We start from the raw sequence: 72089 nt of genomic DNA on the forward strand, positions 1-72089 counted from the left end.
TAACCAGTCACCTTTTTCCCCATTGCACCATGTTCTCAAGATCAGAAAAAAAAACTAAGAAAGCAACCTGTCATGGACATGCATCAAAAGCTGAGATACTTATGAAAAAATATAACTGGAGTTCCTTCAGCCATAACTGAAACCAAAACTTATGAAGAATTCTTGATAAAATTATTTACAAAAAAAAAAATAAAAGATGACTTGAGTGCCATGAGCTATAATCGAAACCGAAAGGCAAACTTATGAAGAATTCTTGGTAAAATTATTTATGACAAGAAATTGAGGTACATAGCGATTACAGGACCCGGATGTAAGCGTGGCACAGAAAATAACACACATGCTATCGTATTAATATATAGATAACCTGACAATTACGTAGGTATGAATTGTTTTACTTGAAAGTCAAATTTTTTTTTTTTTCTTTCATTTGTATAATATAGAAGCTCTGTGGTTATTGCGTGAGAGTAATTTCTTCACATTTTTCTTACACTCACAAAATACCCCCCCTTTTTTATTTTACAGGTGATGATGAAAATTTTCACCGTTGCGCGTTGGCCTTCATTTCTGACTACATAATAATCACAACGGCGTTGCTTCCGAATGAGAACAGTTTACAGAAATTCTTCCTTACTTCTTTAGACCATTCGATTTGGTTCCACAACAACGTCCGAGCCGATGAATGGTTATTATATGAAACTGAAAGCTGCCACGCAGGTAATATACCCTCCTCCCCTCTTTCATACCTTTTTAAAACGAGTTTAACGTACCCCCCAGATACCCACCTGGAAATTTCCACCACTTGGCACAGTACATACAACGCCTAGCTTTCCCAAATGATCACCCATCTGATACTGGCCAGGTTCACCGTTGCTTAACTTATAATTATCATAATTATCATAGTAGTAGTGGTAGTATTTCTTATACTTACTCGCCACAAGTTTGTGAAAGCACATTCTGTTAAATTATAAAACAAACGCAAGTATAGTATATTGTGACAATGAGACGGGTTAGTGCTTGGCTGGCAATGCAGGACCTATTAGATTTCAGACTTTCTTTTTACCTTATCTTAATAGAGATTCTAATGGTTGATGTATCTTCAGTTGGTTTCCTGTTTGTGTTTCTCGATTATTACATCGGCATCCTTTCGGATATGGGAAGGTGCCGACCAGTCTGTACACTACTGATAGCAAGGTTTATGCAGGGTGTCCCAAAAGAAACTGACGGATTTTAAATCTGATTAACCTCCTTAATATTTAAGTTATGCTTACCAATTTTCATATGTACGTGGATGAGCCTCTCCGTGATCTTTTTGAGATATAGTAAGATATCATAGTCTACTTATTCTAATTTTATTTACACAACTTAATCTAGGGTATGTTTTTCACAAGGTCTAATTTTAGTTATGAAAAATGATGTTACTCAAATGTCCACCATTTTTATTTTCACATTCTTGTGCTCCCTGCAGGGCATTATCCAATGTCATCGGCTGAAGCTTTTGCACCAATTGAATTTTATATGGAAATTTGCCCTCTTCATGAAGCAATCTCTGAAGAGATGATCGAGAGACCCCCCCCCCCCCCATTTGACTTGATCTCCTTTTTACTGATGTGGATGGATCCTCGGCCACATTCTCTGCTAATCTGATTCTCATAACTTCTTGCCGTACGGGGTCTACCAGATTTAGGGAGGTCACATACAGAGCCTTGCTTATGAAATCGAGCCACCACACCTTTTATTGCATTGGGAGTAGGGGAATTTCTTGTGTTTAAGTTTCTGATATTGACTCATTCAACCGAAAATATGACTCTACGATAAATATCCGCTCTTCACTAGTGTAACGACTCATGATGACGTTGGAAGGGTTACTCTAGATGATCTGAAAAAAATAAAAGAAAAATATAAAAAATTAAGAAAGTTATGAATTTTTTTTTTAACCATCAGTTTCTTTTGGGACACATTAGCATCCTGTGATTCTGCTGCATTATTTTGTTCTGACTGTGCCATGCCGGCCATTCTGTAAACCGCTGGTAGCAGGATAGGTTTTAGTCTCCCATTTGATTTAAATCTGTTGGGACCAAAGAATTGGTCAGTGTTGTATTACATTTTTGCCTTTTTCTGACACATATATATATATATATATTTTTTTTTTTCTTGCAGGTGGCGGTACGGGATTTGCAACAGGACGATTTTGGAGCCAAGATGGAGTTTTAGTAGCATCACTCGCACAACAAGGAGTTGTGAGATCATTATTATAATCAGACTTTAGGAATTAAATTTAACACATTACCACCCCTCTCCCCATCCTGTTACATTTTTTGCTGTGAATAAACAAAAAAATAGCACACTCTCTTTAATTTTTTTTTTTTTTTAATTCATACTAGCTAATGTAACCATCAATGGCAGGCTTCTTAAACATTCTTCTTCTGCGTGTTAATTTAATTAAAATCTAAAGTAAAATAACATCCCTTAAAAAAATTAGAAAAAAAAAAGTTCCTCTTTTTCTATTAATGATCATATCTGTGGTTGACTTTCACATCACACCTGAAAAGGAGATTCAGGTACAAACTGGAAGAAAAAGAAAAAAAATTATCTCCCTTGGCTCGCAGAATGGAGAGTTATTGCCCTTGCCAAAAAGCAGTTACTATTATAGTTTCTCAAACTGTCTTTGTAATAAACTGCATATTTGTATGGGGTTTTACTAAATATGTACGATCATTGTACAACTAAATAGCCACTGCTGCTGATTAAGTCAACTTCGACACAGGCGATCAACTGAGTCCATCAGTGTAAAATATAGTAAAGCAATCTTGTGATATACAATAAAACAAATTTACTAGGAAGTTTCGAGAAGTTATTTTTTAGCAAATATCTTCCGATTTTTATTAAATATTCCCTCCTATACAAGCGATATACTAAGTCCGTCAGCACAAAAAATGTTATTAAAACAAACAATAGAACTGCTTAATCACAGTCGCGATTATTTTCGGCAAATTCTTAAAGATTAAGACTTTTTTTTCAACCCAGTGGGCCACTTTTGTTTTGTTTTAAATCTTCGTAAAATAAATAAACAAGTTTATTTATTTATTGAAATAAAACAAAACAAATTTAGTCCGTCACAACTTTCAGCCGATAGTTTTTTTTTTGTTTTTTTTCAAATTAAATTTTAGAAGTTACCTTTCTTTTTTTTTTTTTTTTTTTTTTTTTTTTTTTTTTTTCTTTTTTACAATTTGAATTTTGTAAAAGAATAGCAATGTAACACTAGAAAATCTTTTAAAAAAGTCGAATAAATCCCTGAAGACTAAAACAATGTTTCCAATCCCATGTGCCTCTTTTAGGGAAACTAGATTTCCCCACATTTAAAACATTAGTGTCTAACTGCTCTCATGGAGAAGTAAATAACCATTATTTTTTAAAAAATTATTTTCATTTTTTTTTTCTTCTCTTTTAATAATATTGCATAATAAAGTTCCGTTTTATGATAACGCAACTGATTCATTCAAAAAAAAAGTGGAGAGGGGTGTAATCAATGTGCACTGCAAAGGTGTTTATTCCGAAAGTCATGGGTAGGTTGAAAATAAGAAAATTACCTTTCGGAATTACCCCCTCCCCCTCCCTCGCCATGTTAAGAGCAGCTGTCGGAATAAACACCCTTTGCAGGTTGGACAAGCAACACACATTAACTAAAAAATAAAAAAAATTTTTTTAAAAAAGCGAAGGAAATCATTTTTTAAAGTTTTCTCAAACATTTTAAAAATTTATATTATCGACTTTTTTTTTTTTTTTTAATTAATTAAACTGGAGTAAAAAGATTCAAACTAAATCTATATATCTATAAAAGTGAAAGTGTCTGTTTGTCTGTCTGTATCTGTGTGTGTGTACATTTCCCTACGCAATAACTCTGTCAATTTTAAGTCTACAGACTCGAAATTTGATATACAGGGTACTGAGATTTGGGAAAGTCAATGTGATCGGTTTTCGGCCAGAAATTTGGCGATTAAGGGGTCAAAGTTCAACGATTTGACCTTTGAGAACTCTACCAAACTCCAACAATTTTAGGTCTCAACACTTGAAATTTTAGATATAGGTTCATTAGACATGGATCTAACTTAATAACTTGATTTGAGCCCAAAACAATAAATTTTAAGGGGTCATAATAGGCGTCAAAGTTAAAAAAATTGACCACCCTTTTTTTTTTTTTTTTTGCTCAACATACATCTCCAAATACCCGGGTAATGCCGGGTACCCATGCTAGTCCTAAATAAACCGAAGTGACAAATTTTTTTATTTTTTATTTATTTTTTTTTTAACACAAACTAAAACTATTTAAAACTTTGAAACGAAAATTTATAACAAAATTTGAAATATCTTGCAACACAAATAGTTGTATTTCAGTTCTGTTTACTTTCTGGCTTAAGAGAGAATATTTGAAAAAAAAAAAAAAAAAAAAAAAAAAATGGAATCAAAGTAGCACACGGCAAAATATATGTAAAAAAAAAAAAAAAAAATTTTTGTGAATCTAAAAATATATTTGCCAAAATTAACCTCGATTGAAATTTGTGAATAAATTCATTTTATTGTTTATTTTAATAATACAAGAGTTTTACAATATTTTGCACTGACAGAACCCAGTAGCAAGTTTGTTTAAAAGTTGCTTTAATAGTAAAATGGAAGCAGCAGCAAATAATCGTACATAATTAGTCGTACAATTTTAGTAAACCCCTCATGTATGATCAAAACCTGACACGACTAAATGTTCGATTGGCTGCAACTGATTCAAACAACTTTACGCGTTGTTTTTATATGACAAACAGCAGGAGCAGTCAGTACAATGATCAGGAATAATTTGGTCGTACATCTATAAATATAAAAGCGAAAATGTATGTATGTGTGTTCGCTTTTTCTGTGTGTCTACAAAAGGCTTTTTTCAGAGAAGCGGTCGGTCGCTTCACAACTTTTAAAAACTTTTTATATCACATATAAATCGTAATATCTCCCAGTTAACAACGAAGCTTGCCTGTTTATTTAATTTGCTCGATTTGGGGAAGATAAATATTCAACATTTGTCGCTCACGCATGTGGGTTAGTCTTGGAGGGGGGAAAAAAAGCGTTCAGCAGTAAATGAAATACTATCCTGCAGTCAAACTTGACCTCATTAACTCATTAAAACGGACACCTGCCAAATCCAAGTAATTAAATAAATTCAAACATGTTTCTGCTAGCATCTCGCGGTGAGGCAATCGTTAACGTTGCACATTTTTTTTTTTTTTTCACACTTTAATTTACAACTTTGCATCAAGGGTTCGGGTTCGATCCTCATACTTACATTTTTTTTTAACCCCTCCACCCCCAGAGTTTCTTCACACACCTCCAAACACCCGGGCAACGCCGGGTACCCCTCGCTAGTATTTAGTAAAACCGTATTTGTATGATAAAAATACTTGGCACTTCTACACTATTGGGATGAAATCGTAAAACTGAATTTCACATGAAAACAATGGTATCTATGTATTCCCTGTATTTTTAAGATGATTATATAAAAAAAATTACAAAAATCGATAAAGGTAGAAAATTTTTTATTAAAGAAAATAAAAAAAAAATAGAATGAAAACGATCGTAAGACACAGGAGAGTTTAAAAGGGAGGTAAGTTTCCGTTTCAATCAGTCAAAACCATTGTTTTTTTTTATCTGAAAACTTCATTTATCGACTACAAAATCTAGAAGCGCCAAATATTTTTCTGATTTATTTAAAGTTCTTCATATGCTACAGACAAAAATACAGAAAAATGTCCTCAATATCAACCTCGGAGTTCAGGCCGTAACTAACTAAACGTATGACTTTTTTTTTTTTTTTTTTTTTTTTTTTTTTCAGATAACTTTTTCGATTGTATTTGAAAAATTAACAGAAAAAACTTTTGTACACGGGGGGGGGAAAAAAAAGTTATAGTGAAAAATGTTTTTACGGCAAGATTTAGAAACTGACAAGTTCGGCTAAATTTTTAAATTAAATTCATACATACATTTAAACAGACAGTCTATGGTCCCCCCTCGACAAACTTTCACGAAAAACACTTGTCTAACCAGAACCACCACCAATAGTTTCCCACACTCTTTATCTGTGCCTAGACCTAAACGTAGATTCCATGAGCAGAGCTTCTTTCTTAGAACTGCACGCCTGTGGAACTCTCTTCCTTTGGCCTGCTCCCCAGCAGACTACAATCTGATTGTCTTCAAGTCCAATGTAAACAAGTTCTTGATGAACCATAACCCTATATAATTCAACTTACAAAAATCCCAATACCTATGTTAAAAACGCTATAATCACATTGACTAATGTATACCCAATAACCCTTATCCTCGGGTGGCCCCTGGGCCTTGATAAGTGGTGATTCCTTTGTAAAAAAAAAAAAAAAAATTATTTCCCTTGGAACGCAGAACAGAGAATTATTGTCCTTGGCAAAAAGCACTCAAACTGTCCTAGCAATCATTGATCATACGACAGATTCGGTGGAAGAACGATGTAAGCGCCAAAGGTTGAAATTTCGAGTTTATTTTTTTGCCACAAAACGCGTAAAATATCTCGGATGATCTAATCATAAAAAAAACCATTGCCGAATTCAAAGTATTTATATGAAAATAAGTGTTTGAATATTTGATATACGTCTGAAATGTAGATACGTAAGACCATAGATTTTCTGTAAATTCTCTACCTTATTATGTTCGATTTTTGATTTTTGCTAAACTTGCAAATCAACGAACATTCACATTGTTGTTCATTAAAGTCGAACATCTAAAATATTTAATTTTGTAAGCCTCTTCCAAATATGATTGGAAGAAAGAGAACAAGAAAGGTTAACCAGTTGGAAAGAGAAACGGCAAAATGGAATCGAAATAGTGGAGAAGAACATGTCAGTAGATCTTGAAAGTGCTGGTTTGAATAAGCATGTTCTTGCAAAAAAAAAAAATGTTTCGTAAAAATAGGTGACCCGAAAAAGGGTTGCGTTAATATTCAAATCATTCTGGAAAATAGGAAATTACAACGAGCAAAATCATTATGCTCCAAAAATTTAACTTTTTTTTTTCTTTTTCTGGCGAAAAGTATCAAGTACCGCTTACATTATTCTTCCACTGAACGCATCATATTTACCATTAGAAATTTGATTCTTGGTAGTTTTCTTTCACCCACTAGCGCAATTGCTTGGATATCCTCAGCACAGTGGTTTGCATCTTGGCTTTGGTTTTTTGACGTCTTATCTGATCTAACTGACTCGTACGCAGCACAGTAGAACATCGCATTTTGTTTCGGCAAATGTTTATTCCTTTTTAGGAATTCAATTTCTGTCCACATATGCAATACAATTCTGCAGGTTTTGCTTTTACGCATTATCCATTTTTCTATTTGGGTCGTTTACCAATGGTTCCTCTTTGATCCATCATCCCTTTCATTAGATATTGGGGACATTTTTTTTCTGTATTTTTGCCTGTAGCATATAAAGGTTTTTTTTTTGGTCCCCGACAAAAGGAGGGTGGACCTGTAAATTCACCCTTGTCCGTTCATTTGTTCGTCTGTCCACACTTCTCAATAACTACGCCTTGGAATTTAAAAAAATTTTGTACAAACATCAAACATGATATGAGTAAAAAAAAGTAACAACGGATTTTCCAGGAAGACTCCGGTTGCCCCCTCTAGGGGTGCCTTTCAGGTTAAAATGGCTAAAATTGATACTTTTGTGCTTATTAAAAAAAAAATTGATGCCTTCCGTTTTTATAAAACTTTCTGGAAAAAGTTGTAACTAACTGATTTCTATATAATTTTATTTGTCTATACTTCGCGATAACACTTAGGTGTGCTCCAGGGGTTCTTTTAGGACTAATGAAAACACTCCATTTTTGGAACTATTTTACGATATTTGTCCAAAATTTCCAGTGTATGTCTATTTAGCAGTTTTGTATGGTGCTGAACTCAAATTTAAATATGATTTCACTTTTGGGGCTAAATGGTGGGGTGGGGGGGGGGGACAAATGCTGGATTTAGTTTTTTTTTTTTTTTTTTTTTTTTTGCATGGTGCAGAACTCAAATTTACATATGTTAAGGCTTAAAACTGCACCTTTTTTCATTTTCACCAGGATTTGACGTCCCTGGGGACTTTTGGGGGTAAATGGGAGGGGGGCGTAAATACTGAACTTAGTCATTTTTTTTATGCCTCGTTCACTGTACTTCACTTGCTTTTTTTTTTTTGTTTTATTTTTAAAGAGGTGACGAACTTTACATAAAAATGAATCACAGAAAAAATATTTGTATTATACAAATATACAGTTTATTCCAAAGATTAATTTTTGACATAATTTACATAAAATTTCCAGCAGCGTAATTTAGAGGTCCAATTTTCACAACTCTACACATTAAAGTAGGTAAAGTTTTTTAGCAATGACGTGTCAATTGTTATCTTAGTTGTTTATTGTGTCTGGCTTATCAGCATAGACATGGGGCTTTAAATATCCTTCCCCCCAATTATCTAATGGGGTTAAATTGCACAAACAAGGTGGCCAGTTGACATTTTGTGAAATTATTTATTCATCAAATGTTTGACGAATTATTTTCAAAATAAATTTGAACAATTTGCAAATGCTGCTTCATGTCAGTGTCTCCTTGATGAATTGCCAAACCGACTTGAACTCAGAATAACTGATAGTTGCCAAGTCTGCAATTAAAGTTCGCCACCTTAAAAAAAAACTCTTATATGACCTCTCCATTGCTGGTCCGAGGAGTTCATTTAGTTTTTCAAAACCGATAATAAAAAGCAGAAATGTTGATGAAAAGAGATTTAAAGTTTGAGAAAATTTTTTTTTTTTTAATATTTAAAAGTTTTATGCGTTCTCATTTTTATTTTTATTTTTTTTAATATAAATTTTGAAATTAAAAAAATTTATTTTTAAATGTATTTATCTCTTATAAAAATTTTTATATGGGTTCCCATGTTCCATTTTTTTTTTAATTTATTTTTCCAACTTAGAATAAACAAAAAAGAAAACCCCATGTCAGGAAAAATATAAAATGTAATATATATATGTATGTTTTTTTAACACAATGTCTGCATCAGAACAATCTCTGTTGTACATGTGTTATCATGAATGCACAAGTTGTTGTTCTTAGCCATAATTATGGGGGGGGGGGGAATTGTAATTGCTGTTTTCTGGGTCGGAATTTATCCATCTAATATTTAGCGTTGACTAATTTTTTACCATAATTTTTTTTTTTTTTTTTTAGCTCCATACATCAAGTGGCTTCATGCCTTATCTAGAGCAATATCCACAAAAACAAACATAACAAATGTATCACTTAAATTAAATGCTAAAACCCCTAAACTCACTGAAATACCTGGATTTAGTCTTCGATACATCCAGAATAGGGGTAGAGATCCTAGTAAACAAAACAACTGAATCACCCCCTACCCCCCAAAGTATTAGTGTGAAAGTTGATCACATGATCACAATTATTTATTACATAGTCCGTGATTGCATCCATTACACCAAACCCGTACCCCCTCTCCCTCAGTCAGTCCAAACAATGCTTTTTTTTTTTTTTTTAATTTTTTTTTTAATGTTTTTGTTCAGTATAATAGATTTTTTTCTTTTAATTGGACCAGCTTTTTCATTTCGTTTTATAATACGAGAAAAGCAAACACACCGGGAATGGAGGAGATTGGAGTCATAATTCTGTGTGTCTGGTTAAAATTCAGAAACTACCCAAGATACTTAGTATCATGTGAATTATACAGAGTACTGTTCTCATCTTGGATGTTATTTGCTCAACGTTTCGACCAACCTTCCACAGGCGCATCTTGTCGAACTTTGGAATCCTTGTGTCGTGTTTCTATGAATTTTAGGAGCCTTAAATCGATTCTTGTTTTGTTCACGATAGAATTATCTGCAAGGACTCGTAGCCTAATCGATAAAGTGCTAGGTGATAAAATCAGTTCTAAGTGACAGTCTTTTGAAGGTTGAAAGTTCAATCCTCAGTATGGGCGATAACTAAGACTGCAATTCTGAATTACTCAAGGCTAACAGAACAGGAGCAAGCTATCCCCGTTGATTAAATAAAGGGTTCCGTTTTGAAATTTTGTACAGATTCCAGAGTTCAACAGAAAGATTCTAGACGTTTCTGAATTTTTGAGATGAAGATAGGTTATTCATATTTGAATTCATCGGACTACTGTTCTCATCTGAGTGTGATTTTCACGTTTCGGTTGATGTAACCTCTGACTTTCTTTAGATGTATCTTGTCGAAATTGAGAATTTCGAGCGGAACCCTTTATTTACTTCACCCCTGTTCTTGTTCCATTAGCCATAACTGGATAGAAGTCCTAAGTAATTTGCAGACTGGATAGAGGTCCTAAGTAATTCGCAGACCTTCTCCTGAAGGTTGAAGGTTCAATCCTCAGTGTGGGCAACCAAAAACGACAATTGAGAATTATTAGGACCTCTATCAAGTCATGGCTGACGGAATAAGAGCATAAATGAAGTAAATAAATGGTTCTGCTCAAAATTCTGTTCAAATTCCCAAGTTCGACAAACATTTTTTTTTTTTTTTTTTTTTTTTTTTACACAGTGGTCACCACTTATCAAGGCCCGGAAGCCACTCAGGGATAAGGGTTATTGCAAGTACATTACGTTAGTGTGGAGATTTAATGAAGTGTTTACTTAAGGGGGCGGTTCATTAGGAATTTGTTAACGTTGGACTTGAACACATCCAAGTTGTAGTCAGGTTGGAAGCAGGCAGACGGAACAGAGTTCCACAGGCGTGCAATTCTAAGAAAGAAGCTTTGTTCATGGAATCCACGTTTTGATTTAGGCACAGATATAGAGTGGGGGAAATTTTTCACAGTGGATTCAGCTAGACGGGTGTTTTTCGTGAAAGATTGGCGAGGGGAGACCAGAGATTGGACTTCAGACGAGCACCTGCCATGGAAATAACGATAAAACAAGGATAGGCTCGCAACGTCTCTTCTGTGGGAGAGAGGTTGCAGGGTAGAGAAAAGGGCATCCCCCACTAAGCCACAAAGTCTATTTTTTACTCTGTCAAGGCAGGATAGGCTGTTTTTTAGCAGCTCCTGCCCAGATATGGCAGCAGTATTCCATCCTTGGACGTACTTTCCCTGGGTTCGACAAGATACACCTGAAGAAGATCGGAGGTTACATCGACTGAAACATGAAAATCACACTCAAGATGAGAACAGTAGTCCGATGAATTCAAATAATATGAAAGATTCTAGAGTTCAACAAGATGTAAGGTTACAACAGTCGAAACGCAAGAGTAACATTTAAGAGGAGAACAATAATTCGAATAATCCAAAACATAGCAGTTGTCGATGAAATAACACTGCAACTAGGTCAGTCAGTCGAGTTCCTTGTTTCTTTTTCCTCACTTTCTTTCTATTATATTGAACCAGTTATGAGAGAGAAAAAGGGGACAGTCAGAAGGGAAGGGGAGAGGAAGTAAGAGGTAGAAGTCGTAGAAAGATGTTTCGGAAGAAAGATGTTGAATTTTTTTTTTTTATTTTTTTTTTTAAATGTCTTTTTTTTCTTGTATACATCTGGACAATACCAGGCAATAAAGTAGAAGAGAACCACACCCACGAATCTATCCGGTTAGTCTGTTGGGACAGAACGATACTCCAAGTATGTTGAAAATGTCTTTCATGCCAGGTTATTGGTTCTGTTGTTGGTCAGCAGCATTATTTGAATTTTGGACAGTTTCCTGGAAAAAAAAAAAAAAAAAAAAAAAAAAAAATTAAAAACAATGGGAAAAATTAATTACATAAGTTATTATAAATTATCATATTACAACATAAGTCTCACCTGTGTTTAAATGTATGCATGTATGTATGCCTGCCTAAAACTTTCGACGGAGGCAATAGATTTTCACGAGATTGGTATCATTTTAAAACTCGACCCTTCGGATGACAAATATCGAAAAATTGGCTGAAAACATTAATTCCTTCACCCTCAACTGGGCACTTTTCTACAGGAAGGGGGGGGGGTCGCTTTTTTCGTTGATATTTTCCAAAGTCATCCCCTCTTTGATTGACTAGCCTTAATTTAAACATTCGTCACTTCCGGTTTGGCGATGGACGCAACAGCAAAGACGTCATGTATTTTTTTCACATTCTTTTGTTCCTTTGCAGCACGGGTTCGAGTCTGCCTGCCTACTACCACTTTTTTTTTTTTTTTTCTTTTTGCTCAACACACACCTAACACCCGAGCAATGCCGGGCACCCATGCTAATATTATAAATTATAAAAATTAATCACATAAATAAGTAAAATATAGTTTTTATATATATATATAAAAAAAAAAAAATTTAGAATTAACTAGAATATAAAAAATAAAATAAATGTGTCATTTGTGTTGATAAAAATCTATAAAACTATAACTTTTATAATTTTCAATATCAACTTATTCAAACGGTGGAAATACTTTCATTATTAATTCACATATGCACACCGAAGCACAAGACTATTGGAATCTGGACAATAAAAAAAAAAAAAAAAAAAAAAGAAAAAAGTCTTCACAACATGCCGCAAAAAAAATTGTCTGTATTTTCCTTATGAAGACACTTACACAAGTCGAAAATTAAAATATTAATAAATATGAAGACATTGCCAAGGTTGCTGCAAAGAAGGTGGGTTTTCCCTCTATCATGCTACAAGACTATTCACACCTAAGAGTATCTTGCACCTCTACAAGGCCACCATTCATGCATGAAGTGTTGTTGCAATATCTAGGCTGACGCATCTACCACTAGTCTCTCCCTTTTGAATAAGGTCCAAAAAAAAGAGTCTTCAATCTAAAAGGTCCAACTTTCTCAACTAAGCTTCAACCCGACCCATCGACGCTATGTTGCATTTCTGTACCTGTTTCACAAGTATTTTAATGGAATGTGCTCTGATGAACTCGTTGCACTTGTGCCCCCCCTCAACGTACATGTCTCCAACAAATCTGCTTAGCAACAAAATCACACTCCTTCACTGTTGTCAGAAAGCTTTCTACTCTAATAGTTTCTTTTCTTGAACAGCTACACTTTGGAACTCCCTTCCTGCTACCTGCTTCCTTGACTGTAATGATATGCAGAAATTTAAACGTAATCCAACATCTTATTAATCTTCTTTAGGCATGGTTCGAAATAGTAACCTCTCACGTCCAAGTGCTGATATGCCTTGTTAGGGTGAAAAAAAAATTGTAAAATTTGGCATCTTCAGTATTTGTTAGTGTTAATTTAACAATGTTTCAAATTCTGTGCCACCCACTCAGTGTGGCCATAGCCGAAATTGAACCTCACTACACGAGTTTGTAGTGTAATTCAAATCTTGTCTTGTTTCTGTGCAGTTTCCCAAAATTCGACGAGATCCACCGAGAGAAGGTTTGTTTAACCAGCATATTGACCTTCTTTGGATCATTTTATGCTGGATATAAGTTTTTTTTTTTTTTTTTTTTTTTAAATTTTTGTTGTATTTTAAGCTGATAGTTTTCAGATTTTATTTGTTTTCTTCGGATGTTTTGTTGTTTTTTTTTTTTTTTTTTTTTTTTTTTTTTGAATTTTTGTTGTATTTTAAGCTGATAGTTTTCGAATTTTATTTGTTTTCTTCGGATGTGTTGTTGTTTTTTTTTTTTTTAGATTGTTTTATCACTAAGAATATTCAAGTGATGTTTCAAGGTTATCAATTGTTTGAAAATGATTTATATTTTGTAAGAGAGATTCGTTCTTTCTAAGAAGTTTAGGATATTATTATGGTCTTCTCTTTCAAAGAGGTCTTTTAGACTTTTGACCTTGTAAAAGTGTTTATGGATATGTGAGGTCATAACAGTCCAATAAAAAATGTTTAACCATATATAGCATGTTATACATTCGGAAGGTTCTTCATTTTTTTTATATGAAGGAGAGTTATATGTGTGCTCTATCCAATTACATCATAGGACTACATTTTTTGTGATTTGTTGGGGGGGTCTGACAGTTGTCTTTTAAGTATAGGTTTAATTTTAAAAAGTTTGTTGTTTTAATAGTTGTTCCAGGTTTTTTTTACATTTCTTAGTAATAAATTTATTTACCTATGTCACTTATTTCAAGTTTAAATGAATTTTGTTTGCACATTTATATAACTTGTATAAAATGTTTTTGACTCGTAATGGGGGGTATGACACCAATGACTGACAATCGTTTTTATAACCACCGGCTGTGCTAACCAACAAATGAAAATCTTCCAAAGTTACTATAAAAATTGTTGTATTTTAGATTCAATCAGTTCGCCGTTAACTACGTCACGGACCGCATTTGATTCTTGGCCGCCATCTTTATTAATAGCAATTACTGCCACCATCTTTGTTACTGGAAAATACTTCACACTCAGTATCGAGACTGCACTCTGTTCAACATGTCTTAACACTTAACAACTTGTTTCAAATTTTAATGATTTTCTGCATGTTTATAGAACTTGTTTCAAATTTTAATGATTTTTTTTTTTTTTTTTTTTTTTTTTTTTTTACATCCATGTCGGCTTTTTCATTTCCGCAGGATCTAAAGTGACTAGGAATTCAACAGAAGAGGAAAGTTTTGTGTTGTGAAATAGAATGGATTATTTGTAGAAGTTTGATCAATAAGGGATTGTTTAATTTTTGAGTTTTTAATGATTCAAGAACTGATGAGGAGTCCACGAATATTATGGATGTCTTGGAATCATGGTTAATGATGATATCCATCGATTGAAACGTGAAAATAACACAAGATTAAAATAGTAGTCAAAATAATACGAATAATCAATCCTCATCACAAAAATTCAGAAACATGAATAGTTTTTTTATGATGGAAATCGCTCCAGATGATGCAAGGAGGTAAAGAAGAAAAAATTAGGTTAAAAAACTTGCCAACGATAAGTGTTAGACGAAATAGATTCCGACTCAGAACCCCCCCCCCAGTGTTTTTACTTTTTGTAAGAAACATTGTTTATGGAGTGTGAGGACTAAAGGATAAAATAAAGGAAGCGATGCTGAAAGTAAAACAAAGATCCACTTTTTTTATAAAATAAAAAATCTGCATTTTGACCGATCTCTGAATTAAAATTAAAAAAAAATAAATCAATTATGAATTAAAATTTAAAAAATAAATCAATTATGAATTAAAATTTAAAAAATAAATCAATTATGAATTAAAATTTAAAAAATAAATCAATTATGAATTAAAATTTTAAAAAAATAAATCAATTATGAATTAAAATTTTAAAAAAATAAATCAATTATGAATTAAAATTTAAAAAAATAAATCAATTATGAATTAAAATTTAAAAAAAATAAATCAATTCTGAATTAAAATTTAAAAAAATAAATCAATTATGAATTAAATTAAAAAATAAATCAATTATGAATTAAAATTTAAAAAATAAATCAATTATGAATTAAAATTTAAAAAAAATAAATCAATTCTGAATTAAAATTTAAAAAAATAAATCAATTCTGAATTAAAATTTAAAAAATAAATCAATTATGAATTAAAATTTAAAAAATAAATCAATTATGAATTAAAATTAAAAAAAAAAAAATCAATTATGAATTAAAATTTAAAAAAAAATAAATCAATTATGAATTAAAATTTTAAAAAATAAATCAATTATGAATTAAAATTTAAAAAATAAATCAATTATGAATTAAAATTTAAAAAAATAAATCAATTATGAATTAAAATTTAAAAAAATAAATCAATTATGAATTAAAATTTAAAAAAAATAAATCAATTATGAATTAAAATTTAAAAAAATAAATCAATTATGAATTAAATATACAAAAACATAATTAGTTATGAGAGGTACCACTGTAAATAAAAATGTTTTCATGCAAACATCAAACATTATTTATCCAGAAAAGAATCTCCAATCTAACAGGTTCCGCACTGTCAACTAAACTCCAACTCCTGTCCCATCGCCATAATGTTGCATCACTGTGCCTATTTCACAAATATTTTAATGGAATGGTCCCCTTCCTTGACTAATCTGACAGGCAACAAAATCCCACCCCTACATTGTAGAAATCCTTAGATGCCAGAAAGCATTTGACTAATAATTTCTTCCCTCAAACTACTAAACTTTGGTATTCCCTCCCACTCCCAGGTCTGTGCTTCCTCAACTGTACTAACAAGCAGGTTTAAATGTAATATGAACAGACACCTTGCTGCTCAACTCCCTATATAGTCTCCCTGTAGATATGGTCTGAAATAGTAGCTCCTATACAGCACAATCATGCTGACACATCGGTTTACATCAGATCACCAAAGTTAAGCAACACTGATACTGGCCAGTATCAAATGGGTGACCATTTGGGACTACCAAAGTGCTGTATGTAGATGGAAGGTTAGATCAGCCCTTGTGCTTTTTACAGCATGTAGTGATGGCCTGCACACATTAACAGCGATACTATATGAAAAGGTGATGGAGTTTAGCAAACTTCATTATCTCGACTGCGGTCGCAAAGTAATGATGTCCAAGTGAAACTGTACCTTGTTTGGGTTGAATAATGAGCTTTATAGAAAAAAAAAGAAAGTAAAGGAAAGTAAAGAAATAAAAAAGGAAAAAGAAAGAAAAGACAAAAAAAATCAAATAAAGGAAAAGTAATGAAAAAAGAGAAAAAGAAAATCTCACCACATTTGAGAGGAAACGATTTCTTTTGAGGGAGTTCTTCAGATCGGCGATCAGTGTTTTCGGTAATTCCAAATCGTCCAGGTAATTAGCAGGCACGATGGATCGTAATGTCTGAAGACAACATTCTTTCAAAGTGTACACTAAAAAAAAAAAAAATACTTAAGAAAATAATGAACCACATTTTAGATTCATTTCTAAAACAAAACTGCAGAATACCATCACCTCGATTCCATGAACAAAGCTTCTTTCTTAGAACTGCACACCTGACTACACTAAGGTGATCTTCAAGTCTAACATAAACAAGTTCTTGATGAGCTGTCCCCTTAAGTAATCCAATTTGCCAAATTTCTGCTACTAACGATTACTACGATACTATCCCGATGATTACCGTACACTCATTAACCCTATATCCTTGAGTGGTCTCGGGGTCTTGATAAGTGATGACTCCTTTGTAAAAAAAAAAAAAACAAAAAAAAAAAAAACAAAAAAAAGAAACTGACAATGTAAGTATGGGTTATATTCTCCAAGCTGGGCCTTACTTCTCCATATTATATGAAATATTCCCAAAGATATATCATGGAAACATTGATAACTGGTATTCCCAAATAGTCACCCATCTGGTACTGACCAGGCTCAATGTTGCTTAACTTTAGTAATCTAACTAGTGTTGGTATGTCAGTGTGATTATGTTGTATATATAGGATCCGATATACTGAGAGTTAAGACTTAGATAAACTAAGCTAGAAGAATATCCACCTCGGGACAGATAAAATTAATTCTCTGAACATTGTGTGACCAAACTACCTAGCTAGGGCTGCCCTGTATATGGGGAAAAAAAATTTGTTCAGTCTGAAATTTTACACGGTGATTAGTGTTATCTGTTTAAAAAAATAAAAATAAAATAAAAAAAAAATGAAAGAGAGAAAAACCAAGAGAACTCTCGCTTTTGAAACGTGCACCACAACATACTCAACGACAACACCAATATGGACTCGACCAGTAACACTTGTGAAGATGCGGCCTTTTTTTACTTAAAAATTCTTTCATTATTCGATGGATTATTTTAGTGTCCTGAATTCATAACAGAGCAACCTCTCTCCCACAGAAGAGACGTTGCGAGCCTATCCTTGTTTTATCGTTATTTCCATGGCAGGTGCTCGTCTGAAGTCCAATCTCTGGTCTCCCCTCGCCAATCTTTCACGAAAAACACCCGTCTAGCTGAATCCACTGTGGAAAATTTCCCCCACTCTTTATCTGTGCCTAAATCAAAACGTGGATTCCATGAACAAAGCTTCTTTCTTAGAACTGCACGCCTGTGAAACTGTTCCGTCTGCCTGCTTCCCACCTGACAACAACTTGGATGTGTTCAAGTCCAACGTTAACAAATTCCTAATGAACCGCCCCCTTAAGTAAACACTTCATCAAATCTCCACACTAACGTAATGTACTTGCAATAACCCTTATCCCTGAGTGGCTTCCAGGCCTTGATAAGTGGTGACCACTGTGTAAAAAAAAAAAAAAAAAAAAAAAAAATTAAAAAAAATTTAAAAATGAACGTATGGCAGTAACAGCTGTACACAAATGACAGAGCCATATGCGAGGTGACATCACGGCAAGCAAGAAGGAAAAAAATTATTAAAAGAAGAATGTATGCGTAGGCCAATGATCACATTTGAGAAAAGACAGAGATAGACATATTATGCATGTTGGACTGAGAGCAACAGGAAAGACGCATCCTAAACATGGCCGGACAAGGGTAGAATAGCATGTGTTTGACAAGGCAAAGTCTTGTTTAGCACATTAGAGTATGAGAACAAGAGACAGGGCATTCTGTAAATAAATGTCTGTTGTTTCACTATATAAAAAAAAAAAAAAGAAAGAGTAGAATTCTTCCCTTGTCTTTGTTTCCTTTGTGACTGTCTGCATACATTGTGTGGGTCTCGAGTTTTGACAAAGTAGCTGAACAACGGCTTGGGTCCCATCAATTTTGGCAAATAGCAAACACAATCCTGAACAGAAGTCTGGACCTGAAGTAATCGTGTCAGCATCAGACAAAGCCAAACTCTTTGCCAAGATCTTTGCAGCTAATTCTATCCTTTACGACCAATGTTTGTTTGTTTGTTTTTGTTTTACGGCATATCAACCTTTTTCAGGTTATTTAATGCCAAATCTAGTTATTTTGAGGAACGATTTTTAATGGAGTATATTTTTTTTTTTAAGTCAGATTCTATTTAACCCATAGTTGAGACCTTAACAGGTACTACCACTCTGGGTCAGAGTGGACCTGGGAGCAATGGCAATTAAAGGGTGGCTCCACACTCCCCAAGGCCCGCAAGGTGGGGCCTCACCATCGGATATAGTTTTAGGTCATATCCAGGACCCTTTACGACCAAGGCTGCCAACTCTCAGTGACAACTGGTAGCAGTGGTAGGATTAAATATCTAGAGAGAAAAGTAGGAACTCCTTCCTATTAAGATGTTATGATTGTGATGGATAATGATGCTCATCGGATGGAATGTAGCATTTTAATATCACAGCAGAATGTGTCTGTAATGGTGGTTGAAAGCTACATATAATAGTGGCTAATAGGCTAGATGTATTAAATTTGTATGTGGCATCTGGTGTTGCAAACCTATGATAGTTAGGTACAGCGGGGAATTTTTCCAGTCAAATAATTATATACAAAATTTTATCATTAGTAACAGCAATGGAAATTAAGCTAAATATAGAAAAAAATAAAATTAAAAAATAATAAAAAGGATCGTTTTTGGCATCGGAAAATAGGTAGAATTTTTTCCAATTCCAATAGCGATTTCGATACCTCAAAAAGTTCCCATTTTTCCAGATTCGATTAATCATCACAATGCTATGTGGTATGTTGATGGATAATTTCGTGATAAACCATCCAAACTTTCAAATCCATATGCTCAAATTTTGTAATTTGCAGATGGACATCATTAAAATAAAAAGATCCTGAAAATTGGAGCATGTAACTCAAAGCGATTTCTGATTTAAGGCGTTTTCCCTCCAAATAAAGACCTAGCTTTGAATAGTGTGAATGTGGAGCAAAGAACTTTTGATCATTTTTAGTTCAGAGGTTTTTCATAATGTCTGCATGAATGTCCAAAAGAAAGAAAGAAAAAGGAAAAGAAAGAAAAAGAAAAAGAAGAAAATAAAAAGAAAAAGGAAGAAAAGAAAAAGAAAAAGCTACCCAATGAGTTGCATCAGGTTTTTACCTCATGTGCACAAATGAAAAATTCCCAAATCTGGAAAAAAAACAAATAGAAGGCTTCAGATACCATTTTTGAATTCCGTAGGTCAAAAACTTAAGTGAACTTTTAGGGTCACATTAATGTTCCAATTTTTAGGGTCGTGTCAATGTTCCAATTTTTAGGGTCGTGTCAATGTTCCAATTTTTAGGGTCGCACCAATGTTCCAATTCTTAGGGTCGTGTCAATGTTCCAATCTTTAGGGTTGCGTCACTGTTTCAATCTTTAGGGTTGCACCAATGTTCCAATTTTAAGAGTTGTGTCAATGTTCCAATTTTAAGGGTTGTGTCAATGTTCCAATTTTAAGGGTTGTGTCAATGTTCCAATTTTTAGGGTCGTGCCAATGTTCCAATCTTTAGGGTCGCACCAATGTTCCAATTTTTAGGTTCGTATCAAGGTTTCAATTTTTAGGGTCACATCAATGTTCCAATTTTTAGGGTCACATCAATGTTCCAATTTTTAGAGTCGTGTCAACGTTCCAATTTTTAGAGTCGTGTCAACGTTCCAATTTTTAGGGTCGTATCAAGGTTCCAATTTTTAGGGTTGTGTCAATTTTCCAATTTTTAGGGTCACATCAATGTTCCAATTTTTAGGATCGCACCAATGTTCCAATTGTTAGGGTCGTATCAATGTTCCAATTTTTAGGGTCGTATCAAGGTTCGAATTTTTAGGGTCGTATCAATGTTCCAATTTCTAGTGTCGTATCAGGGTTCCAATTTTTGGGGTCGCACCAATGTTCCAATTTTTAGGGTCGTATCAAGGTTCCAATTTTTAGGGTCACATCATTGTCCCAAATTTTTGGGGTCGCATCATTGTTCCAGATGAAAATCATAAAAGAAAATGTAATTATTAAAATGTTGGCCGAACTATGTTTCACACAATTTATGCAAAATGAAAAGCTCTACATCAGAAACTGCTTGGAGTGACCTGCTCAAATTTTGAGGATGTCAATCTATAATGCAGGTTACAAGAAAATCTAAGGCAATGGATGTCAAAATCTATAATTTCTGAATGATTTGATGTGGAATTACTCTGACTTTAAGTATTGTTGTACAGGCACAAATATTGCTGATGGTATGGATCACAGAATAGAGTGAGAGAGAGAGAGAAAGAGAAAAGAAGGGAGAGATAAAAGTATAGAGTGAGAGAGAGAGAGAGAGAAAAGAAGGGAGAGATAAAAGTATAGAGTGAGAGAGAGAAAAGAAGGGAGAGATAAAAGTATAGAGAGAGAGAGAGAGAGAGAGAAAAGAAGGGAGAGATAAAAGTATAGAGTGAGAGAGAGAGAGAGAAAAGAAGGGAGAGATAAAAGTGTAGAGAGAGAGAGAGAGAGAGAGAGAAAAGAAGGGAGAGATAAAAGTATAGAGTGAGAGAGAGAGAGAGAAAAGAAGGGAGAGATAAAAGTGTAGAGAGAGAGAGAGAGAGAAAAGAAGGGAGAGATAAAAGTATAGAGAGAGAGAGAGAGAGAGAGAAAAGAAGGGAGAGATAAAAGTATAGAGAGAGAGAGAGAGAGAGAGAGAGAAGAAGAGAGAGATAAAAGTATAGAGTGAGAGAGAGAGAGAGAGAGAGAGAGAGAGAGAGAGAGAGAGAGAAGGATAGGGGGAGAAAAAAGGAAAGACAAATGGAAAGAAAAGGAGAGAGAAAGAGAGACACAGAGCGAAAGAAAAAGAGAGAGTGAATAAGAGAGATGGAATAAGGTGTGCCGTTTAAAAATTGGGTGCTTGTGCAGTTTACACATCGTGCTTTTTTTTTTAGATAGAATTTTCAATTTAAATTAAATTTTTATGGTATCTTTCATTTATTAAATTGTTTAGTGAAAATACAGAATAGTTAAAACATATGTCCTCTCTCCATATTAAGAATGTCTTTCTAAATAATAACGTTATCATTTCAGCAGGGTCTGAAAACTGCACAAGTACGTTTTCCTGCTTTCCGGCTGACTACAATATGGTTGTGTTCAAGTCTAACGTAAATAAGTTCTTGATGAGCCGTTCCATATAAGTTATCAAATTTACCAAATTTTCATTACTAATGATTACTATATTGTCCAATTTCTAATGTACACTCTTTAACCCTTATCCTTAAGTGGCCTCTTGGCCTTGATAATGTGGTGATGCCTATGTAAAAAAAAAAAAAAAAAAAGTACCAAGATATAAAACGGTCTGCAGTTTAGTCTCAATCAAAAACATAAAATAAAAAAATAAATAAAAACTTAAAAAAAAAAAGCAGCAACCCACTCTCCTTACCTGGGATAGTTATCATAACAACACGTCTGACAGCTCCGTCTCGTTCGTAGCAGTGCGCAGTAGGTTGAAAAACTTCTTTCAACTGCACAACCAACTTGTCGCCCGTTAATGCATCCCGGAAGATCCACGGGTGACCCACAAAAGTGTTGACATCCACCCATGCTTGCGAGGGTAAGGTCTTGTAACGTACACCCACTCCTTCATGGTTAAGCCAAACAATGTCGACTAGACGCTGCGTTTTGTTGAGAAAGCTGATATATGAATGCAAATAGGAGCCCTTTGAACGGAGCCGCCTGGACACCAGCAGATCGCGCGTGTCTTCTCGATCATCACTTTCACCTGCCATCCTGACCACAAGTTTGTCGTCGATATTCCTAGGAAAAATATGACCTTGCAGTGGTCAAATCAACTGGAACTTTCACCGGATTCTATTCCGCATCCTGTTAAACGAGGAAAAAAAAAAAGAGGAAAGGTGCTTGTATAGTATTAATCACAACTGAAAATCGCATTTCAAGTAGAAACACTTTGATCTCGTTACGTTTAATGATGAAGTAAATATTAGTGTTGGGACAATTCCAATATTTTTCCCGATTCTGGTACAATTACCGATTATTTTCTCTAATCCGGTACAATTACCGATTCTGGTTACAATTATTGATTCTTTTCTCTATTCCGGCACAATTACTGATTCTGGTACAATTACCGATTCTGGTATAATTATTGATTCTTTTCTCTATTCCGGCACAATTACTGATTCTGGTATAATTATTGATTCTTTTCTCTATTCCGGCACAATTACTGATTCTGGTATAATTATTGATTCTTTTCTCTATTCTGGCACAATTACCGATTCTTTTGAGCAAGATGTTGGTTTACATTACATTTAAACTTCTACATGTCAGTACAATCAGAGAAGCCGGTAACAGGTAGGGGATTCAAAAGTCTAGCAATCCAAGAGAAGAAACTATTAGAGTAGAAGGCTTTCCAGCATCTAGAGACTTCTACAGTGAAGGGGTGTGATTTTGTTGCTGAATGGTTTATCGAGGAATGGGGGGTGTGTACATTAACAGGGTACAAGTGCTATGAGTTCATTGGAGCACATTCTGCTGAAATGCTTGTAAAAAAACAGGCACAAGGATGCAACACTGCATCGATGGGACAGGGGTTGGAGCTTGGTTGATAGTACCTATTAGATTTGAAACTCCTTTTGGACCATGTTTAAGAATTAGAGACGAGTAGTCGATGCACCTGCCCAGATGTGGCAACAATACTCCATGCATGGGCGAATGGTGGCTTTGTAGAGGTACAGGATACTCTCAGATGTAAGTAACCTTCTCGCATGATAAAGGGAAACCACCTTCTTTTCAGCAAACGAGTAGTTTCCAAGATATGAAGAAATGTTAGTTTAAAGAAAGTGGGGGATCACTTTTCTAAAATAATTTAACGTATAATGATCACCCACTTTATGGCCACCAGTTTTGGTGGTCAAATAATTTATACCGCTGAAATACACATTTGCCGAATTTTTGTTGGAGGAGCGTCAACGTGTGGGTTCTCAATTTACGTAAAATTTTTCATATCTTGGAAACTACTCGTTTGCCGGAATTTTAAATGTTATTCTCATTTTCAACGTCTCCAAAAACCTATAAATGTCTTAATTTTCCAAGTTTTTTTTTTTTCTATAGCGTGGAAAGTCGATTGTCTGCCCTTGCTGATCTTATATCCAAACGTTCCCGATAGGTGTCGCGAGCAGTGTATCATTTATAAACAAGATCGCGTGAAGTCATTCTTCGATAAAATGTCTCATATTTGATTTTTTTAAATAATAAAAAAAAACTAATTGATTGATTTACATGATTTTTGGAATATAACATCTTCATGCAGTGACAAGTACGTTCATTATAAAGATTTTTTACAGATTTTTCTTGTAAAAAAGGTTTTTTGTGGACCGTTTGTAGACAAGCACCAAAAAAAATGCCAACACCTGATGTTTGATAAAAAAAACAAAACAAATCATAATCATATTTTTTATTATAAAAAGGTTATAATTTCGTTATAGAAGTTCAAATAAAAACTGTTTGATTAAAGCTTCTATTTTTATATTTGCTTAAAAAAAAAAAAAAAAAAAAAAAAAAAAAATTACATTATATACAGTGCTGGTCATCCCTACCTTAAAGTTTGTCCAACGTCACTTCTTCCAGATGGCTTTGAAAACGAAAACCAACAACAAATAGGAAATTAACTAGTCAGAATAAAAGTTTGATATGTCAGCTTAAATGCTATTCATGTCCAACTTTTAAAACATGAACAGCGACCTTTATTAGAAAATTATATTTCTTCTAACGATTACTAGCTTTGTTTAGAAATGTATCATTTTACCATTTTTTTTAAATTTATAATAATGTGTCATCGCTTACCAAGGTTCAAACGACGCTTAGGGGCAAGGGTTAATGATGTTGCCAGCTGGTTCTGAACACCTGCAGAGGTTTAGAAACAATGAGTAAAAATAGCAAGAATTTGGGTTTGTATTACTGTACACATAGATTCGAAAAAGTTGTCAAAACAACAAATATATAACAAATAAATGTTATCAAAGGCAAGACAAGTTACTTTTCTACCAAACTGGATACATTTTTGTGTTTTTATTCAATGTAACATGTTTATTCAGCTCGAAAAACATGCAGTGTTTACCGATGTATTGGAAAATTCAAAATGGCGCCCGACACTCTCGTTAACATGGTAAGTTTGGGAAAAGGTGTTATAAATAATAAACTAGACAAAATACTATTAAAAAAACACCGAATATATGTCAACTTATGTCACGGTAACATATATTGAGCGAATTTCTAACAGTATTTTGTCTAGTTTATTATTTATAACATCTTTTCCTGAACTTACCGTGTTAAAGAGAGACTCGGGCGCCATTTTGAATTTTCCAATACAGCGGTAAACACTGTATGCTTTTCGACCTGAATAAACATGTTACATTGAATAAAAATATGAAAAATATATCCAGTTAGGTAGAAAAGTAATTTGTCTTGCCTTTGATAACATTTATTTGTTATATATTTGTTGTTTTGACAACTTTTTCGAATCTATGTGTACAGTAATACAAACCCAAGAATTTTATTTCTTTTTAAGCGGCTGACTCAGCAAGAATTTAGAACAGAATCGGTAATCGTATTGGAATCATCTCATCACTAACATGAAAACTCAAAAGAAATTACGGTGCTTGTTTATAATTAGACTACAGCAGTATATTTTAAATATCTCCTTTTAAGCAAAAGCAATATCACTTAATCATTATCTTGAAAATAGTAATATATCCAAAAGTTATGAAATTTGACCGAGTAGAATATCCACTATTAGTTTAAAAAAAAAAAAATGCAAAGAATCAGTGGCCGCCATTAATATTGTGGACTCCAAAAAAGAAAGAGATAATTTAATTTACCTTGTTTTCAGCCATATTCCAACAATTAGTATGAAGTCAATGGTAAAATATACAATTGTTTGTATTTTTTTTTTTTTACTTTAACTGCAACTTAACATTCACCTTTAAAATTGATAACTTTTTGTAGGTTTTTGGCTATGCAGAAAGCGAATATCACATCTAAATTTGAGGCAGATAAATAATTTTCTTGATATTAAGACCATTATTATCCAATGTGATCCATTGTTATCATTGATGGCCACGTTTTTTTCCCCAACTGAAAAAGTTAGGAGGACGCCTTCAGAATTTACTTGAAAACGACCATATTGTAATCAGCTGGGAAGCAGCCCAATGGTATTGGGTTCCACAGATGGAAAGTTCTTGCTTGTTGAAGTTCCGTCCAATTTTAGGCATATAGAAGAAAAGAGGAAAATTACTTAGCCAGACAAATTTTTGCTGTGAATGTTTTACAGGGGTGGGGAGCTGGGCTGCTGCAAAAACTTATGCCAAAGCCATACCTTTCAAGATTCCAGGGGTCAAAGTTGAACATTTGCACTACTAATCTCAAAGTCCTGGAAGATTTTAGGCCACCAAAATAACCACAGCTGTTTGACGTTTAAAAATCATTAAATCAATATTATTTCCAAAATGAAAAAAATAAGATTCATGAAATGCTAGCAGGACCTGTGGAAATTCCACAGGGGATTCATTCATATGTAATATATTGATGTTGGCATTCTGTAGATGTTCAGTGTCAACGGAGATGCTCTGAGATTATTGTAGCTATTTTGTTAGAACTGCAAAAGTATTTATCCAAGCTAGCAGGGATGCTCGGCATAACCAGGTTATAAAATACGCTTAAAATATATTTTAAATTTGGCAAATTTCGTATGTATTATAAAGAGTTAATGTTCTATCGACTTTTACATATTATAAAATTGCGATTTCAAAAATAAGAAATATAGCGATATGACTGGGGTTAATCAGCTTGAATCGAAACTGAATCCCAAGCATATGAATAATTTTAGTTCCTTCAGCTATAATCGAAACTGAAACTTATGAAAAATTCTTGATAAAATTATTTAAAAAAAATAGATTATTGGAGTTCAATCAGCTATAATCGAATCTGAAACTTATGAATTCTTGATAAATTATTTATAAAAAAAAAAAAAATAGATTACTAAGGTGCCATCAGCTACAATCGAAACTGAAACCAAAACTTATGAAGAATTCTTGATAAAATAGATTATTGGAGTGCCGTCAGCTATAATTGAAACCAAAACCAAAACTTAATTTTTGGTAAAATTATTTATGACAAGAAAGAGAAATACATAACAATTAAACGACACTGATGTAAGTGTTCGTTAGTTGTTTTTTTTTTACGGCATATCAACCCTTTTCAGGTTATTTAATGCCGAATCTGGTGATATTGAAGAACGATTTTTTAATATAGTATATTTGCTTTTTAAGTCGTATTCTATTTAACTCATAGTTGGGACCCTAACAGGTGCTACCACTCCGGGTCAGAGTGGACCTGGGAGCAATGGCAATTAAAGGGTGGCTCCACACTCCCTAAGGACTGCAAGCTGGGGCCTCACCATCGGATATAGTTTAAGGTCATATCCAGGACCGCATGTAAGTGTGATACAGCAGAAAACAACACATACTATCATATTAATATAGAGATTTTTTTATCGCAAATCATTGAATTTTTGTCGATACTTCATGGTTTATATATTTTTTTCTTCTTTATATAAATCTATATTTTAAAAAAAATCAGCGAGTCTTACACAAGTGACAGTTTATGTGTACACATATCTTAGTCAATGACAAAATTCTTAGAAAACAACTTCCAGTCCGTATTGGAATGGGGCCGTAAGACTAAGCTTCTTTCCTTTAACAACTACAAGAAGCCTTCTCAACCACCGATAGGCATGACTAATAACTAGGGCTATGACAAGAGAATATTCTTTTCATTATTTTGACTCTCGAGTATATGTCAATTCATATCTTATATGTTTTTAGATAGAGTGATGTGGTTCTCGATTGATTAACTACGTCGGATATATACTCGAGAGTCACAACAATGATAAGAATACGCTCTTATAGCCCTACTAATAACACCCTACATGAAAGCTTCAAACTCCTTGACTTAACATTCACAGGTAACATGAATTGAAACAAATACATTGAGGACATTGCTAAGGCTGCTGCAAAGAAGGTGGGCTCCCTCTAATGTGCTAGAAAATTACTCACACCTTAGAGTATCTTGTATCTTTACAAAGCTACAATTTGCTTAAGCATGAAGTATTGTTGCCAAATCTTGACTGGTAATCTCTTTCTCTTAGACACGGTTCCCGAAAAAAAAAAAAAAATAAATAAAAAAATAAAGTCCTCAATCCAATATGTCTAGCATTATCAACCATACTCCAACCCATATTCCATTGCCATAATGTTGCATCACTGTGCCTGCTTTACAAGTATTTTAATGGCATGTGCTTTGATGAAATCATTGCATTTGTACCCTCTCTCGATGTACATATCTCTCAGCAAACCCATTTAGCAACAAAATCCGACCTCTTCACTGTAGAATACCATAGGTGTCGGATTTTAAAAACTTCTTTCCTCAGACTGTTAGACTTTAGAATTCCCTACCTGCTTTCCTATCAACAATAACAAGCAGAAATTTAAATGTAATGTAAACAAACATCTTATTCATCTCCTTACATAGTCCCCTGTAGAATTAGTAACTCCTTGTGTCTAAGTGACAACATGCCTCATTAAAGTTGAACAAGAGTAAAAAAAAAAAAGATGCTGCTGGTTATGCACCCTGCTTCTCTGACGTTTTACAAGATTGCTAGCTTTGGAATATCTCATATCTCAGCTAGAAATGTTCCTATTTAATGGTCTCCCTAAAAGGACAGACTTCAATACAAGGTTGGTTTTTAATGTGAGGGAAAATTCAGCTCCCAAAAAATGGGCACTCCGAATTGGAACAAAAGTAAAAATTACCTTAGTCTAGGATTTCTTTCTTTGAGTGAGGGTAGAACAGATACAACACTTTAACTAATCAGACACAAAGAGTGAGAAGAATAGGTAGATATCAAAGATCATCCTCTAACTCCTTAGTAAATTCAAGATTGATTAAAATATTTCTTCATAAACATTTTTTATTGTTTATTTTCCTTTTTTGGGGGATCATGCACATTTTTTGCCATTATGCACATTTATTCGACATTAACCAACATACTTTTAAATATTTCTATTAATTACTGTGGGCATCAATTCTTCATTTACCGACCTTTTCATAAAATAAAATTAAACAAATTTTGCTGAATTTACGATAATGTGCTAGATAACCATAGTCTAATCTGTTTTTGTGGGGGCCTTTTAACAATCTCTTCTGGCTTTACATCATCTTTTCACTGGACAACGCCAGTGCACAAGTCCTGCTAGTATATAAATATTACTGATAGGTTATCTGTCGTCCAACTTGTTTCAAAGAATAAGCTCAAGTGTTTGACTAAGTGTAAAAAATATTTCTTGGACGCGTAGAAACATGTAGATTGAGATGCATTCATAAATACCTGTCAACCATGACAAAAATAAGTAATGAGGCTAGCTAGTAGAAGTATTTTATTGAGATTATTTTAGAGGGGATGAGAAGAGAGTGGGGATGAGAAGAGAGAGAGAGAGGGGGGGATTGAGGGACTATAACAAAAATATTGATTCATGGGTCACGTCTTGTCTCATAATACAAAAACGATCTTACACGTTTACATTTTATGTTAAAAATATTATATATAAAGGGTAGTTGTCTGGGTGTATATTTGTTTGTCTGGCTAAAAGTTATATGCTAGAAAACAAAATACCCACAAAGCAATCGGCGTTGTCCTGGCCAGGTGAAGAATATCGAAAATTCAGAAAAAAATTATTCATTCTTTGACCCCAAACTAAGGCAGATATAGTAATGGTGGGATCGGTTTTCCACCCATATTATGTACTAACTGAAAAGTAATATTGATTTTTAAGGAGTTTATTCCCTTATTCCAACTCATTCCTCAAGGAATCTGTATAAAAGAGAGTTGCATATGTGTGTATGTCCAGAAAGAGGAATTGTTTGTTTTGTTTTATGGCATGCTAACTCTTTGGGTTATTTTATGCTAAGTGTCTATGGGTTCAGGAAGTCTTTGCCCCTTGCTCTAGCTGTTGTATGAACGTTTCTTTTTAAATCTATATATCTATAAAAGTGAACGTGTCTGTCTGTCTGTCTGTGTACATTTCCCTACGCAATAACTCTGTCAATTTTTAGTCTATAGACTCGAAATTTGAAATACCGGGTACTGAGATTTGGGAAAATCGATGTGACGGGTATCAGCCAGAAATTTGGCTGTTAAGGGGTCAAATTTCAACGATTTTACCTTTAAGAACTCTACCAAACTCCTCCGACAATTTTGGGTCTAGACACTTGAAATTTTAGATATAGGTTCCTTGAACCTGGATCTAATTTAATAAAGTGATTTGAGCCCGAAACTATAAATTTTAAGGGGTCATAATAGGGGTCAAACTAAAAAAAAATTTACTCTTTTTTTTTTTTTGCTCAGCATACACCTCCAAACACCCGGGCAACGCCGGGCTGAAATGCTAGTATTTTGATAAAGGCCAATTTATAAGGATATAAAAATAGGATGTGATGATAGCTTTTATCGAATAAATCCGAAATATTTTTTCTTGTTACAAAATCAGTGCACTCAGTATGTGTTTTATATTATGTACTAACTGAAAAGTAATATTGATTTTTAAGGAGTTTATTCCCTTATACCAACTCATTCCTCAAGGAATCTGTATAAAAGAGAGTTTCATATGTGTTTATATCCAGAAAGAGGAATTGTTTGTTTTGTTTTATGGCATGCTAACTCTTTGAATCAGTGCATTCAATTAATATGTGTTTATTTGTGAGTGGTGTTTGACAAGATATACAGATGGGTTGGCTTTCTTTTTTAGGAGATATGAGTGGGTTAAATGCGTATAGCCTATTTTTATTCTCGTTAGTCTGACTTCTTTTCTGTTCAGTTTTGTATTTTGTTCTTGTTTTTTAATTTTTGGCAATGTTTCCTGAAGTTTGTTAGGATATTCATTCCAATAAGTTTGCCATTTCTCCGTTGTGTGTGTGTGTGTTGATATGTCTTTTTAAATCTGTTTATGGAATTTTAAAACTTTGCATCAACAGAGAGATTTAAAGCTAATTCATCACCTTTGATATACGAATGGCTTGGTATCCAGCAGAAAAGTATTTCTTTTTTACTGTTTAACTTAGTTAATTTGTGGAGTAATTTTGTGATTAGGTGGTTGTCCATCTTTTTATTTTTGATAACTTTTAAAGTAGATTGACAGTCTGAAAGGATTATAAATTTGGATTCTGTTATTGGAGGCTAGACTGAGAGCTAGGATTAGAGCATGTATTTCGGCACTGAAAATTGATGTTTCTTTGGGAGGTTTGTTTGTTTTTTGGTTGATTTGTTGAGTATTGCTGCACTGACTGTTGCATTATTTTGTTTAGACTCATCTGTACAGATGTGTGTGTGGTTTGGATACTTTTCTTTGATTTTTTTGATATCATCATGGTAAGTTATTGGATGGGTATGTTTCTTTTCAGGTTTACTTAAACTTAGATTGATGGTTGGGGCTTACGATTTTTCAAGGAAGGGTTTTGAGTAGGACAGTTTCATAGATTTTGGTTATAGATAGATTCGTTTCTTTGGAGATCGGTTTTATTCTGAGTCGAAAAGTTTTGATTGTATTTTCTTTTTGGTTGAAAAGGTGTTTACGACTTGGGTTTAAAATGCTATTGTATGCAAGGTTTGCGGGATTGACTGTTAGTTTTGTGTAGTACTTCAGACCAAGGTTCTGGTTTCTAGGCATTGGAGGGGGTTTCATTCACTTTTCATATAGACTTTCTACAGAGGAGGTTTGAAACGCTCCTAGTGCTGATCTTAGTCGAGAGTGGCATATTGCGTTGAGGGTTTGTAGATGTGACTTTCTGGTGGATTGATATATATAAAGCTGCCATAGTCTATTTTTGATCCGATTAGTGTTCTATATAGCGTGGAGGGGTGGGAGCGAGTGTGTTGTGGTGGCAGAATTTCTGTAAAATGTTAAACAGTATTCTATAGAAAAACTGTTAAACTGCAGAAACACCTGTTAAACTACACAAGTTCTATAATTGAATACCCCCCCCAAAAGAATGAAAAACATGAAAATGTTTTTCTAAACCGTGTGAAAACTTAATTTTTTAGATCAATTAAAAAAACTAAAAAAAAAAAAACTACGTAACACACATACACAAAAAAAAAATGAAACTTTCTTTTTTTTTTTTTGAAATTTGTGATTTCAAATGTCTGCTAAAGATTCCTCCGTGATTTGATGAGCCACCTCAATACGCGCGTGCACATATGACCGCATCATGTATGAAAACACTAACGTAGTGTTAACGAAGACGGTGAAATGGTGTAAAACAGTCCAAGGGACAAGGGGTTAATACCATACAAACGGTAAATTTGCGACGGTTTTGATTATCAGATTCGTTGTTAGCAACCTCGAATACCTCTCCCCCCCCAAAAAAAAAACCCCAAAAAACAAATTAGAGTAGTTGATGTTCTGTTGTTGCGTCAGGTAATATTTACCAAAATGTTCTTTAATAAAGTTCAAAATTCTGCTACGTCGCCTGCAGTGTTTATAAATAAAATAGTTCTCGGTGCTAGTGCGTATTGATCCGCACTATTTTTTAAATAGTATTTTCAAGTTTAATTAAAGTTTTATATCTGTTTATATTAAATTGTAAGGTTAAAGTAGGTACAAAACACCATCCCCATGTTAAGAATGGCTTTCTAAATAATAACGTTATTTCAGTTCGGATCAATAAGTGCACTAGTACCTAAATCTCTTTTTTTGTTTAAAAATAAGGTACTAGTGCACTTATTGAGGGTTTGTATTACTGTACACAGATTTGAAAAAGTTGTCAAAAAACAAATATATAGCAAATAAATGTTATCAAAGGCAAGATAAGTTACTTTTCTACCAAAGTGAAAGTGGATATATTTTTCGTGTTTTTATTCAATGTAACATGTTTATTCAGCTCGAAAAACATGCAGTGTTTACTGATGTATTGGAAAATTCAAAATGGCGGCCGACTCTCTCTTTAACAGGGTAAGTTCGGGAAAAGGTGATATAAATAATGAACTAGACAAATACTGTTAGAAATTCGCTCAATATATGTTACCGTGACATAAGTTGACATATATTCGGTGGTGTTTTAATAGTATTTTGTCTGGTTAATTATTTATAACACCTTTTCCCGAACTTATCGTGTTAAAGAGAGAGTCGGCCGCCATTTTGAATTTTCCAATACATCAGTAAACACTGTATGTTTTTCGAGCTGACTAAACATGTTACATTGAATAAAAACACGAAAAATATATCCAGTTTGGTAGAAAAGTAACTTATCTTGCCTTTGATAACATTTATTTGTTATATATTTGTTTTTTGACAACTTTTTCGAATCTATGTGTACAGTAATACAAACCCAAATTCTGTATTGTTTCAAAATAAAATACTCATTAATTTCAGTAATTGTTAACATTAAGTGGGGAGAAACAGCCCCCCCCCCAAAAAAAACGGGGTGATCCTTTTTTAGTGCCGCCTCCAGTCATGTAAGAGTTACGTCCCCTTTTCCGCTTAAAGTAAACATCTGCCGGCAATTTAATAAAATAATAACGTAAAAAATGAATTTAACTTGAAAATCATATATACAAAAAAATAGCACGCCTCGTAAATTTCACCAGCATCGTTTTGGAAAAGAAAACAGAAAATAATGGTTAAAATCAAGTTCCATCCGTCTTTGTTTACATTCTTCGTCAGCTGATCATTCTGCTTTCACAACGCATGCCATGGAAAAGTCACTTCTGATTAATGTCTAGCAGTTTTAAAATATGCAAACACATTTTTCCGTTTTGCAGAATAACAGAATGATTCCACTTGTTACCGTGCTGAAATAATAACGTTGTTATTTTGAAAGTGGGGAGGGGAAAGTCTTGTGACTATTTTCTACTTCCACCTATAACAATTTAATAAAAAGAAATATCGTGAAATTTGAAAATACTAATTAAAAGATTAGCACGGTGACATAAGTGCATAAGCACCTAGTTTAGAACTGGTAAGCATTAATAATCAGAAGTGGCTTTTCCAGGGCATGCATCATGGAGCAGAATATGGTCAGCTGACGGAGAATGTAAACCAAGACAGACTGAACTTGGTTTTAACCAAAAGAAAAAAAAAAGCGATATATTCTAATTGTCGCTATGCTTAAATTGAACCAAATTGTCTTTAACCCTTATCCTTGAGTGGCCTCTTGGCCTTGATAATGTGTTGATACCTATGAAAAAAAACAAAAAAAACAAAAAGAAAAAGTCCAATGTGAACAAGTTCTAATTGAATCGTCCCCCTAAGTAATCCAAGTTACAAAATTCCCACTGTTTACTATGCTAAAATCACAATGACTAATGTATACCTATTAACCCTTATCCTCGAGTGGCCTCTGGGCCTTGATAAGTGGTGACACCCATGTAAAAAAAAAACAAAAAACAAAAACTGACACACAAAAAATAAGGTCCTGGATATGACCTTAAACTATATCCAGTGGTGAGGGAGGGCCCAGCTTGCGGACTTTGGGGAGTGTGGACTGTGGAGCCACCCTTTAATTGCCATTGCTCCCAGGTCCACTCTGACCCGGAGTGGTCTGTTAGGGATCCCAACTTATGGGGTTAAATAGAAACCGACTTGAAAACAAAAAAATATTCTATTAAAAATTTTTTCTTCAAAATCTTTGGATTCGGCATTGAATAACCTGAAAAGGGTTGATATGCCGTAAAGACACAACCAACCAACAGAAAAATAAAGTCTATTATGAGACGCGATAGCATAGTTTGCTTTTATTAAAATCGTTATCATGAACTTTTTACTGTTCTGCTTGTTTTAATATACAAATATGTTTTTCTTCAAAATCTTTGGATTCGGCATTAAATAACCTGAAAAGGGTTGATATGCCGTAAAACAAAAACAAACAACAACGAACAAAAAATAATAAACTTTTTTTTTTTTTACCTGTTTTTATTTTCTTTCGATTCCCTCGCTAATATTTCTGGTATTTTCTCCAGTTTCATTCCGATCCACAATGAAAAAGTTAAAATAATTCAATCAATGTACTTTAAACATTTAAAAAATAAAATTAATTAAACATATTTTTCGTTTGTTGTTATTAAAAAAAATGTTTCTCCTTTATACGCAAAACAAACCGGAAGTTTACTTTTGGTAACGCTTTATGCACATGCGTCGACCAACTTGACAACTTCCGGTAATACCTTCTTACAGACACGTGTCGTCTCATTTTTGTTCTTTTGTTTGATTAGGGCTACCTCCGAGAAATACTGTTTATCATTTATTTTCTAAGGGCACAAATCGATTTTTTTTAATTTCTCGGACTAAAACTTTGTTAGATATTGATTGGGGAACTGCATTCATCTGCAAAAGATCTAGCTAATTTGCATATTCTTTTAAACATTCATTTTAATTAATTCCCTATTAGTTTTTTCAGTTTTCTTATGGGATGATCATCTTTACTTAACTATTATATGTAATTATATTGATGCATATATTCTACATGATTTATACTTGCGTAATATTTGCGTAAAATGGTTATAGTAAACACAAACCTCTTTCTATATATATATTTCTGCATGCGTATATATATATATATATATATATATATATATATATATATGAACCCTTCATATATATATATATATATATATATATATGAAGGGTTATATATATATATATATATATATATATATATATATATATATATATATATATATATATATATATATATAATAGGGTATTCGAACCCATACGAAATTTTATATTTAGGTTTTAAGTGTGAAAATTAATAAAATAAAATTTGCTATATGAAAGGTCGAATGACAGCATTACCAATATGCATGCGTAACGTAATAGCTATTGGTTCATGACTTAATTTTTAACTTTGCAGCATTAATGTCAAAGGAAAAAGTAAATCGTTAGCTAAACGTGTTGGTTTCGATTATCGGCATTCGCGCACGCGCACGAATCATTTTTTTTTTTAACATTTTAAATCATTACTATATATTGGGTCCAATATAATACGAAATCTGCATTAATCAAAATATATTTAAGCGTATTTTATGACCGGGCAATGCCGGACGGCCTGCTAGTACACTATAATGCTGGACTTTGTCCAATTAACCTTTATTATGGTTAAAAAAAATTAAAGCTGACGTAAGCAAAAGCGACCATCTAGAAAGATGGCGGTCATAAGGGAACGCGTGCAAAAAATCGGTTATTATTTAGAATCCAATCTAATTTTTTTAAAAAAGGTGTGTGTTAAGATAAAGTCGACAGATCATTTATGTTTAAATTAAATGCGCCATTTAATTATCATGTTGAAAATAGTAACATTCCCCAAAATTGCGAAAATTAATCGAGTAGAAAATTATTTAAAAGTAATTTTTATGGAAAGTCGGTAGAAATTGCATTTTCCCTAGATGTGAACACCTTGAAGATTGCGAATACAGGGGAATTCTTATCTCCCTTTTCGCTACTGTAATGGCGACGTTAAGCGATATAATATTTTTTTTTGATACTAAAAACACTAGCAGTTGTTTCATTCCATGAATTTTCCTAATTTTTGGATATATTACTATTTTCGACATGACAAGTAAGTACTATTGTTTTGGCTTAAAACCATATATTAAAAAAAAAATCGATCTGTCGACTCTATCTTAACAAGCACCTAAAAAAACAACAAAACTACAAAAAATCTTAATGATCTCAGTGTAGGAAGAAGTATTTAGACTGACGTTTAAATTCATGATGGTGACGGGATATAGCCTCCTAGTAGATGTCTTTTTTTCTTCCTTGCAACCTCTATCTCACAGAAGAGATGTTGCAAGTTTGTCTCTGCTTTATCATTATTTTCATGGAAAGTGTTCGACTGAGCTTCAGTCTCGGTCCCTCTCTCACCAAACTTTCACAAGAAACACTCGTCTAGCTAAAAACACTATCAATAATAACCCCACTCTTTATCTGTACCTAAACCTAAACATAGATTCCATGAACAAAGCTTCTTTCTTAGAACTGTACGCCTGTGGAATTGTCTTTCGTTTTTCTGCTTTCCAGCTGACTACAATATGGTTGTCTTCAAGTCTAACGTAAACAAGTTCTTGATGAGCTGTTCAACTTGTTAACAAATTTACCGAATTTCCATTGCTAACGATTACTATATTGTCCAATCTCTACTGTACACTCTTTAACCCTTATCCTCGAGTGGCCTCTTGGCCTTGATAAGTGGTGATACCTACGTAAAAAAAAAAAAAAAAAAAAAAATGAAGTATACCAGGAGGGTAAAAGTTTTGTGAGCAAAAAATATTCATCCATTGTTGTTTGCGTGGGCTTCATTAGTACAGGGATTGAGTAAGTTGCCCGTTTGCAGTTTGAACTTGACATTTTTACAGTGCAGTTTTTACGTCCTATGACAGAGTCCAACACATGATAATCACGAGCAGTGATGGTGATTTGCGGAAACGCTGTCTGGAACCTGCGTGAATGTTGTTGAGAATGATTTGTTTTTGGCACATTTTTTTTTTTTTTTTTTTTACATGGGTGTCACCACTTATCAAGGCCCAGAGGCCACTCAAGGATAAGGGTTAATAGGTATACATTAGTCATTGTGATTTTAGCATAGTAAACAGTAGGAATTTTGAAACTTGGATTACTTAGGGGGACGATTCAATTAGAACTTGTTCATATTGGACTTTTTCTTTTTTTTTTTTTTTTCCATAGGTATCAACACATTATCAAGGCCAAGAGGCCACTCAAGGATAAGGGTTAAAGAGTGTACAGTAGAAATTGGACAATATAATAATCATTAGTAATGAAAATTTGTTAAATTTGATAACTTATATGGAACGGCTCATCAAGAACTTATTTACGTTAGACTTGAAGACAACCATATTGTAGACAGCCGGAAAGCAGGAAAACGGATGACAATTCCACAGGCGTGCAGTTCTAATAAAAAAGCTTTGTTCATGGAATCTACGTTTAGGTTTAGGCACAGATAAAGAGTGGGGGGAATTATTGATAGTGTTTACAGCTAGACGAGTGTTTCTTGTGAAAGTTTGGCGAGGGGGGACCATAGATTGAAGCTCAGTCGAACACTTTCCATGAAAATAACGATACATCAGAGACAAACTCGCAACATCTCTTCTGTGAGATAGAGGTTGCAAGGAAGAGAAAAGGACATCTCCTACGAGGCTACGAAGTCTATTTTGAACTCTATCAAGGCAGGACAAGTCCTTTCTAGCAGCTCCTGCCCAGATGTGGCAACAGTATTCCATCCTTGGACGTACCTGGCTCTTATATAGATACAGAATTGCATCAGCAGTGAGATATCTACTGGATCGATAGAAAGATCCCACCATTTTTACAGCGGCCTTGGCAACAGATTTGATGTACGTGTTCCATTTAAGATCAGGAGTAATGGTCAAGCCCAGAAGCTTGTCAACACTTGAGGCCTCCTGAAGACGAGAGCCATTCATTTCAATTGATGCCAGATGGGGATCAGAATGTTGATGATGTAAAGAGAGAAGCTTGGTTTTAGATGTATTAAAAGTAACCAGCCACTCCTTTCCCCATTGTACTACATGCTCAAGATCAGAGGAGAGAGAATTGGAGAGAACTTGGTCGTTTACTGTCTTAGATGTGCTACCATAAATGGTAGTGTCGTCAGCATAAATGTCTACAAATGATGTAAGGATGTGATTTGGAAGATCATTAATGTAGATCAGGAAAAGAGTTGGGCCCAGGATGGACCCCTGAGGGACACCGGCATTAATACTGTGGGCTTCTGATTTTTGCCCCTCAACTACTACTCTTATGAACCTATCAGAAAGAAATGATTTAATGATTGAGAAGACATTTCCAGCTATACCATAGCTAGAGATCTTATGAAGTAAACCTTTATGCCATACCCTATCAAAGGCCTTAGATATGTCAAGAGCAATTGCCCTAGAAAGGTTGCCTCCGTCGAGAGATTTGCTAATCCTATGAGATATGACTGTAAGCACATCTGCTGTAGATCTAGCAGAACGGAAACCATATTGAGTGTCACTAAGAAGGTTATTTTTGTTGAGATGGTTGATTACTTCTGTATTTAACACAGATTCCAGCAACTTACTCATGACGCACAGGAGACTTATTGGCCTGTACTGAGAGGGGGATGAGCGATCACCTGAATTCTTAAATACAGGGCATACTGATGAAATTTTCCAGGGAGATGGGAAACTATTCTCCTTAAGACAACGTTTAAATAGTTTTGTAAGTATGGGCGCTAGTTCAGGTTGAAGTTTTTTGAGTACTATAATTGGAATACCGTCCGGGCCAGTTGCTTTACTGGAATCAAGGTTTTTGATTAGCTTGGCAACATCACGTACAGATATGCGTATATCACATAGTGTGTTTTCAGATACAGGAGGAAATATTGGGGGTTGGCGGCCTTGATCGCAAAAGGTAGAATCAGCTGCAAAGTTCTTGACAAAGAGTTTGGCTTTGTCTGATGCTGACGAGATTACCTCAGGTCCATTGATGATAGTTGGGATGGAGCACACACTTCTGTTCAGAATTCTGTTTGCTATTTGCCAAAACTGGTGGGAACCAAGCCGCTGCTCAGCTACTTTGGACTTAACAGATTGAGCATACAACCATCTTGCGCTCTTTATTACTTTCTTACAATGGGCCTTTTCTATTGGCTTTCTAGAATGTTCCGGCCCATTCACTGTCTACACACGCGAATAGTTAAAAATATAGTCCCATGGATGTGTGTGTGTAAAAATCACTACCACGATTCTACGTACTAACAGAACAGTGTGGGCGATTGGTGACAAAATCAATGAAATGAATAAATTCAGCTGAATGGACTATTCTGATTATGTGATGAAATAATTTCAAAAGATCCTATTTGTCTATTTAAAAAAGAAAAAAATTTATATAAACTCTTATATTCATTCTTTTCTTTTTATCAAAAAATATATTTTTTGATAAAGAATAGAGCACTGCCACTATAATATTTTTTGAATACCAACAGGCACTAGTGTTTCATCCTTTTGGGAATCATCAGTGCAGAGTGTCATGATTAAATATCAACGTAAGTAGAGATTTACAGAAAACGGAAATACATGTATACATATACATACACACACATGTATATAAATACATATACATACACACACATGTATATAAATACATATACATACACACACATGTATATATAAATACATATATATACACACACATGTATATAAATACATATATATATACACATGTATATAAATACATATATATATACACACATGTATATAAATACATATACACACACATGTATATAAATATATATAGAGTAAATACATATATATATATACACACTAAAACACCAATGCTCTGATCCCAATTCGGTCCCAGTTAAAATAAACGGTTCCCGTCTTTTTTATTTATTTTTTCTTTTTACACAGTGATCACCACTTATCAAGGCCCGGAAGCCACTCAGGGATAAGGGTTATTGCAAGTACATTACGTTAGTGTGGAGATTTGATGAAGTGTTTACTTAAGGGGGCGGTTCATTAGGAATTTGTTAACATTGGACCTGAAGACATCCAAGTTGTAATCCGATGGGAAGCAGGCAGACGGAACAGAGTTCCACAGGTGTGCAGTTCTAAGAAAGAAGCTTTGTTCATGAAATCCGCGTTTTGATTTAGGCACAGATATAGAGTGGGGGAAATTTTTCACAGTGGATTCAGCTAGACGGGTGTTTTTCGTGAAAGATTGGCGGGGGGGGGGGACCAAAGATTGGAGTTCAGACGAGCACCTGCCATGGAAATAACGATAAAACAAGGATAGGCTTGCAACGTCTCTTCTGTGGGAGAGAGGTTGCAGGGTAGAGAAAAGTGCATCCCCCACTAAGCCACGAAGTCTATTTTGTATTCTGTCAAGAGAGGATAGGCTGTTTTTAGTCTGTTCTTGAAGAAGTACATTGCTTCGACAAGCTTCTGAGACTGACCTTTACCCCTGATTTGAAATGGGAGACCCCACATCAGATCCGTTGTCAAAATCACTAGAAAAATGGTTGGATCATTCTAATGTTTCAGAAATGATCTCACTCGCGATACTATCCTCTACATGTATAAGAGTCAAACACTATCCGGTGGAAATGAACGGCTTTCATCCTGATGGAACACGTGGCTTTGACAAATTTCTTAGACTAACCTTCACCGCTGACCTGAAATGGAAAATCTACATTCTTCTTCTTCTTCTTCTTCTTCTTCTTCTTCTTCTTCTTCTTCTTGCAATATTGCATGTTCATGCTGTAGATGAAATCATGGTTAGTGTTCTCCATAGGCTTTGGTCCATTGCTTGTTTTTGGAATCCGATGGTACTGTTGACACCCATTGCCCTGCACATCCAGTCTAATATCCTTATCCTTTGACTTCCCCTGGCTCTATTTACATCAGTTTTGTTCTCCAAGATGTGCCGTTTGATGCCCACTTTTTCATGCAATAAGTGTCCAACAAAGCAACACTGCCTTTCCTTGATGATCCGCATAAGCAAGCCGATCGACCTTTATTCTTCTTAGGACTTCAGCATCTGACACTCACTCTGTCCAAGAAATGCTAAGAATTCATCAATAGAACCACATCTCCGCTGCCTCCAAACGTCAACTCATCACTTTGTTTGTTGTCCCAGACTCGCATCCGTATGTCAGAACTGAACAGACATAACAATTTAGCAGCCTTTTTGTTATTAATTTAACTGGAAGAATACCTGTTCCAGGATGTATAAAATAAGATTCCAACGTAGACCCCTACTACCATGTCTCCTTCTCCAACATCAGGGGTCTACGTTCTAACCTTCCAGAGGTTGAAACCCAATTACAGGAGACTAAACCAGACCTTTATTTTTAAGTGACAAAGAGTTTGGCTTTGTCTGATGCTGACGAGATTAATCGTGTATTTTTTTCTTGAAACTTGCTTTCCGGCTGACTACAATATGGTTGTCTTCAAGTCTAATGTAAATAAGTTCTTGATGAGCCGTTCCTTATAAGTTATTAAATTTAACAAATTTTCATTACTAATGATTATTATATTGTCCAATTTCTACTGTACACTCTTTAACCCTTATCCTTGAGTTGCCTCTTTGACCTTGATAATGAGTTGATACCTATGAAAAAAAAAAAAAAAAAAAAAGAAAAAGTCCAATGTGAACAAGTTCTAATTGAATCGTCCTCCTAAGTAATCCAAGTTTCAAAATTCCCACTGTTTACTATGCTAAAATCACAATGACTAATGTATACCTATTAACCCTTATCCTTGAGTGGCCTCTGGGCCTTGATAAGTGGTGACACCCTTGTAAAAAAAAAAAAAAAAAAAAAAAAGAAAAAGTCCAATGTGAACAAGTTCTAATTGAATCGTCCTCCTAAGTAATCCAAGTTTCAAAATTCCCACTGTTTACTATGCTAAAATCACAATGACTAATGTATACCTATTAACCCTTATCCTTGAGTGGCCTCTGGGCCTTGATAAGTGGTGACACCCTTGTAAAAAAAAAAAAAAAAAAAAAAAATTCCATGAACAGATCAGTTGTACATCACTTTTATGTCTCCTCTTGAAGACTAAACTTAGTATAAAATGTTAATAAACCTTATGTCTAGAATATTTATTTCAATTTTAATCAAAATCCATGACATGATTTTGATTCTAGAAAGCTTAAGGGTTCTTAAGAAGTAATTAAAGTTCATGCCATCTTACTTAGTGTCTGATGAGTATAGACAAAATTACATGCAAATCTGAAATATTTGAAGTTTCAAATGGGAGCTTGTGCTCATATTGTGCTCCCTAAAACCATTTTTAAATATTCCAATGAAAATGAAATTTGGTGATATTTATTAATTGATGTCTAAAACATATTACATCATTGGATCATTCTATTGTTTCAAAAATTGTCGCACTCTTGACACAATCCTCTACCCAAACAAGAATCAAATATGTGGGGAAAATGGCTTACCGTACAAACGTCCTCATGTCTGTCAGTCCTGTGAGTCGCACGCATCGAGAAAGAAAGAAAGAATACATCATGGCGGCTGTGACGTTTTGTAGTAAACGAAGTCTCGCGGGATCACGTGTGCGTGCCTCATAAAAACAGGTCACTTGTGGGTGGGAGAGGAAGGAGAAATCATTTGACGTTTGAGAAGCGGCAAAGTCAGTTGGAAGAATTTGTGTGAGCAGTGATTTTTGCCTGTTGATTGACTGCACCCTAAGACGTAGTACCGCTGACACATCTACAGAATTCAGTGAACGATGACCTTTTTGTCTCCCTACATCTTTTTTCTCACAGAAGAGATGTTGCGAGTTTGTCACTGTTCTATTCACTAATTTTATGGTAGGTGCTAGACTGAACGTCAGTTTATACCCTACTTTGACAAGCTTCTGAGACTGACCTTTACCCCTAACTTGAAATGGGAGACCTACATCAGATCTGTTGCCAAATGTTGGCAGCAAAGAGGATATGATCAATTTTCTCTGTGATACTCTCAAAGATAATGACTCCATTATGGGAATAGGATAGGGAAAATGTGAAAGTGGTGCTGTGAATAAGTGCTAATGGGAAGCATTGGAAATGTCCTTGCCAGAAGAGAAGCCATTCCTAATGTATTCACATATTCTATGTTCATTGTCGTCTTGAGGGTCAATGAAATGGGAGACCCACATCAGATCCGTTGCCAAAATTACTGGAAAAATGGTTGGAACTTTTTACCGCTTCAGAAAATACTTAATTTTCGATGCTATCCTCTACATGTACAAGAGTCAAATACGATCCAGTAGAAATGAAACACCCAGCCTTGACAAATTTTTAAGACTACCCTTCGCCGCTGACCTGAAATGGAAGATCTACATCAGATTGGTTTCCAAAAATTGGAAAAATAGTTGGATCATTCTATTGTTTCAAAAGGTATTGAAAGAATAGAGCACTGTCTGAATAAATACGTTTAATGCATCCAAAACCAACTTCTATCTTTTCATCACTAACTCTCTGATCCCGATTTGGCCCCAGTTAAAATGAACGGTTTCCGTCTTTCCAATGGACTACAATTTGGTTATCTTCAATCAAGTCCAACATAAACAACTTCTTGATGAGTCATTCCCTTCAGTAATCCACTTTACCAAATTTCCACTACTAACGCTTACTACGATATTGTCCAATTGACTACTGTACACTCTTTAACCCTTATCCTCGAGTGGCCTTGACACGGTACAAAACCATCTTCGAAATTTAGTGGGCAATGACCTTTTCGTCTCCCTAACTCTTTTTTCTCACATAAGGCTGTAAATGACAAAGTTCTCTCTGATTCTCTCTCCTCTGATCTCGAGCGCGTGGTTCAGTGGGGGAAGATGTGGCTGGTTACCTTTAATGCATCCAAAACCAAGCTCCTATCCTTACATCATCAACGCTCTGATCCCCAGCTGGCATCAATTGTGATGGATGGCTCTCGTCTGGGTGAGGCCCCGTGTTTTGACAAGCTTCTGGGTTTGACCTTTACTCCTGATCTGAAATGGAACGTGTACACCAAGTCTGTTGCCAAGATCGCTGGAAAGATGGTGGGATCCTTCTACTGCTCCAGAAGATATCTCACTACTGATGCAATTCTCTATCTATATAAAAGCCAAGTACGTCCAAGGATGGAATACTGTTGCCATATCTGGGCAGGAGCTGCAAAATCAGCCTATCCTGCCTTGACAGAGTACAAAATAGACTTCGTGACTTAGTGGGGGATGCCCTTTTCTCTACCCTGCAACCTCTCTCCCACAGAAGAGACGTTGCAAGCCTATCCTTGTTTTATCGTTATTTCCATGGCAGGTTCTCGTCTGAACTCCAATCTCTGGTCCCCTCTCGCCAATCTTTCACGAAAAACACCCGTCTAGCCGAATCCACTGCGAAAAATTTCCCCCACTCTTTATCTGTGACTAAATCAAAACGCGGATTCCATGAACAAAGCTTCTTTCTTAGAACTGCACGCCTGTGGAACTCTGTTCCGTTTGCCTGTTTCCCACCGGACTACAACTTGGATGTCTTCAAGTCCACAAATTCCTAATGAACCGCCCCCTTAAGTAAACACTTCATCAAATCTCCACACTAACATAATGTACTTGCAATAACCCTTATCCCTGAGTGGCTTCCAGGCCTTGATGAGTGGTGATCACTGTGTAAAAAAAAAAAAAAATGCTGCGAGTTTGTCACTTCTGTATGCTAATTTTACGTCAGTTTATAGTCCCCCCCTCTCTATCTAGGACATTCGCAGAAATACTCGTCTTCCTACAACAACTGTCAACAATTTCCTTCACTCTCTATCTGTGCCTAAAACTAAACAAAAATTGTTATTTTTTTTTGCTTTCTTTCCACTACAACATTTGCCTTTAAAATGATGACTTTCATAGGTTTTCGAATATGCCGAAAACGAATATCACATCTAAATTTGGTCAAACAAGTAGTTTCCTGAATAATAAGACCTGTATTGTCCAATGTAATCCCTTATGTTTTCATTGGTAGCCATGTTTTTTCCCAACTGAAAAGTACTAATGAGTATGCGTGTCACAACGCCCCCCCTCCTCCCCATGTTAAGAATGGTGAACGCCGGTGACATTTATTAAGTAAACAATTGAAAAATATTTTCTTTATATCCAGAAAATTCTCATCTGTACAAAATTTAAATGTGATATTCGTTTTCAGCATACTCGAAAACCCATAAAAGTCGTCATTTTAAATGTGAACGTTAAGGTGGAAAGAAAGTAAGAAATTACCCCAAAATTCTATGAACAAAGTTTCTTTCCTAGAACTGTTCATCCGTGGAACACAATACCATGAAACTTCTTCCCAGCTGACTATAACATGGTCGTTTTCAAATCTAATGTAAATAAGCTCTTGTTGCGCCGTTCTCTTAACCCTACCCAAGTTCCACCATAACTGATCACGTTGTTTCGAAAACCGCTATGGTTTCGAAAATTTCGGACGGGAAAAATAAAAAATCTGGCGATTTTCTGGAGATTCCTTTCCCCTGATCTAAGGTTTTTTTTTTTTTTTTTTTTTTTTTTTAAACCTCAGTTGGCAACACTGCAATTATAAGACTGAGACAAAGGAAAAAAAACAGGTTCATCAAGTTATTTCAAGGGAAATAACTGTTTCAAAACATTCATGAGTTACCTCCCCTGAGCACCAACCTATTGATTTTAATATTGCTGCTTTTGATGACGCATTGAATCCTTTTTGGGGGGCAATTTAATGCCGAAACAGGTTACACATTGAGCGCTGTTTTACAATTTATCATTGCACAGAGGGAGACAACTCTCCTTTACTAAAGATTCATTCTTTTTCGTCTCATAATTTAGGACGATCGATACTACGATTGCGACGATATTTTTTTAATAAATCAAAACATTAAAAAAAGAAAGCCGCGACGAATTTTTTTAATGCGACAGTTGATAACAATAATCGGGTTTGTATTACTGTACACATAGATTCGAAAAAGTTGTCAAAAAACAAATATATAACAAATAAATGTTATCAAAGGCAATATAAGTTACTTTTCTACCAAACTGGATATATTTTTTGTGTTTTTATTCAATGTAACATGTTTATTCAGCTCGAAAAACATGCAGTGTTTACCGATGTATTGTACAATTAAAAATGGCGGCCGACTATCTCTTAAACACGGTAAGTTCGAGAAAATGCGTTATAAATAAAAAACTAGACAAAATACTATTAAAAAAACACCGAATATATGTCAACCTATGTCACGATAATATATATTGAGCGAATTTCTAACAGTATTTTGTCTAGTTTATTATTTATAACACCTTTTCCCGAACTTACCGTGTTTAAGAGATAGTCGGCCGCCATTTTGAATTGTCCAATACATCGGTAAAGACTGCATGATTTTCGAGCTGAATAAACATGTTCCATTGAATAAAAACACAAAAAATATATCCAGTTTGGTAGAAAAGTAACTTATCTTGCCTTTGATAACATTTATTTGTTATATATTTGTTTTTTGACAACTTTTTCGAATCTATGTGTACAGCAATACAAACCCGACAAATGTACCAAAAGAAGTTGAGATCGATTAGTCTCTATTCTTCAGAAGGGAATATAATAGAGGGAGAGCAAAAAATGGAGTGTGGGTTTTTGGAGCCGTAGAAAGAGGAAGTAGTCGATGCAATCTTGCACTCTTGCAGTGGTAGAACGAAGGGATCGGGACACACTACTTCCAATTATAAGATCTTGGATTCTGCCAGGGACCAGGATCCACGAACAAAATTTCGTAAATCCAGTAGACTCATCCATCAGTCCACACACAAACTGTGGAGGGATTTTGGTCCCACATAAAAAGAAAACTTAGGAGAGTAGCGACAAATGAGAATTTGTTCCACTCTCATCTCATGGAAGAGTTGTGGAGACGACGCGAGAAGGAGCATGCATTTCCTCGCATCATTAAATGCATTCGAGAGCAATATGCCTAAAACAAATGTTCTTAAATAATCATTTTATTCAATATGTTGTTTGTTCGTGTTAAATAAATTTTATTCAATATTTTTCATTTTTTAATGTCTATGCAAAACTGCACAAGTACCATTTTATTCAATATTTTGTTTCGAGAGCAAGATGCTTAATAAAAATGTTCCTGTTAAATAATTTTCATGTTATTCAATATTTTGTTTGTTTGTGTTAAATAATTTTTATTCAAAAACTTAAACAATACAATTATCATTTTATTAAATATTTTTTTTGTTCGAAATTAATTAATTTATTTGTAATAACTTGAAATAACTTAAAAAAATTAAAACGTGAAAATTAAAAATAAATTAATTAAATAATTTTGTATTTGTAATAACTTGAAATAACTTTAACGTGCGTATTAAAAAAAAACGTGCAAATTTATCGAAACTTTAATGAAAAAGCGTCGGGTTATTATTTATTCAAATTCGTCTGCGTAAAATCAAATTAATATGAACGCGCACCTGCTTAGACGGTGTTATAGTAAATTGTGAACCGCCAAGAGTTATCGAACATTTTCGGGACAGAGTACAACACTGCCACATATTTATTCAGCTCGAAAAACATACAGTGTTTACCGATGTATTGGAAAATTCAAGATGGCGTCTCACACCCTCTTTAACACGGTAAGTTTGGGAAAAGGTGTTATAAATAAAAAAACTATATAAAATACTATTAAAAACCCGCCGAATATATGTCAACCTATGTCACGGTAACATATATTGAGTGAGTTTTTAACAGTATTTTATCCGGGTTTTTATTTATAACACCTTTTCCCAAACTTACCGTGTTAAAGAGAGAATCAGACGCCATCTTGAATGTTCCAATACATCGGTAAACACTGTATGGTTTTCGAGCTGAATAAACATGTTACATTGAATAAAAACACGAAAAATATACCCAGTTTGGTAGAAAAGTAACTTATCTTGCCTTTGATAACATTTATTTGTTATATATTTGTTTTTTGACAACTTTTTCGAATCTATGTGTACAGTAATACAAACCCGATTAATCATACAAAATGTAATATGTCCGCCACTATTAAGACAATCGTTTCTGTTTTCATATCATAATTTACAACCCTAAAACCAACGAACCAACGATATTTTTATTATTTTCACAAAAATTAGAAATCTTAGCTCTTTCCCTTGTGTTTACTAGACTTGTCCGCAAGGACCCATGGTGCAGGGGTTACTATATAGAAAAATCAATGGTGAAAGTGATATTCTCCTGAAGATTGAAGGCTCAATTCTCAGTGTGGCCGACCAAAAAATAGAATTACAAATTACTTAGAATTGCGCGAGCCTTTTCTAATCTGTGGGGATCGTCAGGCCTTTTTAGGAACTAACTTCTTAGGAACTAACTTCTTAGGAACTAACTTTTTAGGAACTAACTTTTTAGGAACTAACTTCTTAGAAACTAACTTTTTAGGAACTAACTTTTTAGGAACTAACTTCTTAGGAACTAACTTCTTAGGAACTAACTTTTTAGGAACTAACTTCTTAGGAACTAACTTCTTAGAAACTAACTTTTTAGGAACTAACTTTTTAGGAACTAACTTCTTAGGAACTAACTTTTTAGGAACTAACTTCTTAGGAACTAACTTTTTAGGAACTAACTTTTTAGGAACTAACTTCCTCCACAAATAAATAGAAATAAAAAGAAGAAGACTTACATGCAAAACAAACGGAGGTTTATTCACAGAAACCAACCATTAACAAATAAAATATAATTCTCTTTATAATGAGTTCTGAAGTCCTTTTTAAGTGTTCGTATAAAAAAGGGAGAATGTCTTTTTGTTGAACTGTTCATATGTTAAAACATCTTAAGAGAGGCAATAGGTAATGTTTGCCTGTGAAATTGTATGAAGCGCGCGGAGCGGTGAAAATGGAAGAGTGATAGTAACACGCATGGAATGTCCGAATGAAAATGCAGTTGAGAGAGAAATTTGATGTTTGTGTGTGATTAAATACTATTTGGACCGGCTCCCAGCGAGCTTAAGAAAAAAAGTTTAGAAAAATGTCCTTGGAGAAATCCCATTGGACGGAAACATCACGTGGGGTGCTCTGTACTACGTCCGCTCGTTTTGAGTCGATTTAATATATAAGGCCACGCCGGAATTTGCATGGGAGTTATTTTTTTAATTTTCACGCGCCAACATAATCATAATCATAATGCGCGCCTAAATTGTATTTATTTTTATAACAATTTTTAATCCGAATCTTAACCGTGTCAACTGGCACAATACTCCCCCCAGATGCGTTCACATCTCAAGCTATATTACTTTTCACATACATACGCGCACACAAACATACGCGCCCACGTCTACACACGTAAATATATTCACATTCGCGTACATACACTCACATTCACATGCATACTCACACACGCGCACACGTGTGCACACGTGCACACACAAGGACAACGTCACTTCCCCTTTCAAAGGAAATCCACGCATGCGCAAAAGACCACCGGAAACAAGTATAAAAGCAAGAGACAAACTGTTTCCAGCCCTTTTTCAACTTAGCTCTCGAGCTGAGCAGTCATCGGACCATTCGCCCCCCCCCCTTTTGGGGCGCCCGCGCACATCACCCCCTGCTACTATGTAGGGGGCACGAGCCAACAGACAGTATGTACACTTTATATACTTTCTCTCTCCATGAACTGGATTGACATTCTCACTCTTTCTCTCTCTATCTACTACTTGTGCCAGAGAACACCACCGCGTAGCTAACGGCTAACATGGCGCACAGTTTAACTGATGTCAACCCTCTATCTTTTTCTTTGTCTACACGCTGGACTATCATTCCCATTTTCCACTACATCACTCACTTTCTCTTCCCACGCGCGAACAAACGATAGTGACCCGAATGTGAAATGAACACACATTTTCTTTTTCCTTCTATACTACCAATCCCGCAACAAATGATGGTTACACCCGCGCGGACATGAACACGTGTTATATCTAAAACATTCATTCTTTCAACAGTAAATAAACGACACGTTTATCTATTCCAGCAATTGAGTCTTTGTTTCCTTCTTTCCATTCGTTTCATTATTTTTCTTTTGTAACGGGATTGGGATTTATATATCCTCATCCTCCACAGAACGTTTATCCAGTCATGACTGACGGAACAAGAACATGCTCCCCCAGTGAAGTAAATAAAGGGTTCCATTCGAAATTATGTCCAAATTTCTGAGTTTGATAGAAACATTCCCGAGTTCGACAAGATACACCTGAAGAAGGCTGGAGGTTACATCGACCAAAACATTATGAAAATCACACTCAAGATGAGAACAGTAGTCCAATGACTCCAATTAATATGAATCACCAATCCTCATCTTAGAAATTCAGAAACGTCATGTATATATGCATATATATATATATATATATATATATATATATATATATATATATATATATATATATATACTAGCATTTCAGCCCTGCGTTACCTGGGTGTTTGGATGTGTGTGTTGAGCAAAAAAAAAAAATAATTAAAAAAAGTGGTAGTAGGAAAGCAGGCTCGAATCCGTAATGCGAAGGAGGGAAAGAACGGGAAAAAACCCTGACATCTTTGATGTTACGACCACCGCCAAACCGAATGTGACGTAGGTTTTAATTAAGGTTAGACAATCGAGAGGAGAGGATGACTTCCGAAAATATCAGCGAAAAAAGCATCCCCTCCCGTACAAAAGTGACCCCTCCTGTAGAAGAGTATCTTGTTGAAGGTGAAGATATTAACATTTTTCCAATTTTTCGGTATTTGTCGTCTGAAAGTTCGAACTTCAAAACGATACTGATCTTGTAAAAATCCGTCGCCTCTGTCGAAAGTTTTAGGCAGACATGCAAACATACATGCATACATACATACATTTATACATTAGTAACTAAAAATTTTCGACCCAAACCCATTAAAAAGCTTGCCCTATCTCTGAATTCCCTTTATGTAAAATTTCAAATGTTTAGACCAGAAATTGTCTGAGTAATTTGGTAGAGACCGCAGAGGTCAAATTTTTTTTAACTTTGACCCCTATTATGACCCATTAACATTTATTGTTTTGGGCTCAAATCAGGTTATTAAGTTAAATCAATGTCCAAGGAACCTATATCTAAAATTTCAAGTGCGTAGACCCAAAATTGTCGGAGGAGTTTGGTAGAGTTCTCAAAGATCAAATCGTTGAACTTTGACTCCTTAACACCCAAATTTCTGGCCAAAAACCGATCACATCGATTTCCCCAAATCTTAGTACCCTGTATATCAAATTTCGAGACTGTAGACCTAAAATTGACAGAGTTATTACGTAGGAAATGTACACAGACACACAAACACAGACAAACAGACACGTTCACTTTTATATATATACTAGCATTTCAGCCCAGCATTGTCCGGGTGTTTGGAGGTGTATGCTGAGCAAAAAAAAAAAAAAAAGCAGTCAATTTTTTTTAACTACCCCTATTATGACCCCTTAAAATTTATTGTTTTGGGCTCAAATCAAGTTATTAAGTTAGATCCATGTCTAAGGAACCTATATCTAAAATTTCAAGTGCGTAGACGCAAAACTGTCGGAGGAGTTTGGTAGAGTTCTCAAAGGACAAATCGTTGAACTTTGACTCCTTAATCGCCAAATTTCTGGCCAAAAACCGATCACGTCGATTTTCCTAAATCTCAGTAACCTGTATATCAAATTTCGAGTCTGTAGACTAAATATTGACAGAGTTATTGCGTAGGGAAATGTACACAGACACACAGACACACAGATACACAGACACACAGATACACATACACGTTCACTTTTATATATACATAGATAAATAGACTAATAGATTAAACAAAAATATAGACGTATACATAAATATAATGGAAACAATTTTTTGTTTCCTGTAAACATTTTACACAAATACAATGCAAGTATAAATCATGTAGAATATCTGCATGAATGTAATTACACACAATATATCAGGGGTCTATGTTCCAACCTTCCAAAGGTTCAAACTCTATTACAGGAGACTAAACCAGACCTATTATTCCTAAGCAAAACTGGCATTGACTACTTCCCTCAATGAGTTCGTAATTAAAGGATACTTTAACTTAACCTTTAAATCCGACCCCCAAGATCGCCATGGGCATGGTGTATGCACCTACATTAAAGATGGCTTTCCATGTGGCAGGGACATCTCCAGAGAAGACCCTAAATTACCCTATATGTGCTTCCGCGTTGCACTAGCCCACACTACTGCATTTATATTTGCACTTTAGTACCCCCCCCCTCATGACAGTGGAGTTACTATCTTTAAAAGCATATCTGAGAAAATTGATCACGCCCTCTCTATGTGATCCTTCAGCAAACATTCATGTCTGTGGAGACTTCAATGTTCACAATGTGGAATAGTTAACCCAGTCAAACAAGACCGATGATGAGGGGAGGTTCTGTCATGATTTCTCCATTGCTTATGACCTCACTCAGATTGTCCACAGACGCACCCATATGCCGGACACTGACGGCCAGTATGCAAGTCTCCTAGATCTTTTTCTCACAATTTGCCCTGAGCTATGTTCATCTTCTGTTCTGTCTCCACTGGGATTTTCCAACCACTCTGTAAAAAAGGTATAAAGGATGCGAGAGAGCTGTATGCTCAGTCCGTCAAGTCCAAAGTAGCCGAGCAGCAGCTTGGCTCCCATCAGTTTTGGTAAATAGCAAACAAAATCCTGAACAAGAGCGTGTACTCTATCCCAGCTATCACCAATGGACCTGAGGTAATCTCATCAGCATCAGACAAAGCCAAACTCTTTGCCAAGAACTTTGCAGCTAATTCTACCCTTAATGACCAAGGCCGCCAACCCCCAGCATTTCCTTGTGTAACTGAAAACACGCTATGCGACATACAAATATCTGTACGTGATGTTGCCAAGCTAATCAAAGACCTTGATTCCGGTAAAGCAACTGGCCCTGACGGCATTCCAATTATAGGGCTCAAAAAACTTCAACCAGAACTAGTGCCCATACTTACAAAGTTATTTAAGCGTTGTCTTGAGGAGAAATGCTTCCCAACACCATGGAAAATCTCATCAATGCAGGTGATTGTTCATCTCCCTCTCAGTACAGGCCAATATGTCTCCTGTGCATCATGAGTAAGTTGCTGGAATCTGTGTTAAATAGAGAAGTAGTCAACCACCTCAGCAGAAATAACCTTCTTAGTGACATGCAATATAGTTTCCGTTCTGCAGGATCTACAGCAGACGTGTTTACAGTTTTATCTCATAGGATTAGTGAATCTCTTGATGAAGGCTTCCTCTCCAGGGCAATTGCTCTTGACATATCAAAGGCCTTTGATAAGGTATAGCACAAAGGTTTACTTCACAAGATCTCCAATTATGGTATAGCTGGAAATGTCTTCTCAATTATAAGAGTAATTGTTGACGGAAAGAAATCAGAAGCTCTCGGAATTAACGCTGGGGTCCCTCAGGTGTCCATCTTGAGCTCAATTCTCTTCCTGATCTACATCAATGATCTTCCAAATCATATCCTTACATCATTCGTAGCCATTTATGCTGACGACACCACCATCTATGGTAGCACATCAAAGACCGTAAACGACCAAGTTCTCTCTGATTCTCTCTCCTGTAATCTTGAGCGCATGGTACAATGGGGAAAGAGGTGGCTGGTTACTTTTAATGCATCTAAAACCAAGCTTTTATTCTTACATCATCAACGCTCTGGTGCCCATTTGACATCAATTGAAATGAATGACTTTCGTTTTGGGGAGGCTTCATGTTTTAATAAGGTTCTGGGCTTGACCTTTACTCCCTATCTGAAATGGAACACGTATATCAAATCTGTTGCCAAGGTCGCTGGGAAAATGGTAGGAGCCTTCTACTGCTTCAGTAGATATCTCACTGCTGATGCAATTCTCTATCTATATAAAAGCCAGGTACGGCCTATGATGGAGTACTGTTGCCACATCTGGGCTGGAGCTTCTAGAAGCAGCTTAACCTACCTTGACAGAGTTCAAAACAGACTTTGTAGCTTAGTGAGGGATGCCCTTTTCTCTTCCCAGCAACCTCTTTCTCACAGAAGAGACGTTGCGAGTCTGTCTCTGCTTTATCACTATTTCTATGGCAGGTGCTCGTCTGAGCTTCAATCTATGGTCCCTCCTCGCCAAAATTTCACAAAAAACACTTGTCTAGTCAGAACCACTACTAATAGTTTCCCACACTCTTTATCTGTGCCTAGACCTGAACGTAGATTCCATAAGCAGAGCTTCTTTCTTAGAACTGCACGCCTGTGGAACTCTCTTCCATTGGCCTGCTTTCCAGCTGACTACAATCTGATTGTCTTCAAGTCCAATGTAAACAAATTCTTTATGAACCGTCATCCAATGGAAATCCAACTTACAAAAATCCCACTACCTATGTTAAAAACGCTAAAATCACATTGACTAATGTATATCCATTAACCCTTATCCTCGAGTAGCCTCCGGGCCTTGATAAATGGTGATTCTTGTGTAAAAAAAAAAAATAAGGTTCGTAGTTGCTGCCACTTGTTCCTGGAATGTCTGTCCCTGAATATTTATTGTGCTTTTATTTCTTATCTGCATCTTTTGTTTCTTTTGAATGAACATTTCTAAAATGGTTTAACATATTAGTTCGTTGTAAAATTTTTTGCTGATTTGCCATTCTTTGATGTGATAGATTGACATAACTTCTTCTTCTTCTTCTTCTTCTTCTTCTTCTTCTTATTCTTCTTCTTCTTCTTCTTCTTCTTATTCTTCTTCTTGTTTCTATTATTCTTCTTATTCTTATTTTTATTATTATTCTCATTCTTATTATTTTTATTCTTATTTTTATTCTTATTCTTTTTATTCTTATTTTTATTATTCTTATTCTTATTCTTATTATTATTCCTCTTATTCTTATTCTTCTTATTCTTATTCTTATTCTTCTTATTATTTTTATTCTATTTTTTTCTTCTTCTTCTTCTTCTTCTTCTTATTATTATTATTCTTATAATTATTTTTATTATTCTTATTCTTATTCTTATTCTCGGAATTGATATCAAATTACTTCCAACAAAAACTGGTTACCATAATGGTTTAAGCTTGTTGTCAATATTTAATTCATTTTTACATATTGAAATTACATATGTCTTATATCTAATTTATCTCAATAAAATATACATTCTTATTATTCTTATTCTTATTATTCTTATTCTTAACATTCTTATTATTCTTATTCTTATTATTTTTATTCTTATTATTCTTATTCTTATTATTTTTATTCTTATTATTCTTATTCTTATTATTTTTATTCTTATTATTCTTATTCTTATTATTCTTATTCTTAACATTCTTATTATTTTTATTCTTATTATTTTTATTCTTATTATTCTTATTCTTATTATTTTTATTCTTATTATTTTTATTCTTATTATTCTTATTCTTATTATTTTTATTCTTATTATTTTTATTCTTCTTATTATTTTTCTTATTCTTAACATTCTTATTATTTTTATTTTTATTATTTTTATTCTTATTATTTTTATTCTTATTATTCTTATTCTTATTTTTCTTATTCTTATTATTTTTATTCTTATTATTCTTATTTTTATTATTTTTATTACTTTTATTCTTATTTTTCTTATTCTTATTCTTATTCTTATTCTCATTCTTATTCTTATTTTTATTCTTATTCCTCTTCTTCTTCTTCTTCTTCTTCTTCTTATTCTCATTCTGCTTATTATTTTTCTTCTTCTTCTTCTTCTTCTTCTTCTTCTTATTATTATTATTATTATTATCATTATTATTATTGTTATCCTTATTTTTCTTATTATTTTTATTCTTATTATTTTTATTCTTCTTCTTCTTCTTATTATTTTTATTATTCTTATTCTTCTTATTCTTCTTATTATTTTATTCTATTTTTTTTTTCTTCTTCTTCTTCTTCTTCTTCTTCTTATTATTATTATTATTATTCTTATAATTATTTTTATTATTCTTATTCTTATTCTCGGAATTGATATCAAATTACTTCCAACAAAAAACTGGTTACCATGATGGTTTAAGCTTGTTGTGAATATTTAGTTCATTTTTACATATTGAAATTACATATGTCTTATATCTAATTTATCTCAATAAAATATACATAATCTAAACCAAAAACATAAAAATATACATGTAATGGTAGCAAGGGTTCGAACACGAGGAACAAGAGTATGACTGATGAAGAATGCTTTATTTTTGGTTCGCACATCGTCACAATTTATTGTAGAATCCCTCAACATGAAAATTGAAAAATGAAGTAATAATTTTCTTTGAAAGTGATTTAAAGTAAAAAAAATGTTACTTTGATAGGAAGAGAAAGGAGGGAAATTTTTCCATATGCTGACATCTATTTACCTTAAATTCAGTTGCAGTTGTAAAAGTCTACATATTAACAGCACGTTATGCTTATTATTCAATACTATGGTGTACACGATGCGTGTATCTTCGATAAATTTTCACTGGCAAGCAAAACTTGTCTTTGTTTTCAATATAATTAATATTAGTATCATTTATGACAGCAAAATTTTCTGATAAATTTGCATTAGAAAACATATTAACCTGCCGATTATAAAATACCGACTAATCGGTAATCGGTAATCAGTCAATTTGATAATCGGTACATCCCTAATATATATATATATATATATATATATATATATATATATATATATATATATATATATATATATATATATATATATGTGTGTGTGTGTGTGTGTGTATAGTATGTTTATTATAGAAACATTATTGGTTACATATGTGCATACATATTTCAATAGAATTTCAATTTAGCGAGACACATCTCATCAAATCGGGAAAAAAAGGGGCAACACTGGGACCAAAATCAAGGTTCATTCATTTTGTATATAAAAAAAAAGGATCTCTGGGTGTGACTTAAACCCTAGAAAAGGAAGGGTGTTTCATTTGCGAGGGCAGGTAGGTGGGGTTAGAGGTAAAGATGCAGCAAAGAAAGGAATTCAGAGTGATAGAGAAGGAGAGAAAAAGAAATACGATCCTGCCTGATCAATATATATATATATATATATATATATATATATATATATATATATATATATATATATATATATAGGTTTATTCGATTGGCAAAATTTTAGAATAATTATAAAGAAGTGAACCATCGCGTAAATTCAATCAACTAAAATAAGATGGAAAACGGGGTGAGGAAAAAGGAAAAAAAAAAAAAAATGGGGCAAGTTATATGTAACACATGTACAATTAAATAAAATAAATAAGTCGATTAAAAACAAGATCGTTAAAATACACCCGAAGCGCTTTTCGTTCAGACTAACATTTTCAAAGGTCATAAGTCTGAAAATTATTATTTTTTAGAATATTTGGTAGTGGTATGGAGTAAGAGCGGAGAGGAGGTAAAAAAAAAAAAAAAAAACAAAAAAAAAACAAAAAAAAAACACCCCCCAAAAAACCTAAGTACCCAAATAATTCTAATTGAAGCCGGAGGTTTCTCTGCTTGCACAAAGTAGGGGGGTTAGCAATGATGGCAAGTGCTTCGAGGGCAGACAGGTGGAACTTTGTGCGTCCTCGGTACAAAACAGAAAAACACTCCGGAGAGAAAACAAGACCGCACTCCTTTTTATCGACCACGTGTTGGCCGATGGACGATTCTATCAGTTGAGATTTTCTGGTGGTAGGTTGGTGATCTCGGATGAAACGGGGAACATGTTGGGCGATTCTGACCTGAAGACGCTGGGTCGTCTTGCCTATATAGACGGCACCACACCGACATTGAAATTTATAAATAATATTACTTGTTTGAGAGATAGGCAAGAAATCCTTACGAAATGAGGGAAAGGCGGTTTTTGTGGAAAAAGCAATACGGAGCGATAGAGCACCAAAATTAGGAGACACCAGAGAGGAAATCTTATCACCAATAAGTTAGCCTTCAGGTCCAATTCAGGGTAACTTAAGGTATACCGGAAATCTACATGGACCATATTTTGGTAGCTCAGAAAAGGATTGAATTTTCTTATTAATAACTAAGTTAACTAATGGAGGTGGATATCCATTCATAATAAAATCCTTTTAATGTTTTCAATTTCCACATCAATAAAAGGTGGGGAACAAATAGCAAGTGCCCGATGGGTTAGGTTTCTAATAAGATTAAGTTTCCTGGTTGTGGGTGCAAAGGAATCCCAACTGAGATAAAGACCAGTGAAAGTGGGTTTTCTATAAATAGATGTCATAAAGGAAAGCCCACGTTTAGAAACTAACACATCAAGGAAAGGAAGGGAGTTATCTTTTTCCACCTCCATCGTAAATTTGAGAGAAGGGTGTAAATTATTTAATAAGTGGAAAAAGGACACAGCTTCATCATGCGTAGCGAAACAAGAAAAAGTGTCGTCAACATAACGCATGTAAAATGCTGGTCTAGGGCACTTGTCAAACAACGTCTGTTCTAAAAAGCCCACAAAAATATTGACCAAAGTTGGGCCAAGGGGAGATCCCATAGATATACCGTCGAACTGGCGATACATCATATCGTTGAAACTAAAGGAAACTGACTTCGTAGCAAGTTCCATGAGTTCAACGAACACTGCCTCAGGAAAAGAGGGGAGGGGGCTAGGGCCTCTATAAAGAAAATCCGCACATATGTCAATGACCTCGTTAAGAGGGACATTGGTAAACAAATTGCTAATGTCAAAGGAGACCAAATAACAGTTGTTAGTGGTAAGAGGAAGCTCCTTGATAGTCGATGCGAAATGAAAAGAATCGGGGGTGCAATGTGTTGAATAAAAAGAACAGACTGGTTCAAGAATTAAAACCAGCCATTTAGCCAGATTGTGTTGGGCCGACCTACCATCGACAAAATTGGTCTCAATGGAGTATCAATTTTGTGTACCTTAGGCAATCCGTAAATCCTGGGGCGTTGAGAGCCCACCAGTCGGATATTATTATAAACTTCCTTAGATAGATATTTAAGTTTATGCTATCGAAGTAGTTTATTTTGAAGCTTGGTTTCAATTGAAGGAGTGTCATCGGAGTCCAGGGAACCTAAACAGATAAATTTGCTATCATTGTTAAGAATAGAAAGCATTTTTGCAATGTAGTCTTGACGGTCAAGGATAACTACACCGTTGCCTTTATCTGGGCGAGAAAGGTAAATCTCATTATTGCATTTTAATTGCTTAGCCGCAATGAAATGATTACTTTGCCAAATAAAATGGCGAGAAGAAATATTGCATTGACTGAATTTATTGGCTAATTCAGTCAAGCGAGATTTAACAATATTTAAGTTGTCACCCAAACCATTATTTTTTATTTGTGAAAATAAAATCTCAAATTCACTGAGAGTTTGAGTTACGTCAATCTGGCGAGGAGAGGGAAACAAAATTCAAGTCCCCTAGACAACACAAACGTATCGACTTCTGACAATTTGAATTTAGAGAAATTAAATATATGCTGATCCGAGAATGAAGGCTCGCCAAATTTATTTTTAATCAAAAGGTTTAAGAAATTAGTAAATTTTTGATTATTTGTATGACGACACTTAACATCCTTGGCTGAAAGTAGCTTAGAAAATCGAAGTTTATCAAATGGAGACAACTTTTTCCAAGCGAGAGACCAAACCGAGTAATGTTTACTCTGTAAGTTAAGAAGCACATCAGAATAAAATGTTATTTCGTCTTTTAAAAAGGCCACCGTAAGGTTCCAAGAATTCCTACATTTAATCTTGGAAATGCGTCTGCAGATATAGCCCGGTGCAACATGATTCGATAGACGTCCACGAAGGAACTTGATTTTACATTTAATGGAGGTGACCTTGTTTCTCAGGTGAATTATATTAACGAATGAATGAAGTTTTTGCCATAATGGTTCAATAAATGGGATATAACTTTATTCGATTGGCAAAATTTTAGAATAATTATAAAGAAGTGAACCATCGCGTAAATTCAATCAACTAAAATAAGATGGAAAACGGGGTGATAAAAAGGAAAAAAAAAATGGGGCAAGTTATATGTAACACATGTACAATTCAATAAAATAAATAAGTCGATTAAAAACAAGATCGTTAAAATACACCCGAAGCGCTTTTCGTTCAGACTAACATTTTCAAGGGTCATAAGTCTGAAAATTATTATTTTTTAGAATATTTGGTAGTGGTATGGAGTAAGAGCGGAGAGGAGGTTAAATAAAAACAAAAAACAAAAACAAAAAAACCCTAACTACCCAAATAATTCTAATTGAAGCCGGAGGTTTCTCTGCTTGCACAAAGTAGGGGGGCTGGCAATGATGGCAAGTGCTTCGAGGACAGACAGGTGGAACTTTGTGCGTCCTCGGTACAAAACAGAAAAACACTCCGGAGAGAAAACAAGACCGCACTCCTTAATTTAGCCACAGCAACGCGTGGCAGGGTACAGCTAGTATATATATATATATATATATATATATATATATATATATATATATATATATATATATATACTAGCTGTACCCTGTATATATATATATATATATATATATATATATATATATATATATATATATATATATAAATATATATATATATATATATACTAGCTGTACCCTGCCACGCATTGCTGTGGCTTAATTTCGTGTAATGGAAAATTCTAATGAAAAGAGAAAATGCATGTTTCTTATATTCTTAGTACAGCAATCCACTCCAAAAAGTAAAAAAAAGGCGGAAATGAAAAAAAATATGGTACTCATTCAGAATTGGATCCGGATCCTTGGGAGTTACCATCAATCATGGCTTGGGCTCGACCAACATTCAGTGGATCAAGCCGAAAGTTGCTAAACCATTTAAACGCTAAATAGTTTTCTTTTTTATTGTATTCAAAAATGTGAGTTTTTAATTAATATTTGGGTAAGGTAAAGTTATTCAAAAATGAATAAATGAAAGCAAAGGTAAGGTAAATTACGTTTCTATCTAACTGGATAATTTTTTAGTGTTTTTATTTAATGTAAAATGTTTAATCGGCTCAAAAACGCAGTGTTTATCTATGTATTTGAAAAAGACGAATGGTCGCGGACTCTGTTGAATACGTTAAGTTTGGGAAAATCAGTTAAAAACTATACAAAACAATGTCAGACACCTACTGATTATATGTTATTGTGACAGAGGCTGACATATTCGGTGGGTTTCTGATAGTATTTTGTATAGTTTTTTTAGTTTTAAATCATTTTCTCAAACTTAACATCATCAACATCACCGTTTGTATTTTTCAAATACACTGATAAACACTGTTCTTCGAGCCGACTAAACGTTATAGTAAATAAAATGGGTTTGTATTACTAAACGCAGAAATGAAAAAATTGTTGAAAAATAAATATAACAAATAAATGTTATCAAAGGCAAGATAAGTTACTTTTCTACCTAACTGGATAAGATTTTAGTATTTTTATTTAGTGTAAAATGTTTAATCGGTTTGAAAAAATTTAGTGTTTATCTGTATATTTGAAAAATACAAATGGTGGCAGACTGTTGAACACATTAACTTTGGGAAAATGAGTTAAAACTAAAAAAACTATACAAAATACTGTCAGGAACTCACTCAATATATGTTACCGTGACATAGGAAGACATGTATTCAGTGGTTTTTAACAGTGTTTTGTATAGTTTTTTTTAGTTTTAACTCATTTTCCCAAACCTAATGTGTTAACACAGTCTGCCGCCATTTGTAATTTTCAAATATAACAGTAAACGCTGTGTTCTTTGAGCCGAATAAAAATTTTGCATTCAAAAAACAAAAAAGATTATCCATTTCGGTAATAAAGTAACATATCTTGCCTTTGATAATATTTGTTATACATTTATTTTTTGACAACTTTTTCGAATCTATATGTACAGTAGTACAAACCCAATAAAAACACTAAAAATTATCCAATTAGGTAGAAACGTAACTTATCTTGCCTTTGAAAATATTTACTTGTTATATATTTGTTTTTGTTGACAACTTTTTCAAGTTTTTGTGCAAGTACAAACCCAAAGGTGTATTTTCTGTCTAATTTTATTTTTGTTACCGCGCTTAAATTTAAATTTCACGATATCTTTTTTTGGGGGAGGGTATTTTTTTTTACATTAGGTCCACCTCCACAATTTTCGACTATGCTGAATAAGAAAATCTCATTTAAAATTTGCAGAGGCCATTAGTTTTCGAGATATAAAGACCTGTACTATGCACTATAATTCACTGACGGCCATGAATAAACACTCCCAACCTCCCCATATAAAGAACGGCTTTCGGAATAAACAGCACCCATGCCTAACCACATGTTTTAACCTTTTACCTGTCTTTCGTCTTTTAAAAATTGCTTTTGGAATAAATACCACCATTCTCCCCATGTTAAGAACCGCTTTCAGAATAAACACCCCCAACCTACCCATGTTGGAGATTGTGCACCTCCTACCACAAAAATTTCACGCACAGGCACCCCTTCATGAGTATCCATAGTCTGTCAAAGACTAAACAAGCCTTTAAGTATTCACACACACACACACACACACACACACACACACACACACACACACACCACACACACACACACACACACACACGTATAGATAGATAGATAGATAGATAGATGTTATTTGTTTTTGTTTTTGTGATACATTTTGAATTAATTCAATTATTTACGAAAGTGCATTGTTACCTAAATGTGAGTTGGGAATAATTTCCCCTTTAACCAACTTAGTACCCCCACATAGGGAGCAGCATACATCTTGTTTTTAAAATATAATTTTTAAAATATAATATAATTTATAATATATATATATATATATATATATATATATATATATATATATATATATATATATATATATATATATATATACTAACTGTACCCTGCCACGCGTTGCTGTGGCTACCTTTGGTGTAATGGAAAATTCTAATAAAAAGAGAAAAAACTTATATTCTTAGTACAGCAATCCACTCCAAAAAGAAGGCGAAAATGAAAAAAAATGGTACTCTTGCAGAATTGGATTCGGATCCTCAACATTCAGTGGATTAAGCCGAATGTTACTAAAACGTTGAAACGCTGAATAGAGTTTTTTTTTATTGTATTCAAAAATGTAAGTTTTTAATTGATATTTGAGTGAGGGGAGGGGGTTACTATACACAGATTCGAAAAAGTTGTTAAAAAACGATAAACGAAAGCAAAGGTAAGGTATAATTACGTTTCTACCTAACTGGATAATTTTTTAGTGTTTTTATTTAACGTAAAATGTTTAATGAGCTTGAAAAACTCAGTATTTATCAATGTATTTGAAAAAGACGAATGGTCGTGGACTCTGTTGAATACGTTAAGTTTGGAAAAATCAGTTAAAAACTATACAAAGGAGTGTCAGACCCCCACTGATTATATGTTATTGTGACAGAGGCTGACATATTCGGTGGGTTTCTGACAGTATTTTGTATAGTTTTTTTTAGTTTTAAATCATTTTCTCAAACTTAACATCATCAACAGTGTCCGCTACCATTTGTATTTTTCAAATACACTGATGAACACTGTTTTTCGAGCCGACTAAACGTTACAGTAAATAAAACGGGTTTTTATTACAAAACACAGAAACGAAAAAGTTGTCTAAAAATAAATATAACAAATAAATGTTATCAAAGGCAAGATAAATTACTTTTCTACCTAACTGGATAAGATTTTAGTGTTTTTATTTAGTGTAAAATGTTTAATCGGTTTGAAAAAATTTAGTGTTTATCTGTATATTTGAAAAATACAAATGGTGGCCGACTGTTGAACACATTAACTTTGGTAAAATGAGTTAAAACTAAAAAAACTATACAAAATACTGTCAGGAACTCACTCAATATATGTTACCGTGACATAGGCAGACATGTATTCGGTGGTTTTTAACAGTGTTTTGTATAGTTTTTTAGTTTTAACTCATTTTCCCAAACCTAATGTGTTTAACACAGGGTGTGCCGCCATTTGTAATTTTCAAATATAGCAGTAAACGCTGTGTTCTTTGAACCGAATAAACATTTCACATTAAAAAAAAAAACTAAAAAATTATCCATTTCGGTAATAAAGTAACATATCTTGCCTTTGATAAAATTTGTTATGCATTTATTTTTTGACAACTTTTTCGAATCTATATGTACAGTAGTACAAACCCAATAAAAACACTAGAATTATCTAATTAGATAGAAATGTAATTTATCTTGCCTTTGAAAATATTTACTTGTTATATATTTGTTTTTGTTGACAACTTTTTCAAGTCTTTGTGCAAGTACAAACCCGAAGGGGGTATTTTTCTGTCTAATTTTATTTTTGGTACCGTGCTTAAATTTAAATTTCACAATATCTTTTTTAGGGGGGGGGGTATTTTTTTCCATTAGGTCCACCTCCACAATTTTCGACTATGCTGAATAAGAAAATCTCATTTAAAATTTACAGAGGCCATTAGTTTTCGAGATATAAAGACCTGTACTATGCACTATAATTCACTGGCAGACATGAATAAACACTCACAACCTTCCCATATTAAGAACGGCTTTCAGAGTAAACAACACCCATGCCTAACCACATGTTTTAACCTTTTACCTGTCTTTCGTCTGTTAAAAACAGCTTTGGAATAAATACCACCATTCTCCCCATGTTAAGAACGGCTTTCAGAATAAACACTCCCAACCTTCCCATGTTAAAAATTGTGGAGGTGGCCCTAATGTGAAAATTTACCTTTGGTTTTTTTAATGAATTGCTAGTTGAAAGCACAGAATAGTGACAAAACACCATCCCCTCCCCTTGGTAAGAATGGCTGAAAAAAATAACGGTTTTCTTGGTAGAAACTTTTCTGTATTTCACCTAACAATTTCTGGTGCTAATGCAAGCACGTTACCAATCCGTAAATTTTCTTCGAAAAAACCTGTACTTTCACCTAACAATTTATAGTTTTAATAATAAAAAAGTTCATATGTTCTTATATCGAAACAACTGTTTAAAAAAAAAAAAAAAAAAAAAAAAAACGACTTCGACTTTTATGCTTTAACTCAAAACGCAACCGAACAACTTTTTTTTTGCCTGATATAATAAAGAAAATTTTTTTTAAATCAAAAATTTTGGAAGATAAATGAATTATGTTTTTTTTTTACTTATCGAGTAAACAGAAAATGAAATCTAATTCGTCTCATCAAATCGTGGTGTATGAAATGAATTGAAACGGAAGTTCAGTTCTACCAACAAAACAGGTCCGCAGTATCGGCTTACGAAAAATATTTTTATTTTATTTAATATTTTTATAATTGGCGATGTTAATTTATATTCATAACATGCAAACAACACTCGACTCTAAATATGGATTGTCTGAAAATTTCAAATAAATTGGTAATATAGAAATATGGTTTTATCGATTTTGAACGAACCAATAATATATATATATATATATATATATATATATATATATATATATATATATATATATACATATATATATTCTGAACGTGAACATCTTAGGCACGAACCGATGAACATTTATCCGCCATGAACGGCCTGATAAAGACCTTTATAGGGTTTGTATTATCGTTTTTGTCGTCGAAACGTGATGCATAAAACGTCAGTTGCCGTAACGTATCGATCAGATTATTTTGCTGATATTACGAATAACCGAGGTTACACAAACAAGATGCTAATGCGATTACGCAAAGTTTCTAACCCGAACATCCGCGCATGCGCAAGCCGTCAGTTGCGTTCGTGTTAGTATTTTCATTGTTTTGCATAATTAACTCATTGTTTTTTTTACCCCTTGGAATATTCGGACGGTAAACGAGTTATAGACAAAGCCTAGCGCACTTGTTGCTTCGGCTTGCAGACAATAAACGCTTCAATGTATTCCGATCTCTCGGGCAAGATAAAAGAAATACAAAACATCCAAACATTTGAGAAGTTTTATTGTTATAAAAGCAAAAAGGCCCGGCGTATAAAATCAACAGGAGGTTCTTTGATATCACAGGGGCGCCTTCGAATTGAATGTTTCTGTTTAGAGCACAACTGAACTATATTACTTGACGTTTGAATTTTAGTTCGTTATATATAAAAATAATTTTATAAAATCAACAGTAGATTTTCTACAGTGCAATGGACTCAGTCATTGCGGGGTGGCACGTGGATCTTTCTCCCGGTGAACCGCAATAGGTCACCAACTAGAACAGGGAATCGATTTGATTGAAAAATGGGCGATTTAATCGATTTCGATGACAATAAAAATATGTGCGCGTGAAACATTCGCTGATCATCAATTAATCCCGGGCAACATCGAGTCTCTCTGCTAGTATTTATTCATTTATTTATTTATATTGCCAGAAAGCCAATTAGTCTACTACAATCACTGTATCAATTTTAGTTCAGGATCATAGGTCTTTTACCATGAAACACTGTCCCGGGAATTTAAAATCAGAACAGTATATTAAGTTATGGCTCCCCAGCAGTGTTTATCAAACACCACCTTCCATAAAAAACATTCTATATATCGGATTTATTTTCTTGCTCCAGATTAATTTAGCTAAGCTATTCATATTATTAAAAACATATTAAAAAAGTATGTCTCTTTACCAGTATTATTAATCTATTGTGAAACCCCCCTGTTAAGAATGGCTTTCTAAATATTAACGTTATTATTTCAGCACGATGCGTATGTCTCCTTTGCCAGTATTATTTATCTATTATGAAAAAGATATACGGCAATTAAGCTATGTAGAATCTTCTGTGTTTCTTCCCCATACGGAGTCGTCAGGCTTTAATGCATAGAATTCTTGTTGCCTCATATCTTATATACCAACATGGCGCTTATTTCAGCTTGCTAACGAATCAGGTTATGTTTTCATCCTGATCGCGAATTGAAATTTTATCAACCAATGACCGAGTTTCACCTAGACAATGGGTTTGCTGACATCTACTTCCTGTTCTATTGCTTTATTTATTATACGATCACACGCCTTTTTGTTTTGTGAATAGGTTTAATTGAGAGTTGAACTCATCTTAACACGTGCATGATTAGAATACTTTTTGTTACTAATCATTATATTTTATATATATATATATGAAACATAACGCGGACGATTACATGCAAATTCATGCGAAAAAACGTCACCAGTAGGGAAGAATAAAGACTTTAAAAAGATCACGCGAGAGACGTGGATAACGTTCGAGATCATGTGATATGCAGGAATAACGTTTGAGATCACGTAAGATGCGTACATGATGCTATATAAAAAAGCCAGTTGAAGTTTTTCTATTTTTTTTGTCTCCTTTGCGACTGAGGCCCCAATGTATTTGTTACCAGACAACATTCCGCACAGATGTGCTGCAATATAGCGAAACAGTACTGTATATGGATGGCTATAATGCTCCCTATCTTCGGTTGAGCATATTGGGAAGTGATAAACAATCTACCATTAGCGTATTAAGCGATGCTCTTTGTTTAAACAAATAGAGCTTAGACGTTTGGACAATGTTTAAACATTGTTAATTCACATGACATCATAGCAGCAGCCAAATAGTGTAATGGTTAGAAGCAACGACTGTCGCCTAGGCGGTTGAGTTTCCAACCTGGCTTCAGGTAGTTGCTTGTCTCGCCGCACTGATAAGCTGTGATACAGCGAAACAGTACTATATGTGGATGGCTATATATATATATATATATATATATATATATATATATATATATATATATATAGTTGGATGCCCGGCATTACCCGGTCGTACAATACGCTTAAACATGATATTTTAATTCATACAGATTCTGTATGTATTAATATAGAATCAATCCTCTAATGAATATTATTACGAGGAATAATTCGCAAACATTAAAATAATAATTAAAAAAAAAATGATAATAATAATGTCGTTTATCAAATTCCGTCTGTGTTTGTTTACAATATCACGTCAGCTGATATTTGGGTTTGACGATGAATGCCCTGGAAAAGTCACTTCTGATCAATGTTTCATTTGAAAATATACCAACGAAGAAATGATTTGTAACGATTTGTAATGCTACCTCTTTTTATGGTAAATTGAACTCATCAATAAGAAAAATATAATGGTGATATACACTCGGGCTGGAACAGGGTGGAAGCAACTTCAGCGGATGATCTGGTGTCAGAGCAGCCTTTTCTAGGGATACGCTGCTCACCCATGAACTTGGGAAGGACATAGAAAAGGTGACCTAAACATTGTCTACCCTTTTATTAGCTGGTCGGCCGTTTTTTTCTCTCTTTCTTCGTATATCTCTCTCTCTATATTTTTTTGTAATCGAGCGTGTATTTATTTTTTTCTTTGATTTTTTTATTTTCTAATTAAATTTTATTTAATTAAATTTTATTTAATTAGATTTTATTTAATTAAATTTTATTTAATTAGATTTTATTTAATTAAATTTTATTTAATTAGATTTTATTTAATTAGATTTTATTTAATTAAATTTCATTTGATCAAATTTTATTTAATTAAATTTTATTTCGTGCTTGTTTTCATTTTAGTTTCATTTTATTTTAATTTATTGTTATCATTATATTTTTGTGATTAAATAAACCAATGAAAACCTTTTGCGCGTACGCTTTTTAGGGAGCAGCCATTAAATTAAAACCCGTTTACGCAATGTCCACGTTCCCCATGAAATACCGTTTTTCATTATTATTATAGTAGTAGTAGTAGTAGTAGTAGTAGTAGTAGTAGTAATAATAATAATAATAATAATAATGGTGTTTGTGCAGTGTACGTACCGTGCTATATTTTAGATAGGATTTTCGAGTTAAATTACATTTTTGTGCTATCTCTCTTTTTCATTAAATTGTTAGGTGAAAGGGCAGAATAGTTAAAAAGCCCCCTGTTAAGAATAGCTTTCTAAATATTAACGTTATTATTTCAGCACGATGCGTACACGGCACAAATACCAAACAATATTTATTTATAGAATAAACGTAAGAAAATATACTAACTAAACTTTAATGTACTCTTTATTTTTAGTTCATATAAAACCTTTAATTAAAACAGATTAGTTAATGAATTTTTAAGATGAACTTTTGTTCGTATGTCTCGGGAGAGAATAGAGAATTTCGGGTTTGTATTACTGTACACGTAGATTCGAAAAAGTTGTCAAAAAACAAATATATAACAAATAAATGTTATCAAAGGCAAGATAAATTACTTTTCTACCAAACTGGATATATTTTTTGTGTTTTTATTCAATGTAACATATCTATTAAGCTCGAAAAACATGCAGTGTTTACCGATGTATTGGACAATTCAAAATGGCGGCTGACTCTCTCTTAAACACGGTAATTCGAGAAAAGGTGTTATAAATAATAAACTAAACAAAATTCTATTAAAAAAACACCGAATATATGTCAACCTATGTCACGGTAATATATATTGAGCGAATTTCTAACAGTATTTTGTCTAGTTTATTATTTATAACACCTTTTCTCGAACTTACCGTGTTTAAGAGAGAGTCTGCCGCCATTTTGAATTTTCCAATACATCGGTAAACACTGTATGTTTTTCGAGCTGAATAAATATGTTACATTGAATAAAAACACAAAAAATATATCCAGTTTGGTAGAAAAGTAACTTATCTTGCCTTTGATAACATTTATTTGTTATATATTTGTTTTTTTGACAACTTTTTCGAATCTATGTGTATAGTAATACAAACCCAGAATTTCCTATTTCATTTCTCATTTCAGTCGTGTAAATTATTTACAGATAAAATGTTATAAAACAAACAAACAAACAAACAAACAAACAAACAAAACCTTAAAGTTTTAAATATATTTCAAAGTAATAAATTACGCCCGGTGCTAAAATATTGAATTCATCGATCGTTTTAGTTAAAAAATAAAAACAACAACAACAACAACAACAACAACAAAACAAAATAAACTGTGGTGAAAAATGCTTCTAACTTAAAATATTTGAAAATACTCAATGAAAACTTTTATTTATTACTAGCAGGCTCACCCGACTTTGCTCGGGCCCGTGTAAACAATAAAAAAAATTGAAGCTGATTTTGAATATAATTGTTATTCTTTGGAGAGAGGAATTTTTAATGTCTATGTATCATTTGCTATTTCGAGCAAAAGACTATTTTACCTACCCTATGACGGCTATTACACATGTATGAAATAATTGTACCTTCCCCAGGAAAGATAATTTACAAAATGTATATGAAATAATTTTACCTTTTTAGGACGGGTAATTTACAACACATATTAAAAATATGTTTACCTACCTTCGGACGGTAATTTATATACATATATCAAATAATTTAACATACTCGCAACAGGTATTGTACAACATATATTAAATAATTTCTCTTCCCACCAAGGCTACCATAATTTTAAGAAAATTGAAATCATTTTTAGAAAATGGATCATTAGGATTTTCAAATTGATACATAAATACATTGTATTGGTTAATGAGTTCGCAACCCTTGCTTCACCATAAATTTCAACATTACTGCGTTTCTTTCCTTACATTATCCCAATGTACAATCATAATGATTGCAATTATATAATTATCCAAATGGAGAATTATTTTTTCTCTTTAGGAGAAAAAAAACATGGACGTTTAGACCACCTTCATAAAATTGCCACAGTCATTCTCTAAGGCAGCGGTTCTCAACCTTTTTTGACCCATGGACCCCTTTTCCCTTCTTTTTTTTCTTGGTGGACCCCCTTATAATTTTTGGTCATAAAACAATATTCTATTTCTCAATATAATTTTTGAGCTTTTAATAAACAAATAAATATTATATAATTAAACTTTATTTTTAAATGAAAACTAATTTAATGCAAATAAAGTATTTTACAACAATTATAATAATGAAAACTTGATTAACGCTAACTGTTTTTTGTGTTTTTGTTTTTGTAAATTCACGTAATGGAATGAATGAATGTGTGTGTGTGTGTGTGTGTGTGTGTGTGTGTGTGGTTTTGGTACTTATGCAGGATACGGGCCGTGCTATTTTGTAGATAGGATTTTTAAGTTATACTCAATTTTTACGGTATGTTTTGTTCCATTAAATTGTTAGGTGAATGTACATACATCACAACCTTTTCCCGTCTATCGCCCCCAAAAGCTATTTTTGACTTAAGTTAATTCATAATCGCCTCCAAGAATAAATAATAACAAATATTGTAATTATGACTAACCAACACTAGAAACATTTTGTACATGCAAATGGAAAACAAATTAATTAAAAATAATTTTATTGCAAATTTACAAGAAATGTAGAGAGTCTAACTAGTGTGAGCCCTGAGATTGGTGATGTTTCGCTAAAAATTCAATGTCAGGTTTAATATTACTCAAGCCGATGCGAATATCTCCACGAGAAATAATGTCAAATCTGTTTCGTTCCTTCTGTAAAATGTGATTCACAGCGCTGAATCCAGTTTCGACAAGATATGATGTTGGGAAACACAAAAGGATTTTCGACATTTGTGACCACAAATTTAGATACAGTGATTTTACACAAAGTTTCTCTTTTGAACTTGATTTGCAATTCATCATTACATTTTATCTTGATGATTTCCTCCTGGATATTTTCGTGTGCACTGAGAGGATCACAATCGAATGGTTCAATCATCCATGGCTCAATAGTGAAGTCAAATAAATCGGAAAATCTGATTTCTAGATCATTTTTCATGGCTGACAGATGGTTACAATAAATAA

General features: G+C 33.9%; 2 protein-coding genes across 2 annotated transcripts in view; one reads left to right on the forward strand and one right to left on the reverse strand.

The window, feature by feature from the left end:
* Positions 1–2347, forward strand: part of LOC145254632 (acyl-coenzyme A thioesterase 8-like) — a 25697-nt gene extending 23350 nt beyond the window's left edge. The window contains exons 5-6 of the mRNA XM_080113243.1: positions 523–714; positions 2158–2347. Coding sequence (XP_079969369.1) covers positions 523–714; positions 2158–2255 — 290 coding nt within the window. The 3' untranslated portion in view covers positions 2256–2347. The remainder of the gene's footprint in view (positions 1–522; positions 715–2157) is intronic.
* A 7222-nt stretch (positions 2348–9569) lies between these two features.
* LOC145254634 (von Hippel-Lindau disease tumor suppressor-like) lies at positions 9570–34983 on the reverse strand. Its single transcript, XM_080113249.1, has 4 exons — positions 34781–34983; positions 22192–22631; positions 16680–16819; positions 9570–11755 (listed from the first exon to the last, which is right to left on the reverse strand). The coding sequence occupies exons 2-4, from the start codon at positions 22535–22537 to the stop codon at positions 11705–11707; spliced, it is 537 nt and encodes a 178-aa protein (XP_079969375.1). The 5' UTR covers positions 22538–22631; positions 34781–34983; the 3' UTR covers positions 9570–11704.
* Positions 34984–72089: the final 37106 nt, after the last annotated feature.

Source organism: Euprymna scolopes, chromosome 30 (genome assembly GCF_053919585.1).
Source record: "Euprymna scolopes isolate OS-2025 chromosome 30, ASM5391958v1, whole genome shotgun sequence".
Taxonomy (NCBI): Eukaryota; Metazoa; Mollusca; class Cephalopoda; order Sepiida; family Sepiolidae; genus Euprymna; species Euprymna scolopes.

What these genes read in the sequence shown, in the direction of transcription:
- LOC145254634 (XM_080113249.1), bottom strand. Translation starts at nt 22,537, where the DNA reads ATGGCAGGTGAAAGTGATGATCGAGAAGACACGCGCGATCTGCTGGTG. An exon ending in TGTTATGATAACTATCCCAG is followed by an intron (nt 16,820 to 22,191) that starts GTAAGGAGAGTG and finishes TTTTTTTTTTAG; the next exon opens with TGTACACTTTGAAAGAATGT. An exon ending in ATCGTTTCCTCTCAAATGTG is followed by an intron (nt 11,756 to 16,679) that starts GTGAGATTTTCT and finishes TTTTTTTTCCAG; the next exon opens with GAAACTGTCCAAAATTCAAA.